This window comes from Rutidosis leptorrhynchoides, chromosome 5 (assembly GCF_046630445.1).
Source record: "Rutidosis leptorrhynchoides isolate AG116_Rl617_1_P2 chromosome 5, CSIRO_AGI_Rlap_v1, whole genome shotgun sequence".
Taxonomy (NCBI): domain Eukaryota; kingdom Viridiplantae; phylum Streptophyta; class Magnoliopsida; order Asterales; family Asteraceae; genus Rutidosis; species Rutidosis leptorrhynchoides.
In genome coordinates, this window is record NC_092337.1 from 36,216,790 (window position 1) to 36,288,878 (window position 72,089).

Sequence of the window (72,089 nt, forward strand, 5' to 3'; positions counted from 1 at the left end):
TACTTTCTCTCTTCATCTTTATCCTTGTAATATTCCAATAATAATCGCAAGTCGACACGATCATCAGGAAATACACTTTCGTTGAACCTTTGAGTAAAATCTCTTTAGATACCCGGAGAGTTATACTCAACAATCTTCAAAGCACACCAGTCATCAGATTAACCCTAACTTATAACTGTTGTGACTTCAGGTTCTTCAATCTCTTCAAATCTTCTTAGAAGCAGCGGAATATTAAGATTTGACAATGTTTGGCCCATAAATAATCAGAAGGTTCTGATTACCCCACAGTAACTTCAATATCATTCTAAAGCTTCATAACGTCATTCCTTCATATTCATCAGAACTCCAGAAGCTCCAACTTTAACTTCCTCGCAGTTAACATGGCTCGTACGTATATCAGTTTTGACAAAATGTTGGTCATAGCAAACATTTAGTTCAAACACACACTGGTTTAACCATTTTGACACAACATTCTTCACAAACATTCAAAATAAATTGTTTAAGCATTTTCAAAACCCTTTAACTTTTCAAACAAGCATTTAGCTACAGTCTGATACGTCAATTTGAATTCACATGAGTAACCAAAAAATAAATAAGACGGAAAATATTTTTGGATTTTCAAAAATTTATGCTAAAAGACACAAAAAATATTTTTGTATTTTTCACAGTATGAATGCATGTATGAAAAGCAGATGCAATTACGCTAAAATACTAACAAACATTTTAACGGAAACAAAATCACATATTTTTGCTAGATGTTGATCTTAACATGGAATCAATATTAAACTATTGTAGCAAATCATCTTCGTTCAATTCTTAGGATAAAGTACCTACAGGTTAAAACTCTGATTATAGATATCAAGTCACATTAAGCTTTCATAATCTTTCCTCATAGACATTTTGATGATCACGTTGATTAATTACTTTAACATATTGCTATGTTAGATTAGATAGTAGAATCAGTCCTCATTTGAGATCGCACGATGTATCAGGTAGTCAATTGAGCACTAAAGTCCAGACGCTGTCCGTTATCACTAGCACATACTTTTGATCTAATTGATCAGGAGGTACTCTCACAGTATTTTGAATATTCCTGTCAGCCTTGGGCTTCTACCTCAATCTATAACTTCGATTTAGATGGCTCGGGTAGATCTCATAGTATTTTGAATATTCTGAGATGTGCATACACAAACGCTATAAACCCCATGCTTTTCATCTGTAATAGCATAACTTAGAGTACATATCTGTAAATATATTTCTAGCTTCTTGTCTTAATGGGTATATCATATATCACAGGCACAAGGATGCCCGGCAGTTCAATGTGAACCCCTGGATCAACAATCCAAGCCACGCGAGAGCGGCACACTATGAATGATTTGAGATTTGAGCACATATCTTCTTTAATTATGGGACTCTCCTCATTATATTTCTTCTTGATTGATTTTGACTTGAATACTTCATCTTTGAACATTTGAATATTGTTTTCATCTTGTTGAAACTTGACTTGAACTTTATGCAGATGCTCGTTGACTTCATAATTACTTTAGATGCTCAAAGCATTCATAGGTGTTCTCCCTTAATGACAAGGACGGCCCGTGATGGTCGGATATACTTTTAGACATTATTTTCGAAATATATTTACCTCTATGTAAGCTAACCTTTCTATGTTTAGATTCAAGCATTACGAGCCGATAGAATTTGATATACAATATCTGTACAAAATATCCTCACCTTGTATTGATCACATGAATATCCCAATTAGTCGTTAGACTCAATGGTAGAGCAAATTTTGATTATTTCTTGGGGATATTCATCGCCAAATATGTCTAGTATAAATCTCAATAGGGAATACCCTCACCTTCTGTTGATTTCCTGAACAATTATTTCTAGAATATGCACATGTGATAATTAGGTGACTACCGTTCAACCGCTGTAAATCTTTCCATGATTTTCTCATCAAGATATTTACATGATTATGAGTGTGATCATCTCATTCTATGATTGAGTCATAAGGCTTAATAGTACTTGATATGAATAATCACTGATTTAATCTATACTACTTACAATACAAGCCAAACGATAAACATGCAAGTTCAGTAATACAGTCATCTCCCCAACATGTTGATCAAGCAACTCATTTTTTTGACTTTCTATTTTTTTTTTGTGTTTTTCATTTTATCATTTTTTTGTATTTTCGGATGTGGCCATTTTCTCCCCCTAAAATACTAAAACCGAAAATGTTTTTTGCTTTTGGATTTTATGCAATTCGAAAATAAAATACAATGCTGAAATTTAAACTGCCTAACATGCAAATTTAAACAAATATAATAAAGAAAACATGAAAAGAGTTGGTTACTCATTTGACGTTTCGTTTCTGGGACGATATCAGACTAATTTTTGACACCAAATTACGTTACTCAACGCATTCTACACTGAATTGTGTAGAATCAAACAACATACGTTTCATTCCGGGTTGCATACAGAAGTATATACAAGCCATTTTCCTGTGCATGTATGTGCGGACCGCCCCATTGATGATAATCCAGGTACTATCAGCAAGGTTAAACCAACATGGCGACCTGCACAAGCTCAAAAACAACATTAGTTCAAAGTGGGAACCCAAGCCCGAATGGCAGTGGGATTCCCGTTGACACCAACAACCTGTAGATCCACCCATTTTCCTGTGGATCTCGACGAAGTCGTAATCACATCATTGTGGACCGGTTAAGGATCAAAAACAACCATGAACGAGCAAAATCAAAGACGGAAGAGATAAACGCGATGAATCAAACATAAATCAATATTATTAATATGAACGTTAAACTTACAATTGATTTAAACTGAGAAACATCGGTGGCCAGGGGAGATCGAAAACAACCTCCCCTATGCACAGGATCGCCGAATGCGGCTCTCCCAAATTAGGGTTTAGACTCCTGATCTCTTAACCCTAAAGACACACATAAACTGATATATATAGACGACCTAGACTTAGGTTGCCCTAATGGGCCTATCGACATGAATAGCCCAACAGTTACATATGCTCCTATAACTGATCAGTTTCACGCGTGTATATAAACTAGGTGTACAATGTAAGAATAGACGTTATTCGCCCAGTGACGGCCATACAAAATATGCATCAACATTGTTGAAGTTGGGAAGGATCATTCAATTGAAAGTAAATATTTATTGCAAGTATATTAATTGTATAGCTAAACGCTAGATATGCTTTGATCTAAATTTTATGATTCGTGATATACAAGTGTTTAAATTGATAACTCTTTAATTTTTATGAATAGTGATATATGATTCTTTAAATTGATAAATTTACTACAAGTATGTGCCGAATACACCTCAATTCGTTACGAGAATCATACATATAAACAAACTTAAAGAGAAACAATTCACTTATTATACTTATAATTAGAAGACTTTTGTTAGTGTCGTATTTAATTAAGTTGACATTTATATAGACATAGACATTAGATATTAGAGATTAGAATAGAATTTGAATTAAAACTCATTACTTTAATCACATATTAATTTTTTATGCAAGTATTAATTATTAAATTTAATAAGCAAAAAAATTACAAACTCATTTCATTATACGAGTACATATGTAACGCACTAAACAAAACCCTGTTATAATTCAGTAGGCTTATAACTACCTTTAGTGGTTTGATTCTTGATGTTATAATTCAGTAGGCTTATAACTACCTTTAGTGATTTGATTCTTGATTAAGAATACTAATAATGAAGTGTAAGAACAAAGATGATAATGGAGAAAGAAAGAAACACTTTGTAAGTGTGTGAAAATGGTGCAAGTTTAATGCTTGCATTCATGAGTATTTATAGCCTAAAATCTCAATATAAAAATACATACTTTGTGTACCAAAATTGACTATATGTATACACCAAAATTGACTATCCATATCTATATTATTATTATTATTATAACACTCCCCCTTGGATAGCAATTTTATTTTGTTGAAGATCAACTATAAATTACTGCCTCGTTAAAAACCTTGCTAAAGAAAACCCAGTGGGAAAAAACTTTAGCTAAGGGAAAAAGAGTGCAGCATGGAGTTGACTCCCCCTCAAGTAGACATCGCTTCAGCTGTTACATCTTTTGAACATGTCTCATGCCAATGTTATGAACGTGTGTTCTGAAAATAGCAGTTGGAAGTGCTTTCGTGAAAAGATCAGCAGAGTTTTTGCTAGATTGCACATATCTCATTTCAATCTGGTTGTCCTTAATGAGATTTTGAGTGTATGAGAAGAATCTAGGTGGTATGTGTTTTGTTCGGTCACTTTTGATATACCCTTCTTTCATCTGTGCTATGCAAGCTGCATTATCTTCATAGATAGTTGTTGGACTTTTATCGCGTTCTAGTCCACAAGAATCAGTAATGAGTTGTGTCATTGATCTCAACCAAAAACATTCTCGAGTAGCTTCATGTAATGCAATCACTTCGGCATGATTTGACGATGTAGCAACAAGTGTTTGTTTTTGAGAACGCCATGATATTGCAGTACCTCCATTTAGGAATACATATCCAGTTTGAGATTTAGCTTTATGTGGATCAGATAAATAACCTGCATCTGCATAACCAACCAAATCTTGTTTTGATTCGTTAGAATAAAATAATCCTAAATCAGTAGTTCCTCGAAGGTATCGAAATATGTGTTTGATCCCATTCCAGTGTCTTTTGGTAGGAGCAGAGCTGAACCTTGCCAACAAATTAACTGCAAAAGAAATGTCAGGTCTTGTACAATTTGTAAGATACATAAGAGCTCCAATTGCACTAAGATATGGTACTTCTGGTCCAAGAATGTCTTCTTGATCTTCACATGGACGAAATGGATCAGCTTCAACATTGAGTGATCTAACAACCATAGGAGTACTTAATGGTTTTGCCTTGTCCATATTGAAACGTTTCAAAATCTTTTCAGTATATGTTGTTTGATGTACAAGTAAACCATTAGGCATATGCTCAATTTGTAAACCAAGGCAATACTTGGTTTTTCCGAGATCTTTCATTTCAAATTCTTTCTTTAGAAGTTGAATGGCTTCATGGATCTCTTTATTTGTACCTATGATGTTAAGATCATCAACATAAACAGCTATGATCACATATCCGGATGTTGTTTTCTTAATGAAAACACAAGGGCAAGTAAGATTATTTGTATACCCTTTGCTTATCAAGTAATCACTTAATCGGTTATACCACATACGTCCCGATTGTTTTAACCCATATAAAGATCTTTGTAATTTAATCGAATACATTTCTTTGGGTTTTGCATTTGATGCTTCTGGTACCTTAAATCCTTCAGGTATCTTCATATATATATCACTATCAAGTGATCCATATAGATAAGCAGTCACAACATCCATGAGATGCATTTCTAAATTTTTAGAAACTGCCAGACTGATTAAGTACCTAAAAGTAATTGCATCCATAACAGGAGAATAAGTTTCTTCATAATCAATTCCCGGTCTTTGAGAAAAACCTTGAGCTACAAGTCTAGCTTTATACCTTGTAACTTCATTTTTCTCATTTCTTTTTCGGACAAAAATCCATCTGTATCCTACAGGTTTCACATCTTTAGGAGTGAGAATGATGGATCCGAAAACTTTTCTTTTATTGAGTGATTCTAATTCAGCTCGTATTGCTTCTTTCCATTGAGCCCAATCATGTCTATTTTGACATTCAACCATAGATGTTGGTTCTGGATCATCATCATTATTCATGATGTCATATGCAACATTAAATGAAAATTTCTCATCAAGATTTTTCATTTCATTTCGGTTCCATAATATTTTTGAATATGCATAATTGATTGCAATTTCTGTATTGACATCATCAATCTCCTCTGCAGTAGGAGTACTGATTTGTGGTTCTTCTTGAACACTTTCTTTTACTTCATTATCAGCTGATTTTCTTTTTCGAGGATTTTTATCCTTTGAACCGATTGGTCTTCCACGTTTCTGACGTGGCAAAGATTCATGAGTGACGTTATTGCCAGCTTTTGGAATTTCAATTCGAGCTGGAGTATTTACTGCTGGTATATATGATTTTGTCACCGTTTTTGTATCTGTAAATGCATCAGGCAATTGATTTGCAAGTTCTTGTATATGCATTATCTTTTGAACTTCTGTCTCGCATTCTTTTGTGCGAGGATCAAGATACTTTAATTGAGGTTCACACCATGAAACATCATTTTCTTTATTTTTCATTTCTCCCCCTAATCTAGGGAACAATGTTTCATTAAAATGACAATCAGCAAAACGTGCTGTAAAAACGTCACCTGTCATAGGTTCAATATACCTTAATATTGAAGATGTTTCATATCCAACATATATTCCCAACCTCCTTTGAGGACCCATTTTTGTACGTTGTGGTGTCGCAATTGGAACATACACTGCACAACCAAATGTTCTAAGATGGGAAATATTTGGCTCTTGACCAAAAGCAAGTTGTAGGGGGGAATATTTATGACTTGCACTTGGTCTGATGCGAATCAATGCAGCAGCATGTAAAATTGCATGACCCCATATAGATACAGGGAGTTTTGTTCTCATTATCAATGGTCTAGCGATTAACTGTAAACGTTTAATCAATGACTCGGCTAAACCATTTTGTGTATGCACATGAGCAACAGAATGTTCAACAACAATTCCTATAGACATGCAATAGTCATTAAATGCTTGAGATGTAAATTCACCAGCATTATCAAGTCTCACCCTTTTAATGGTGTAATCAGGAAAATGAGCTCTCAATTTAATAATTTGGGCAAGAAATTTTGCAAATGCCACATTACGGCTTGATAACAGACAAACATGAGACCATCTGCTAGATGCGTCTATTAGAACCATGAAATATCTAAATGGTCCACATGGTGGATGAATTGGTCCACATATATCACCTTGAATTCTTTCAAGAAACATTGGTGATTCTTTCTCAACCTTAAGTGGTGAGGGTCTAGTTATCAATTTTCCAAGAGAGCAAGATGTACATGGAACCATTGTATCATGATGGATTTTTCTATCCTTTAGTGGATGTCCATGAGTACATTCAATAATCCTTTTCATCATTGTTGATCCTGGATGGCCTAATCTGTTATGCCATAAACTGAATACACCAGGATCAATATATTTTTCGTTAACTACCATATGTATTTCTGGTACATTTATATGTGTATAATGTAATCCAGAACTAAGTCTTGGCAGTTTTTCAACCACATGACTCTTGTCAGTGATACTTAAATATTTCTCATTTTCTGTTGTCACTGACTGATAATCATACCCGTTAAGGTATATGTCGGAGAAACTCAATAAATTTCTGCTTGACTTGGGAGAAAATAAGGCATCATTTATTAAAAATTTTGTACCATTTGGTAGTATGAAATTTGCCTTTCCTATCCCTTTTATCAAGTTAGCAGGTCCTGATATTGTATGTATAGTTCCTTCCGTTGGTTTTAGATCAATAAAATATTTCTCGGATTTAAGTATAGTGTGTGTAGTTCCACTGTCTGCTATACAGAGATCTCCACCACTTGATTGATGTTGTATTCCAGCAAAATTCATATTGAACTTCATATATAAGAAATAAATAGTGAGTACATTAATATTACACAATATTTTAAACGCAAATAGATAGTACTGAAACATTTAGCAAACATAATGACAAAGACAGACGATATTAAATCGTTTATTTTTCAAAAAACACACAACTTAAACATTCAAGAAATCTTCATATAAATCAGATGGTTTCTCAGTGACTGTTGGATCAATATTATCCACAAAATTTACTTCCTTTTCTTTACCTTTCAGCGAATCCTGATACATCTTAACAAGATGTTTAGATGTTCGGCAAGTATTAGCCCAGTGGCCCATTCTACCACATCTGTAGCAAGATTCTTCAGAATTTTTAGAAGAATTTTCTTCAACATCTTGTTTAATGGGCTTGTTTTGTGGTTGATATTTATATTTTCGTGGATTACTATTTCTTTGACCACCACGGCCACGACCACGACCACGTCCACGCCCATTACCATTACCATAAGGATGGTTTCTACCATAGTTATGGCTTTTGGCATGATGATGGTGATGGTTATTATAACCACGACCTTGCCCGCGTCCTTGTCCCTGTTTATAATTATTTGCAGTATTTGCTTCAGGGATTGCAAGTGTACCAGTAGGACGGGATTGCTGATTTTTCATTAATAGCTCATCATTTTGCTCTGCAACTAAGAGATATGAATTAAGTTCAGGATATGTTTTGAACTTTAGCATTCTCAAATTTCTTTGCACTGTGATGTTTGCAGCATTCATTGTGGAGAAAGTTTTCTCCATCATGTCTGCATCACTAATTTCATGTCCACAGAATTTAAGTTGTGAACATGTATTATACAGAGCTGAGCTGTATTCATTTACTTTCTTAAAGTCTTGGAACCTTAATGTTCTCCATTGTTCCATTGCAGCTGGAAGTAAAATTTCTCTTTGATTATTGAATCTGCTTTTGAGACCTTCCCATAAAACATGGGGATCTTCTACAGTCACATAATTATTTTGTAAGCATTCATCAATATGTTGATGAATAAAGCAACATGCCGTAGCTTGTTCTTTTTCAGAACAAGTGTTGTTTTCATTTATGGTTTCAAGAATGCCCATTGATTTAAGATGCATTTTTACTTTTATAACCCATGGCATGTAGTTGTTTCCAGTTGATTCTAAAGGAGTAAATTTAAGCTTTTCCAGATTCGAAAAAATTAAAACAAACATCATGATAAATTAGAGTCAATTTATATTCATAAGTATATAAACATTAAACATAAATTTAATATAACATAAATGATAAGTAGGTGACAGTGTCGACCATGTGTAAGCAATCATAAATAAATGTTATATAACAAAAATATAAATATTAGTAAACATAAATGAAAATTTGGCGACAGTGTCGACCATATATTTTTCCAGGTGGTATAACCGACCTATATCATTCTGGTGGTATAACCGACCATATATCATTTTGGTGGTATAACCGACCATATATCATTTTGGTGGTATAACCGACCATATATCATTTTGGTGGCAGAGCCAACCATATTTAGTATTAAGATTATCGTGCTGATAACGTGTTATAATTCAGTAGGCTTATAACTACCTTTAGTGGTTTGATTCTTGATGTTATAATTCAGTAGGCTTATAACTACCTTTAGTGATTTGATTCTTGATTAAGAATACTAATAATGAAGTGTAAGAACAAAGATGATAATGGAGAAAGAAAGAAACACTTTGTAAGTGTGTGAAAATGGTGCAAGTTTAATGCTTGCATTCATGAGTATTTATAGCCTAAAATCTCAATATAAAAATACATACTTTGTGTACCAAAATTGACTATATGTATACACCAAAATTGACTATCCATATCTATATTATTATTATTATTATAACAAACCCCAATTTATTTTACATTTATATTTTATATTTTATATTTTATTATAATATAATATATAGCTAGTCAACAACTTTAAACTTCCATTTGAGAATGGGTCACGGTAGGTGAGCCCTCAAAACGAGTTGGTGAATCTGAAACTATAAATGTCTCACAAACTCAAACGCATTTCAGACCAAATCAACCACTACCTAAATATTGACATTTTCTTTCAGTCATTTCATCAAACACCTTTGTTAACATATATATTTTCTTATCAAATAAGCAAAGAACTATTAAAAATGAAGATCACCGTAAGAGAATCAACGATGGTGAAACCAGCAGAGGAGACACCGAGTATAAAGCTATGGAACTCTAACGTCGATCTGGTGGTTCCAAATTTTCATACACCGAGCGTCTATTTCTACAGGCCTAATGGCGATGCTAACTTTTTTAATGCAAAGGTGATGAAAGACGCTTTGAGTAGAGCGTTGGTTCCGTTTTACCCGATGGGAGGACGGTTGAAACGAGACGAAGATGGGCGGATTGAGATCGATTGCCGAGGACAAGGCGTGTTGTTTGTGGAAGCGGAATCGGATGGTGGTGTTGATGATTTCGGTGACTTTGCTCCTACTTTGGAGCTTCGGAAACTCATTCCAACAGTTGATTATTCTCTAGGAATTGAGTCATATTCTTTGTTGGTGTTGCAGGTATTAAACCAAATGTTTATTTATTATTTGAAAATTTCAAACTTAGTTGTTAAGCGGTTGTGTTAACACGTTTCTATTACTAGTATTTAATTAAATGGAGTAATAAATAACCGTCACTCTAAACTTACATTAACCGATATCTATAATCTTAATCTATAATACATAAGGCACGGTTGTCATTAAGAATATAGCCGGTACTCAAAATTTAAGTACCTATAAGGAGTTAAAAAAAAAAGTTTCTTAAGCAGACGAACAATATAATCTATTTTCTTTCTGAACAACTCAAATTTATTGATAAAAAAACTTACCTAGCAAGGAGCTAGGAAAGACCAAACGTTACAAAGGCTTGCATAGCGAAGAATCTTAGACTCTTACAATATAATCTATTTAAAAAAGACTCTTAGACCCTAACGAATAATATAAGAATTTTAATGAAAAGGTCATTTGAACTTTGCTAGAATGCTAATGAACTTTGATTTATAGGGTATTTGATTGTTGTTTTTGACCTATTGTGTTTCGCTTTCGCTACTTCATTTGTGTTTCTTTTTTTTTTAGGACAGCGAAATTGGGATCACCCGAGGGGGACTAAACCACCCGTTGCGATCATCTCCCGTTTCGACTATGCCGATGCAGCGATAATAACCCCGCCCCCATCGCTGCCCGGGAGGAAACCTTGAAACCGATCCAAGGGCACGGCCAAGTAAAACCCCCCATCCCTTTACCCCACTTAGGGGTGCCCCGGGTGATTCCGGACGGGCAGGATAGAGTTGCATTTACATTTAAGTAATTGTTGTAGCCGGGTGGAGTCGAACTCCTGACCTCAAGTGTATTAGAGGCAGGCCACTACCACTCAACCACAACTGCAACCCCTCATTTGTGTTTCTTTTAGTTTCCATGTTTTTCAAATATCTAATTATGTCTATATATATATATATATATATATATATATATATATATATATATATATATAGAAAAAAAATTGGGCCCCTAAAAACTCTGAGTCCCGAGCGGTCGATCACCTTGTTCCCGCGCCAGACCTCCCCTGTTAACACGCTTCTAGTAGTATTATATAATTAAATAATCGCCAGTTTAACTTACTCCGTAATAATTAACCGGTATCTATCTATTCTGTAACACTTTTGTAAGGTACCTATATTTTATCTTGTACTGAATTGTTTTAGTTTTCCAGATACATGAACATTTACGTTGTTTTATATTAACTGATGAATTTTTGCCGGTTTTTATTTTAATATAATAAATATGAAATAACATACGAATTTGAATGAGCTTAAAAATTTTTCAGTGGGTGGCATATGACATAATAAATTAATAATAAACTTGACCTCGACATATACAATTCAAAAAAATAACAAATAAAAAATAAAAGAATGTAAAACATCATGGGCGGCAGGGTTGGTAAATGTGGTAAACTATGGGGTTATTGCCTTATTGGTGACGTTTCAACGTGGTCAATTGATCATATAAATGAAATAAAAATTTCTAAATAGTTTTAAGTATTGTATTTTGTACTACTGTCTAACCATTATGTTTGATATATAACTTTGAATAGGTAACTTACTTCAAATGTGGAGGAGTTTCACTAGGTGTTGGGATGCAACATCATGCTGCTGATGGTGCATCTGGTCTGCACTTCATCAACACATGGTCCGACATGGCTCGTGGCCTTGACCTCACTCTCCCACCCTTCATCGACCGTACTCTTCTTGTTGCTCGGGACCCACCACAACCTGTTTACGAGCACGTTGAATACCAGCCCGCTCCACCAATGAAAATCCCTCCCGAATCCCCATCAAACGAAACTGCTGTTTCCATTTTTAAATTAACACGAGACCAACTCAATGTCCTCAAAGCGAAATCGAAAGAAGATGGAAACATGATCAACTATAGCTCCTATGAAATGCTCTCGGGCCATGTTTGGAGGTCTGTGTGTAAAGCCCGCGGGCTGCCTGATGATCAGGACACCAAGCTATATATTGCTACTGATGGGCGGGCCCGCCTTCAGCCCGCTCTGCCAAAAGGTTATTTTGGAAACGTTATCTTTACCACTACTCCTATAGCGGTAGCGGGCGAGCTACAATCGAAGCCTACTTGGTATGCTGCTAGTAAAATCCATGATGCATTAGCAAAGATGGATAATGATTATTTAAAGTCGGCACTCGACTATTTAGAACTACAGCCTGATTTGAAGGCTTTGGTTCGCGGGGCCCATACGTTTAAATGCCCGAATCTTGGAATAACTAGTTGGGCTAGGCTCCCGATTCACGATGCGGACTTTGGATGGGGTCGACCCATATTTATGGGTCCCGGTGGGATCGCGTTTGAAGGGTTGAGTTTTGTTTTACCAAGCCCGATCAACGATGGGAGCTTGTCGATTGCCATTTCATTGCAAGCTGAGCACATGAAGCTTTTCAGCAAGTTTTTGTATGACATCTGAAAGTTTCATTACATTTGTATTTATTTGTTCATTGACATTTTTTTTATTGAGGTTCTATTTTATTGTAAGATACTAAAACTTAATTCTAATACTAATGCTGAAAGGATGAAATGTTCTTATAAATAGCTTAACTGGTTTGTTTATTCTTCAGCTGAAATGTTATCATATCAATAAGATTATTATTATGTTAATAGCCTTAAATATACATAGATACAGATATTGTTGATACAGAACATAAGACTACACAGGGTTTAAGAAACAAACACCTTTCAACACCATAAACCAACCTGAATGCAATATTTTAGACAGCAAAGAAGATAACCATAGAGAGACCAAAACCGGAACCAATACAAAAGAACCATAAATGGTGTGAAGGTGCCTTGTTCTTTGAAACATGCGGATCATGATTGATATTCCCACCACCATACGGACCCTTTCCTACCTTGCCTTCGCGTTTCATCTCTACCGCATTGTTACTGTTAGTCTCTGCCCCGTCAACCCCTACGAAAAAAATTTAGGACACGGGACACGATATTGAGAGTTATATACATCTAAATATGAACAAATATGTTAACTTGGATTAAAAACTAACCTTGAAGTTGTAGGAGAGTAAGTTGCTCGAGTGATGTTAGAGCTAGAGTGCCCAAAAGAATGAAGAGTAAGCTTGCCCTCATTCTCACTTTGGCTTTTTAGATGCTATTATGTACTCTAGTTTAGGAATATAAATACACCATTTTAAACTGTTTAAAGCATTTTAGTTGTTTTGTATTAGCTAATCTTATACTATGATTATATTCATAATAACCCCAGTATGCATCTTTTAACAGCTCTGTTATTACAAAAAAAAAAAAAAAAAAAAAGGTTATATCTATGAACATATATATTAGGTATATACATGTCAAGGTGATTATTATCTTGACTGCTGATGTGATCATGTGATATGATTTTATTTTTATATGATATATCCGACAAAGAGAACTTGGGATTACTTCAACTTGAAGCTTAACTTTACTTATTCCCACTCTAATGATCAAAATTCAACATCCACTTGGTTAATCAAGGTTTACTCAAAGATAGGGCATGCAAAAACCTGCTTTATTCAAAGGATAATTTTATTTTTTGTGAAGGATAAGATTACTATATTCTTAATTTTACTTTAGTGTTCACTAAATGATTCCTAACTGAAAGATTAATGTAAAACTAGTTGAGTTTTGTTTAGGGAAATTTGACCAAAAAAATATTCTACAACTTGTTCTATCTTCCAAGTAACAAGATAACAATACCAATAGTGCAAAATATGGTAAGGCCTAGGGGTGTAAATAAACCGAGCTAATCGCGAGTCACTCGAACATGACTCGCTAAAAGTTAGATTTGAGCCAAACCTAAACGAGCTCGAGCCCGAGCTTAAACTTAATTTAACTTCATATGTAGAGCTAGAACAAGTTCGCGAGCCTAAACGAACTTTTCATTTATATTCACCAAAATATTAAATTATAATAATATAGTACTCCGTATATAATATAATAATTACTATTACTATTATATCAATAATAGTTGAAAGAGTAATAGCAGTATAATAAATCTTTTATACGTGGATAAAAATTATAAAAACAATAAATTAAATAATATACAGAAAAGTAGGATCATGTAAAACAAGTCGAGCTCGAGCTTGTAAAATATCAAAACGATCCGAGCTCGAACCGAGCCCTGTGAAATTTAAACGAGCCGAGCTCAAGAACTCGGCTCGACTCGACTCGTGTACACCCTAGAAAGCCATAGCACAATATGAAACAGCCATACAACATTTGATGTACGAATTACAAGTCAGCGAACTACTATGTACACGATCGTAAAGTTCAAAACATGATCAACCATAAACTTACAAGAACCTACATACACTTTATGACATTTACAGTAATAAGTACCCTTCTCTTTTATGACGATAATGTGCAATTACAAAACTACGCTTAACCCGGCCACCAAAATCCTCCTACAAGTTGTAGAAGAACTGCGGTAACGAGGCTATTCTTGGAAGATTAAGCAAAAGTTCACCAACCGAGTCTTTTCTCGACATCTCAGTTCCTCTGTTACTATCATCGCCACCTTCCCAAACCTCCTTTTCACCTATCGTTTCGAACACGGGCTTCTGATCATAACAGCACTTGCCATTTCCATTTCCGTTTTCAGTTTTGGGCTCGAGATCCTGAAATGTTTTGGGATCTTTCTGCAACAAACAGCAAAGAGAGTTGACTTTTGACAATACTGATTTCTCGTCTGAAGCGGATGATGATCCGTACTGACCGTCGTTGAATAAGCATCGGCTAATGTCTTCTAATATCTCTAAGCTTTCTTTCTCTTCACGTGAAAGCGGATGGTTGCTGGAAGTTCTTTGGTCTGTTATTCTGTTTTCTATGTGATTTACCAAATCGCTCATCGACATTGAAGGTTGTATCCCAGGGACCTTGATTTGGTCCCAATGGCTAACACCTTTCGTTCCATCGGTTCCAACTCGTCTGATTCCTTCGATCGCTGAGGTGTCCATCACTAGATAAAACAAAAACAAAAATAATAAGGTGGTGTTTGTTTTTCAGTATGATGTCTTATGTCTGCGCCGCGCAGACATTTTTAATGCAAACTGTTTGTTTCCGAAGACATAAGATAAAATAAGGTCTGTATGCAAACTCGCAAACTAAGAAATACACTTCTTAGTGCCGCAAACATGATTAAGTTATTTGGCAGACAGAAAAACAAACGGTCTTCACAACTTAACATTCATTATTTAGCATCCATACCTTTTAGACCACATTTTCTCTACAACAGATCTTTAGGCAAAAAAACATCTTAAAAGACAAACATCACTTAAACTTCAATATACACTCCAGAGCTGTAAACAAATTTCTATAGTATATCAAAAATTTCTATAGTATATTAATTTTTCATTGATGTGGCAGCCATCAAAGTTACCACATCATCAAAACTGGTGGAAGGTGCATTTTGGTTACCTGAGCTGGGTGAAGGTGCTTCTCGAGAGAACTCGGCAGGTCGCCCAGCAGGATCATGCAACTCGCTTCTCGATGAAGAAGACTGGCCTCTCGATGGTGAAACTGTTTTGTGTAAATCGAAAATGGCGGCGGGTCCGACTCTGCTTATGTCATATTGACTGGGTTCGTTTGGATCGTCAAACACTGATGTTCTGGGTTCAAACAACGGACTCTCCAACTCTATTTCCTCTTGCTGACTCAGAAAACTAAGACGTGGGTCACATTGGATCAGCTTCTCGAAGTGCTTGCCTAATAACCCTTGTGGACATTGTAGATAATGACGTCTGATAAAAAGAAAGAATATAAACATAAATAGATGTGACATTATGTCGGGTCAGACGAATCAAAACAAAAAAATTAGTCTGCGTAGGGACAAATTGTGTCGACCAAAACATTTAATGTATATTACAAAAGTTATATTATCAAAAAAATGTTCTAGTGAAAATAACCCACCTATATAATGTTATATACACTCACAAGTGGAGACACTTTCGCCCATTCGACACGTTCTCTTTTAAGTTTTTTTTTATTTTGTTCCTTTAGACCCCATTGGAAGTAAAACAGAACCCGAAATCAACGCATTGTTTATATAAAGAAAAATATAATATCTCAAAGAAACTGTACCTGTGTAGGCTAGCCTGTCCACCTGTAAAATCGGCGGTTGCTTGCCATAAAGTATGCTTTCTAGGCTGGGGATTCGTCTCTCTAAAGAATAGAGGCTGCCTTGTTAGCTGCAGAAGATAAAGTTCACCACATACTTCATTAGTATTGTTTGATATTAAAACGTAATGAAAAAAGGCGACACAAAATTGATGTACGATAAAAAACGATGATTACCACTACGTCCAGAGTGCCAGGGCCATCATCCGGGTAAGTTGCTTTCAAAACCATAATATCGGACCACTGAATTTCAATTTTATTCTTGAGGCCACCATCAAGAACTTCCCACACGAGCTTATGCTTCGCGAAGTAACACTTTGCTACCAAGTCCCCTTCATATCTCGATTTATACTACAAAATGTTAAAACTGTTGGTCAATCTAATGTTGCTAGTAGAAGCCACAAAATCGGTGTAAGGAGTGTGAAATTCATATACTGATTATGATTTATAATATTCCTAAAAGGAGACAAGTTCTTTTTAGTTATAATTCTGTTAGAGGTGACAATTTCAACCCATTTACTCATGGATGGGTCAATATGGACTTGTTTTATCTCAAATAGTCATATGAACACATATGATATGTAAACTTACCTCCCAAGTGCCAATTTTAAGAAGAGATGCTGGAAAATTTGAAGCTTTTAACTTATCAGTGGCCCCAGAAGCAGCAATGTTTTTGTTTCCTTTCTTCACATCAGCTCCGAACTTCGAAGCATGTCCTTCCGAAAGTCTCATCTGAATCAAATCCAACAGAGACGGACTCTTTCGAAGCCGCAACCCCAATGGACTCGGTTCATCCAATGGATTGAATTGTGCAGGTGATACAGGAAAACTGCCCATTCCAAAATCTTGATGCTGCTAAAAAAAATAAAGCAAGAGAAACTAAATTTAATACACAATAAATTGACAAGAAAACAAACAAGCCCTAGATGTTACAGCTTTAAGGGTGACCAAAATTACCAACGAACGTTTGCTTCAACGGTATCAAGCCTCAGTGTGGAATGGCCCGCGATTAGTTACCAAGCAACCCGGGTTCAATTCCTGGGGCGGAAGTTTTTCTCTCCAATTTCCTGCAATTAGTTGCCAAGCAACCCAGGTCCCGCGATTAGTTGCCAAGCAACCCGGGTAGGAGTTTCCTTCTAGCGTGTGTGGGTGCAAATGACGAGGGTCGTTGAAATAAATGATCCGCTGATGCAAAATCGCCGTTCAAAAAAAAAAGGTGACCAAAATTTGCTAATGCTTAACTTCTTTTACACCCTTAAAGAAGTTAACTGTACAGAGTCTAGAGGGTGCGCACAATGCGCAATTTACCCGCTACCAGGTCTCGCGTTCGGGGTCTTGATTACCCGAGTTTTTACCCGAGGTTCGGGGGTTACCAAATTTTTTTTTTTTTTTTAATTAAAACAATTACAAACACCCCTAATTTACCGGATAAAAGATAATTATTCCATAATAAAACCAACGATGTGTATAATTATTACCTTAAAAAATAATTAAAGTCATAACAGAACTAGTATGTCAAATTGTCAATTCAATTATTCACAATTCATTCATATGCATACAGATCCAATACATCAACAACAGCAATAAACACTAAAGAAAATTCAAAAATCACCTTAGAGCGTTTGTTTAAATGCACAAATTGTTGATCATCATATTGATTGAATTCATCTGTGATCTCTCTTTTCACCGGCGCCATTCTTCCGCGGTGTTGTAACTGTGATTCCGGCCAAACCTCGGTGTTTTTCATCAACTGAACCATTCTAATTGCTGAGTCGACTCGGTTAAATAGAAAATTTGTAATGATAAATAGCCAGCCAAGATCGAGTAGTATTATATTATATGCTTCTTTTAAACGACAACGCATTTCATCAAGTTGCGGTGAGTACGTTGAATCTACGCGCTTTACATTACTATTTTCACGTGCGCCCGCCATTTTCACAGTAAACATCACAAACCTTCACATTATCCCCCTGTAGTTTAAACTATGTTTCAAAATTGTTCAATAACTTTACTTGATAGTAAAATAGTCATTATTATACCGTTATAACTTAGAAGAAGATTATATAATTGCACATCAACATCGTTACTTAGACCATTTTTAACTCTGCGTGAGAATCAATCTGCCAGTCCAGTTGGCAAATGTGACAAAAAGTGACGAAATGTAATGGTGCGTTTGAACTGACGAGCCCAAACCGTCAGTTGAGCTTGTGACGAAAAAATTCGTCACTTTATCCATTATCCAATTAGCAATTTTTTGGTTTAAATAAATATATTATTTTTATTAATAATTTATTTTTTCCGCCAAATTTTCAATCGAATTTTACTACATCATCATACCCAATATTTGACATAAAAAACTAATACAACGGTTATAAAATGTCAGAAAATGACACTGCTTAATTACATGCAGTTTGCACTTTTTTTCTTCCAAAAAATGTATAAACTGCCCGTAATATCACATGCACGCTTGAAAATGGTATTATATAGTATAACACCATACCTGATGTTTTAAGTTCAAAATTTCTAACAACGTACGTGTTATTTGAAGTTCAAATTTTAGACAATTATATAAATAATTTTAAAATGAACTTGTTACTTTATTAAAGGAAAGAACGTGAACAATATGGATCAATTAAACAATCAAATTTAATATGCATCATGAATTCATGATGCATCTAATCTAATGTTATACTTTCACCTCATATATAAATTTAGGAGGATTTTAAAAGATAAAAGCCTAAAATGTGAATGGGGTTTTCATCATACACGTAAATGCTCAAGGGCGTAAATGTAATTCAAGAGACTTGATTATGGATAAAATGTGGGCCACCTTGCGTCCCATGAGGGCGGCTGTGATAGTGCAACGTGTCCACCTCCTGGATCTATTATGGACACGTAAGCCATGGATTAATGCCGTGTACGATTTTTCTGGATAATGTTTGCAAGATTGATCACTCTTTTGTCTTTTCGTGACCTTATGTCACGCGCGCCGACATTGTTCATGTCGGGGTAAGTTCACGCGTTTGTTTTTTACTTGATGAGGCCCTAACTCAACTTGTCTTTCTTTAATTTATTTTTTGGATGTCATTTTAATGTTTATTTAATTTAATTTTTTATTTTTTTATTTTTTTTACTTTCTTTAATTTTATAATGCAAAATGCAATGTGATTATTAAAAAATACAATTCTTTTTCAACTTAATGATAACTTTTTTGATTTTCGTTACAAATCCTTATCCTTAATTGATTTTTGTAAAGACTGGAAATAACCATAAACATCTAAACAAATGAACTCGGATTGAAGAAACCAAACTCATACCAATCGTGAAAGAAACATACAACAGATACAAAACTACATCGATCTTATACTTGTAAAAGTTCAAGCATTTCTAGTCAAGGATCAAGCTTTTGAGGACGGATCAAACCTAAAATTTCGAGTAACAAGTATGAGTGCTTAATTTGAATAAAAATGATTGATCGATTGTTTTTTCTCCGACAGTCGTACAAACCCGATCGGAATATAATAATTCACGAGGGTGTAAAACAATCAATCGGATTAATCTACTCAATTAAATTGACTAATTTAAAATCTTATACGATTAATTCCGATAGAGATGATCGGAATTCAATCGAAATTGAGTAAATTTGTATCTGACTTACAATTTTGACATGTAAGTTTACAGTGCTCGAATCGCCCTCAATTTATTGATCCATGAGGTCTATTTATAGGCCGTAAATTTTGTTATATGAGCAGGTGACGTGACACACGTACCACTTATGCACATAAAAATTTCCTAAATTGTTCGGGCTGACATGGCACATGCGCTCCCCTCGTGTGCCATTGCCTAGATATTTTGGAGCATGTATGTAGGCTACCGGATAGCGCACATGATTGTCCAGTTAAAGGGCTTACATATAAACATACTCTAAGTTATTTCGTAAGTGTTTTTTCTCGGTAGCTGTTACCTTGCTACTTCTTATCTGGTACGTCTTGCCACCACGCCTTATCCGAAGTCTTTCTATCCGGCCTTTAGCCATGATGTCGGCATGCTATGCCTATAAGCGTCTCTTTCTTGTTGCAACTTATCTTCTTTATAATTTGACCCAACACTGTCACCGTTTAATACGTTTATCGTCCTTCCTTGTCCATGTTACTTGTAAATGAATAATCCGTGTACAGAAATAAGAATTATTTGATGCAGATCATAAGGCAGGCGTATCATTAAGGAGTAAACACAATTTGATGATTATATGAGTAAATTTTAGATTTGTAACCCGTATGAAAGCTTTAAACTTGATACTCCGAATTAAAGACGATCATGCTCGTGACAATTAATTTGGATTTAATTATGATAATTAAGTAGGCAAAAACAAAATGTATTACGTCCGCCGTAGTGCGCTTCTTTTACTAGTTTGTACTGTTAATTAGGTGACAGTTGATTCTTGTTTGTAGCAATGTCTTTTATTTTATCAACTACGTGATTAATAAACCATATACACTGATAATATTTTAATATTCAAGTCACTACATATGAGTTTCGAAGTCAAAATATTTTTGGTTCGTGTCACACCTTAACTTTACGTTTGTTTCGGATAGCCTTCTCCTACTATATATATTTTTATTTGAGGTGAATGATTGGTTTAGGTGAATAAATAAAATTGAGTTTTACGGTGAAGATGATATGTAAACGCCTCGAGTCATATTTTAGAGATTGAAAACTTTATTACTCCGTATTACTACGTATTTTATTGTTGTTGTTAAATGTTAGGCCTAAGAGAGAATACGAAAACGGTGAACGTTAATAAACATAATGTCTTATTTTCAGTAATTTCAATGAGCCACGCGCGTCATGGACTACTCTCCTTAGACCATTCCCATCGGCCCGTGCTGGAGGGTTTCATCACCAACTTCCTGTGAGGGCGCCGATGGCAATCCAGCCGCCCTCTTCCGCCCTGGACCTCGTCGCCCTCATTCAAATCATCACTACGCATATTGCAGGGCGAGAAAGCTGGTTACTTTGCAGTATATGAACGTTATACAGCAATATTTGAGCAACGGATAAATTTTTAAACATTGTGACTCTATATATACATATACATATTAAATAAACACTCCACAATATACACTTCACATTCATCTCTTCAAACACACTTTCATTTTTAACACACCAAAAAAATGTTAACACCATTGCTCGGTTCGTTCGACGTTTACTTCGGCGGTTTGTTTGATTTCGAGTACAAATCATACTATGACAGAAATGCTACGAAGGTTTCTTTCGAAGATGTCAATGTCGACTGTAGTGTCGCTGCATTCCGAAAATTTGTGAAAGAAAACGTTTCGTTCGAATGGACGGACATTATGTATTTTGCGGAGCCGAATCAGGTGGCTACGTATCTTACGACCAATGAACGTTGGTCCGGGATACAAGATTGGGTCGCGGATGGTGTCAAACCGATTACGCTATATTTAATTTATGAAGATGAGGAATCGTTGGGTATGCGCTACATTGAAGAGCTCAACCAGGGGTACGTCGCAATGGATGATTACATACCCTCGGGACCTGTTTATGACACCGATGGTCGTTTTTTCGGATTCGGATTCCGATTATTAGAAACGTATTTGTGTTTGTATCCCGAATAAATGTTTGTACTCGAATTTAGTTGTATTTGTCTTTTTAATTATTATGTTTATGTTTGTGTTCGTGTTAAATAAACGTTTGTTTAAATATATGTTTCTATTTTATTAATTCGTTACATATAAAAATTAAATTCGTTACATATAATAATAATAATAATAATAATAATAATAATAATAAGATATATAGATAGATAGATAGATACATAAGAGTAATAATAATAATAATAATAATAATAATAATAATAATAATAATAATAATAATAATAATAATAATAATAATAATAATAATAATAGATAGATTATTGCTTACACGATGTGGTCAGTATCTGAAGTGATAGCAGAGATAATAATAATATTATTGGGATGCCCACAAGGTGTTTGTTAAAAGTTCTCAATGAGTTTTATCTTGGCTTCATGGTTTTAATTATATTACGGTGTATGAGGTTTTTGCATCTGTCTTTTTAGCTATGCACTACAACTAAAGTTTGTGTGTAGCTATGTCACATGCCGCTGTGAAGTTTCATTGTCCCTTTGTGGGTCTTAGTGGCTGTCAAAATGGGAGTGGAAATGGGCTTGTTAGAAGTTCTCTTATCAAGCATCTTAGTGATCGTCATTGTGGTATCGATGCGCGGGATATCACTTGACATTCTCTTACTTCTAATTTGGGTGTTTATACTGAGGCTGATGTTACCTTTAGGCGTATGGAGATTTGGTTATGTGGTGTTTGCTACAAAACACACACGGTACGTGCTAAGTGCCGTCATGGTAGGGGCCCAGATGTGCCTCCCCCCGATGAGGGAAATGGTGTTGTTCGTTTTGTACTTCATAATTTTACCAAGCCACTAGCCCCCTCTTCTCCTGCTCGACTTTGTATTGAGGATGGTTCGGTGCGTGATCATAACGATGGTTTTGATGTGGCTCTCCTTGATCGTTTGTTCTCTAAGGGGTTTCGCACGGTTAAGTCTATCCTTCCCAAGTGTCGTTTGGGGTTTTCTCGGGTTTTGAAAGGTGCTCTTGATAAGGTGGTCTCTAGGCCTGATGACATTTCTAGTTGGGTCTCTTTATTGGTGTTACCCCTTTGTACCCTTAAAACCTTTCGGCCACGGAGTTGTCGTGAGTCTAGGTCTTCGATAAAGCGTCGGCATCAGGAAGAGAATATTTCCCGTGCTATTTGCTCTTGGGGGACAGCGGGTGGAAGTTTACAGCTTGTGAGGGAGTATTTGGCAGAGGATTCTCCTATGTTGTCAGTGATTGATGATGAGGTCCTTGATTTGGAAGAGCGTAATATTAAGCAGTGTCGTAGGAAGATTTGTGATGGCCATTACACCGCTGCTGCTCGTGTTCTTTCTTCATCACGCGTTGCTCCTTATAATGATGCCACGCTGGTGGACTTGCTGTCTAAACATCCTTCTTCTATAGCTCCATCCTTGCCTGATATGCCGGTTGATCACCTACACCTCGTTACGACTTCTGCTGTTGTTTTGGGCCAGATTAAAAGTTTTCCTCGGGGCACATCATGTGGTAGGGATGGTTTACGTGCACAACACCTTATGGATTGCTTGAGTGGTGCTGCTGTGGCAGTCTCGGATGAGTTGGTTGGCTCTATTACCGGGGTCGTTAATCTCTTTCTAGCTGGAAGGTGCCCTATGGAATTAGGAGAGTATATAGCTAGTGCTCCCCTCACACCGCTTGTCAAGCCCGGCGGTGGTATTCGTCCTATAGCTGTGGGTACTGTTTGGCGACGTCTTGTTTCGAAGGTTGGCGCTGCTATGGTTGGCCAGTCTTTGGGAAGTTACTTCGATGGTCTTCAATTTGGTGTTGGTGTTTCTTCAGGTGGTGAGGCTATTCTTCATGCTGTGAATCGGTTGATTGAGGATCGTGGCTCTGATGTTGGCCTCTCTATGTTATTAGTTGATTTTCAAAATGCATTCAATCTTATTGATCGTACGTTCATGTTACGTGAAGCTCGCCGCCTTTGTCCGAGCATTTCTCAGTGGGTTGAATTTTGCTACTCTAATCCAGCAAGATTGTATTATGGGAACCACACCTTATGGTCTTCTCAGGGGGTGCAACAGGGTGATCCCCTTGGTCCGCTGCTTTTTGCTTTGGTCTTACAGCCCTTGATTTCTAAAATCAGAGATAATTTTGAGGTTTGTCTTCAGACGTGGTATTTGGATGATGGCACTATTATTGGGGACACTTTGGTGGTGGGGAAGGTTTTGCATTTGATTATGGGGGATGGCCCTCGTTTTGGGCTACATCTCAACATTGAAAAAACAGAAATTTTCTGGCCTACGGAGGACCCTCGCAGCAGGCAAGTAGGTGTCTTTCCTCCTAATATTGCTCGACCTTTAAATGGTGTTAAGTTGCTTGGGGCCCCCGCAAGTTCCGATATTGGTTTTAGTAGTGAACTGGTGATGCAAAGGGTGACCAAGTCCATTGCGCTTATGGATAAGGTTGCTAAGCTTGATGATCCTCAGTGTGAGTTGTTGTTGCTTAGGGCATGTACGGGAGTTTCTAAACTCTACTTTACCTTGCGTACTTGTCCTCCTAGTATATTTGAGGCGGCTCAACGCGCTTTCGATGGAGCCCTTCGATCTTCCTTAGAGCGTATTGTTACTACTTCAGGGCCTGGGTTTGGTGATTGGCAGTGGCGGCTTGCCACCTTGCCATTTGCATTTGGAGGGCTTGGTGTTTATTCTGCGGGAGATGTTCGTCATTATGCTTTTCTGGCTTCTCGATTACAGTCTGCTGGGTTGCAGACCAAGCTCCTACGTCATGCGAGTATTGTTGGTCTTGGTCGTGCTTTTGAAGATGCATTGGGTCTGTTTAATAAAACGGTTGGGTTTGATATTTTAGGTAATCAGAGTGAGGTCGCTGCCCCCATACTCATGAAAAAATTGGCAGATGTTTATTTCACAAAGGTTACCGCTTCCGCAGAATCCACTTTTTCATTATCTCCCCGACAATCGGCCTTATGGAAATCGCAGCAGGGTGATCACACCTCTGCTTGGCTAAGGGCAGTCCCTATTTTGGGGTTGGGTCAGACGATGAAAGCAAAAACTTACCGATGTGTGTTGTGCTACAGGTTGGGTGTTCCATTGTTCTCTATCTCGACGGCATGCTCTGCCTGTTCAAGGGTTTTTACTGGGGATATTTCCGGGGATCACGCGGTGTCTTGTGCTGGTATGGTGGGTATTAAGCATCGACATAATGTTGTTCGGGATTCCCTTGTTGATGTTTGTTATCGATCTGGGATTTCGGCGAGAAAGGAGGTTTACATTGGGTTGTCTGGAGGGAACGACAGGGCCCTCAGACCTGCAGATGTGTTACTTTATTCCTGGGATTGTGGTCGCGATGTTTGTGTTGACTTGACAGGGTCTTCTCCTTTGACACAGTCTGGGCTTTCTGACTTTGTCCCTGGACGTGCTGTGGTTGATGCGGCTCGTCGGAAGCGGGTTAAGTACGAATCTAGCTGGCAGGCGATTGGTTATGGTTTCATTCCTTTCTCATTTTCTTCCCTTGGGGAATTAGAAAAGGATGTTGTTTCTTTGCTAAAGCGGGTTCAGAAGAGTTCGATGGCGCAAGATATTGGTGCCGGTGCTGTTGCTCATATTTTTACTAGGATAGGTTTTGCTATTGCTAGAGGTGTGGGGGCCCAGATTGTCTCTAGGCTTCCCACTAATTTTTTGTAAGTTTTAATACTTTTAAGTTTATAATAATAATAATAATAATAATAATAATAATAATAATAATAATAATAATAATAATAATAATAATAATAATAATAATAATAATAATAAAAAATAAAAAATAAAAAAAATTGAGGAAGTATGTCATGGTTGGCAATGGTGTGTTATGGGAGTGTTATGAGAGGAAGTGGTGAGAAAGGATGAGAGAGAAAGCTGATGTGGCGGTGAAGAAATGCCCATGACGGCGTCATGGTTGGGATTAGTCTTACAACTTGAAAGGTGCCCTGTTAATTCTCCAAATATTCCACTGCACCTTGTAAAATATTTGAGGTTAAAATCATCAATTAAAATCATATTACGCTAGACAAAATAACTCAATAACTGTTTACATGCATAATGATGCATCATAATTCATTGCTACTGACTATACTGTATTTTTAATTTTAGTAGGTTCATAACTTAATTTTTATTAGATAAACTCGTTAAAAGAAATTTATTAGATGATAAGATTATGATATATATGACCTAAACTTGTTAGTACATATTACAAGTACGTAGTTCATAATCAATTATGTGGAGAGACGGAGCTAGAATTTAACATTAGACGTGGCCAGATATTATAAAATTTTAAAAGCAAAAAAAAAAAAAAAAGAATGATAAATTTATTCAAATTACTCCGTAGTACAAAACAAAAACTCGACAGGTTCTTGGTTTCGGAAAAATTCTGTCAAGATTGGGGGGACATCTCAGCACTTGCACTCGAGCAAAAATTGTCCGATCACTGCCCTATAATCCTTGGGGACAAAAATATCGACTTCAGCCCTAAACCTATAAAGATTTTTGATGAGTGGATTGATGCCGCTGGCTCGGATAAAATAGTTGCTGATGCTTGGAATCTGAATGTCGAAGGCTGGAGGAAAGATAGGATTTTTTGCCTCAAATTGAAGAATGTTAAATTGGCTCTTAAAAAATGGAGCCTGGAACAGTTTGGGGGTATTGACTTGGAACTTGATAAGCTTCGAAGTACTTCAGAAAGATGGGAAAATGAAGCGGAGATTAGAACTTTGGACGAATCAGAAAGAAGTGAGTGGATGGAGGCTCGAAGAAAATGGATAGAAAAAGAAAAAATAAAGGCGAACATGGCAAAACAAAAATCGAGGGCCAAATGGGTACTAGAAGGCGACGAGAACACACGATATTTTCACTCTCTTATTCGAAGGAGAAATAACAAGTGTAACATCAGAGGGTTAAATATTAAAGGGGTGTGGTGCGAAGATCCTTCTAGCATAAAAGGAGAACGCCGTTAATCATTTTAAGTCTTTCTTCTCAAAATGGACAGTTAACGAATTAATTAAGAGTGGCTGGGGCTGGTATACACTTCACGTCAAGAAAGGTAACAGAAACGCAAGCTGCTAGATTGGAAGTGGAGTTCTCGGAGAAAGAAATATTTGATGCATTAAACGAGTGTAGTAGTTCGAAGGCCCCGGGACCCGACGGTTTTAACTTTAAATTTTTTAAGAAATGTTGGGAGATCATAAAGGGTGATTTGATCAATGCTTTGAATTGGTTTTGGTTAAGGGGTGAAATCTCAAAGGGTTGCAACGCTTCCTTCGTTACTCTTGTTCCGAAGAAATCCGGCCCTATTGGCTTAACCGATTTTCGGCCTATTAGCCTAATAGGATGCTACTACAAAATCTTAGCAAAGATTCTCTCTATTCGTCTAAGGAAAGTTGTCCCAGGTCTTATTGGAGAGGAGCAGAGTGCCTTCCTTAAAGATCGGTATATTCTTGATGGTGCTCTAATCATTAACGAAACCATTGACTTCTTGAATAGTCATCGGAAGAAAAGTGCAATCTTTAAGGTGGATTTCGAAAAAACATTCGACAGTTTGAGTTGGGAATTTTTGCTCATCATCATGGAAAGAATGGGATTCGGGTCTAAATGGAGGAGTTGGATATTGGCATGCCTCAAGTCAGCTACTATTTCGGTATTGGTCAATGGTTCACCGACCAATGAGTTTTCCCTTGAAAGAGGGGTGAGGCAAGGGGATCCGCTATCCCCCTTCCTTTTCATTATAGCGGCCGAGGGTTTAAATGTTCTCACCAAAAATTCAATTGAGAATGGGTTATTTAAAGGGGTTGAAGTGGGCTCTAATAAAGTGGCGGTTTGGCATCTTCAATATGCGGACGATACTATTTTTATTGGCGAATGGAGTCCTTTAAATATTTGCAACTTGATGAAGTTACTTGAATGTTTTGAAAAGGTCTCAGGCTTAAAAGCAAACTACCATAAGGGGTTTTGGTGATGTAACGAACTTGAGTATTAATGTGGCTTTTAGAGGTAACTGTCGAGCAGGTTTATCATCATTAATGAGTCAAGTGTGGCAAGCAGTCGAATGGACGAGTGCCTACCTCATCTGGAAAAATCGTAATCTCAAAGTTTTCTCCAACAAATCATGGAATGGGGCCAATGCTTTAATAGATATTCAATTAAAATCCTCCGAGTGGATCTCACAACGTCACAAGAAAAAGAAGTTTGATTGGTTACAATGGCTAGCACATCTGTCACGACCCTACTTTTTCCGTTATCTTTTTCCGTTAATTATTTAACGACCGTTAACTGTTAGTGTGCCACGTCATTTCTATGACCTATATTATTATTTTTGTAATAATATATATATAATAATTATTATGTGTTATGTGAATATATGTATTCATATTTTAATTTATACGTTTCTACGTCTCGCGGATTTCCATCCGGCGAATCTTTTCGGTTTTTAAACCAACGGTCGAGCTTTCGGGATTTTTAAATCCTAAATATTTTAAATATGATATTTTATGATCATATTATTAATAGGTGTATTTATATTTATTTTTCGTCGCGCGTTTGTTATCTTTCCGGATTTTTAATCGCGTAAGCGTGTTTTCGCGTTTCGGGATTCGTTCGGGCTTTCGGGCCATCAGGAATTGCACGTTTTTTTCAATAATGGACAAGTTGGCCCACTAAGGGGCCCACCCCCATTCAAAATCGGCCGAATATGGGAGGGGGGTGTATCCCTTTGCTTCTCATTTTTGTTTCACATAATTTTAATTCACAAAAATTCCCTAAACCTAACTTGCACTTTTTCTCCTCTCCTCTCCCTCTTGTGGCCGTCGCCCTTCACACCCATCATCATCATCATCATTTTGCTTCAACAATTGCTTGGATCAAGAAACAATTAACACCAACGCGTTCTACACAATCTCCTCTACACATCTATATACTTTGATTCTCGATTTGGGTATAAACCCTAACCCTAGAACTTTTCATTTTTATTTATATTTCTGTATTTTGTGTTTATATTATTAGTATGATGTTTATTAGTTGTTGTAATGTTGTTTGGATGCGTAGAATTACTCGTTTGCATATGTTTTCGGTTTGTAAATTTTGGACAGCAGTTTGATTCGTGTTTTCTGACTTTGTAACTGATATGAATGTTAAAATAAAGTACATAAATGAGTTCCTCTCTTCAAGACATTAATTTTAGACTCCGGATTCATGTCGTTTCGATTCCCGGAGCCCTAGATATGCTTAATTTGATTTTTGTAAAGATTGAAAGGTGTTCTTGGCATGAACAGGGTTGGGTCCGACTTTGTGACCATCCTTGGTGTCTTTAGGGTGTGTCATTTGGTTAGGACTGATGGTGGGACGAATTTTCATGTTCGGGTCACCTAAATCCGAGCCACGGTTCACCCGTTGTGCCTAAATTACTGTTTTGAGTAAATTGATTTTTCCAAGTGTGGTCATGGCTGATATCCACGACCTAGGGACTGTTCTTGGAGTGTTCTTGAGTTCATAATTGTGTTGGGTGGTTTGAGTAGGCGGAAATGCATATGTGGCTCGCCCGAAACCGACACCCGGGGCTCAAGATACGACCCGATGAACTTTTAAACTTAAAACTTGTGGTTAATGATTAAACTTATGATAAAAATTATGGATTTCATTATTAATAAATTACTTTAGATAAAAGAAGTAATTATTATTATTTAAAACTTATGATATAAATATTTATTATATCATTTAATTATTAATTATGATTTAATTAACATTTTAATTAAACTTATGATTAATAATACTTTTATTATTAAAGGAAAATACTTATGATAAGTATTAAATTTGTTTTTGAGAAATTATTAAAAGACTTATAATAAAGATTAAATAATTATTTAATTATTATAAGACTTAATTATTATTTAATTATGATTTAATTATTAAATACTTATGATTTAATAATTTTAATTAGAAACTTATGATATGATTAATAATTCATTATTAATTAAAAATACTTATGATATAATTTAAAAATTATTATTATTAATAATACTTATATTATGATTAGTATTTAATTAATTTATTTAAATACTTATGTCGTACTAATTATAACATTTCAACTTATATTAACTTTAATAATTCATTTTATTTAATTAAACTTATGTTAAGACATTATTATACACTTTTGACTTTAAATAACATTATAACCTATGTTATTATTATAACTTACACTTTTAAAATTAATGTTGACTATGTTTGACCAAGGTTGACTTTTGAGTTGACTTTCGGTTGACTTTGACTTTCAGTTGACTTCTGTTGACTTTCTAAATAAGGAAACTTTCCTAACTTCAAAACTTTCTAAAAATAGAACTTTCTAAATTTGGAAACTTTCCAAAAATAGAAACTTTCCAAAAATAGAAACTTTCCAAAAATAGAAACTTTCTAAAAATAGAAAGCGTGTGTCCTTATGCTGTTCCAATCAAACCGATGCTTGCTGAGTAATGTTCTATGTCTACTTGCAACATGTACAATAGCTATCATACTAAGACTTGGCCTAAGTTAGTTATTTATTTCGACCTGCTTTATTTATAGGTCGGCGTTGTGATCTTTCTTGATCACTTTACTTTACTTGCTGTTCGCTTGTTTGTGTGGTTTCTTCAGTTGCTTTTAAGGTGAGTTATAGTCCCGTTTTTATATACTTTTCAAAGTATACTTTTTGGGATGTGATTACATGCATATTTTTATTTACGGTTAGACACAAGTAACAGTTAAATTTAATTATTCATTGTGAGTTGGACAAAAATATTCCCTAGTCTGGTAACTGTAATCATTGGTTTCTACCGGTGAACGCGAATCCTACGGATAGATCTATCGGGTTTGACAACCCAATTTCGAGCTAGTCGCGCTAGCAATTTATAATCGGAATGTTTAGTACTTCGTAATTTGTTGTAGATACACTGTCCAAGTGTATATTTTTATTGTGTTTGGCAAGGGTAAATAAAGGGTTAAGTGGTTACCAGGTGGCTCATTGATAATGGAATAATGTTTAATGTTTTCTAACATTTTTAAATCTTGTGGTCTAAAGTTTACTCATTTATTTAAACCTATAATTCACTCAACCTTTGTGTTGACAGTTTACTCGCATGTTTTCACAGGTACTTGAGTTATTTGATGCTTCCGCTGTCGTTAGAAAAGTCTGCATGCATTTGGGCAGATTTTATGAAACTATTTATGAAACTTAAGTTTGCATTCTATTTTGGATAATTTAAATTTTGGGTTTGTTGGCAATGTTTTGTGTCAACTTTTGGTTCATTACTATGGTTGGTTGATTTAAACTACTTAATTGGGTTTGTTTCCTTTTTGGGCAACATTTTGAAATAAAAGAATGCAACTTTGTTTATTTAATTCATTTAAGTCCGATCAAGCTATGGGACCTACTGACGGATCCGTTAAGTGTTTTGACGGGGTCGTCACAACATCCTTCTAGCTGCTGACCCGTGAGTAACTGCTTGTTGCCTCCTCCGCAACAAGCATTACTCTCGCAGGTCTGTAGTTCTGTAGTTCTGTAGTTAGCTTGTATACACTGTTTTGTATCTTTCGAGTCATGTTAGCTTAGCTTCGTTGTATCTGGTGCAGTCCATAAAAGGCTCACTGTTTTGCTTAGCTTCGATGTATTTTGGTGCAGCCCAAAAAGGCTCACTGTCTTTTCGTTGATTAATATAATTGCCTTTCGAAAAAAAAAAAAAAAAAAAACAAAACAAAAACTTATAATTAGAAGTGATTAGATCTAAAAATTCATTATATAGATGTGTGTACGTGTTTGTTTAGCGATATCGTGGTAAACCATCAACCGAGGTTGTGAATTAAAGTCCTAGGTTGGACTATTTGTATTATTCATTATACAAGTGTGTGTGTATGTGTTCGTCTTTAAAACATATGTGAGTTAATGATTCCTACTTTTAACAATTAAATTAAGATCAAATTTTTTTTATAAAAAAATACATGATATATTCAAGTCTCACGTTTGATAAATACAAGAAAAAACTAATTAGAAGTAAGAAATAGGATATGAATTTATTACGGATTAACTATAAATTATATAAAATAATACCAACAAAATCAGTGATTTGTTGGTGTAATGTTATCTAGAGTTAGATAAAATATAAAGTATTAGATTGTTATGAACTAGTATTTGATCGCATATTGGAGAGCTATTAATAATTAAATATTTAGATTGAGCATGTAGGTAAAACAGAGTATATATTGGTGTCGGATGGTTAAGGGTCCCTGTAATATGGTTTAGGTTTCCGCCCGAGAGTTCATGTGTGTGGAAAATGATCGGGTGAGTGGTTTCTATCTCCGCCAGTGATGTCAAATACTCATCTTTCAAAAAAAAAAAAAAATGGTTTTGGACATTATTGTAATTGGACATTGAATTTTGGATATATTTGTTTGTGTTACTTGAATGATCATATGTTTAATGACTAAGTTTGTTTGCATTTTGATAATTGTTAGTCGTTTAGATAACAAGATCGTTAACGTTGAATCCAAAGTTAATGTCAGACGTTGAAAAAAAAAGTTAATTGACATGGTCATTCGCAAGAATGACATATTCATTCGTACAAATGAGAGACTCATTCGCACGAATTAGTTGTCTCGTATGAATGTGTGACACATCCGTACGATGTGACCTGACAGACTATAAATAAGAGTTACGGGGTTCATGATGTTACAAACTTTTACAAAACTTAGCCGCGTTTCAGGTATTCGAAGTCGTCCCAAATCATTTCCAATACGAATAGCAATTCTAGGCATCGGTGTAATCTATTCCAACATCAATAGTTTAATTCATTCGATTCCGCGAGTAAAGTTTATTCGATTAAAACTTCTTTTATTGATTTCCGGTCAACAGATACAAGTTTGTTTTCAAGATAATCAGTTATAGTTATAACAATACTAGATCGGGAGCTTATGGTTCCTTAGGTTCAATTAAAGCTTTGATGATATAGAAGAGCTCCTAACAAAATCTTCAAACAGTAGCTTTTCGAAAAGCTTCATGTGCTCAGCTTGCAGCGAAATGACGATAGCAAAGCTCCCATCTTTAACCGGGCTCGGTAGCACAAAAACCAAACCTTCAATTAGAATCATACCCGGCCCCTTGAATATAGCTGGGCCCCATCCAAAGTCAGCATCATAGACCGGGTGACCAACGAAGCTTGTTATTGCAAGATTCGAGCATTTCAAAGATTCGGCCATGCCACCCTATAACGTGACATTTAATTTCGGTTGTAGTTCCAAATAATCAATAACTGACTTTATATAATCACTGTTCTTTGTCACTAATTCATCGTGAATTTTCTTCGATGCATACCGGCTAGGATTTGATTGAATTTCGTGGGCCACCAATGTAGGACATGTTCTTAAGACAACGTTCCCAAAGTAACCAGGTGGCAGAGCAGGCTGATGGCGGGCCTGCCCTTCGGTGGAAATGTATAACTTGGTTTCCTGATCATGTTGCAGCCCACGGGCTTTACAGGCGCACTTCCAAATATGGCCCATTAGCAATACAAAAGAGCTGTAGTTGATTGTGTTGCAAGCTTCTCTTGATTTAACTCTAAGCACATTGATTTGTTCATTTGTTAACTTGGAAACCGAGGCCACGATTTTCTCTGATGAGAATGTTGTTGATGATTTCCATGGAATAGGTTGATACTCGATGTGTTGAAAAGCAGGTTGTCGTGGGTGCCGAGCACGGAGGAGGGTCCGGTTTATATAAGGTTGGAGAGTGATGTCAAGGCCCCGCGCTATTTCAGACCATGATTTGACAAAGTGTATACAGGATGATGCGTCAGAAACGTAATGGTGCATCACAACTCCCAAGGAAACTCCTCCACATTTGAAGTAAGTTAATTACCTGCTCAAATTTACGTTACACATTAAACACATAAGATTTTTCCCATTCATAAGATTTTTTCCTATTCGGACTACTCGGGAAAGAGAATATATTTTACTCAGATGTAGACACGGGCGGACTAATTTTTTTTTTTCCAGTGTTTTACGTGCTAAAGTTCAACGTTTAGTGTATTTATATGTTAAAAGTCGACATTTTGCCCCGGTTTACTTGTTTTATCAAAAAATTTTCTAACATTGTGTGCACTTGTCGAAAAAAATCCTGAATCCGCCACTGGATGTAGATGTACGATAGACATTATAACATTAGGCAAAGGATAGAGTTTTTACTATTCAAACTACCTGGGTACGTTAGACTATATAACATTAGACAAAGGCGTGTGAATACGTGGTGTTTTAAAACAAAAAACAAAAAAGTTACCTGTGAAACCGTTAGAGGAAATGACTCGATTCCTAGGGAGTAATTAACGGTCGGAGTCAGTTTTTGTAAATCCGTATTCGGAGCGAATTCCCCAAGATCATCAAAATAAACAAGACGCCCTGTCCTTGACAATTGATCTCAATTCGACCATTCTTGTCTTCCTTCAATCCCCCCCCCCCCCCCCCCCCCCCCCCCACACACACACACACACACACAGAGACAACACACACAGACACACACAGACACACACACACATTGGGTAAAATGGAACCAAAACTCTACTCAGAGCGTCTTTCATCACTTTGGCATCGAAAAAGTTGTGAGCACCGTTGGGGCGGTAAAAAGACACGATTCGTGGGTGGATGGGCGGCATAACTAGGTCAAGGTTTGAATTCCATAAACTTATCTTTGGAGTCTTCTCTGCTGGTATCACCGTTGTTGATTCTATTACATTGATCTTCATCACTGTAATGAGTATTTTGTTCACCCAATTATGTGGAGTGTAAAAGTTTAACCAACTGCAAATAATGAAATTATTAGCTGTGTATCCGTATGTATTTGGTAAGTTTAATAAAACAAATTAGTAGTAATTGATAAATACTATGTACTATGTACATAATAATTAACCTTACATAATGCAAGCTTGAACTTAATTGAAACTCGTTTGCCCCATGGACAAATGTACACACATATATTGTGTTTTGGATCATTCAGTTATTCATAGTATATGTTAACTTATTGAACATCCAAATTCAGAAAATTAAAGTAAATTGCTGGAGAAAAAAAATAATTAGTCCACTTTTTTTTACAAATACACTGCTTCCCTTTAGTTTCCGATTAATTCCGAACACACGTCGGCCCTTAATGTAATAGCAAAGTAAAGATACACGGTGCAGAAAAAAGCAAGGAGTACAAGGTCGATTAATGGAAATCGATGCCGCCTTATCACAGCGAAGAAGCTACCCAATTCGTTCACCGTTGCGTAATTCTTTCTTGACGAATTTAAAGAATTGAGTTCTTCGATGCGGTGAAGTAATTACACCATCTAGAGCCATAGGTATTAGGCAAGTGAGAATCCAATGGTAGCACCTTCACATAATCTGCAAAAATTTTAGGTCATAAATTGATGGCATTAGTTCCAAATTCGAAAAGGACAAGCCGAAAAGAGAAGATGAATTACATGCAATGAAAGATATAGATAACCAAGCAGTGTATATGAATTACTACGAGATATGAATGTGTGGGTAGTTTAGTCCCCCTGAGTGTGATCCCAAACTGATGTCCAAAAAAACAAATGATAGCCATTGCAAGGGGGTCTAATTTATTTAGGTCATATAATACTTTTATTGGCGACTTGACTGACGCTTAGAGCCTAAATTGAATTTTCAAGCGTGATTTATAAACCATGAAAATTTGATTCTACCATTTTCATGGCATCTAATTTTTTATTTATTATTTTCTTTTTTTTATTCTTTAACTTTTTTTCCTACTTAAAGGCCGGAGGTCCTCTTGAAGCAATCTCTTTATCCGTCAAATATAGAGAGGGATGACTTTCTCTACGCTTGAGACTGTTTCACTCTGGGTGGTGAAATAAATTGTCTTTATTCTAGGATAGGGGAAGGCTTGTCTACATCTCACCTCCCCCATACCCCACAGATGTGAGATTGGGTTTTGTTGTTGTTGTTGTTGTAATATTTTTACTATCCAAACCATTCCATAAATAGTCTAATAGTTGGGGTCCTGATATCCTCGCAAACGGTCTGAGGTTCAAACCTCACTACTAACATATATTTGGATGGCCATAGAAAAGGGTCAGAAACTGTCACAAGATAACTCAGTTAGGCCGTATAGAACCACAAAGATTGTATTGTATTATTATATGGAGTTGTGAATAATAATGAATTACATAAGGTCTATACTCTATATATAGACTAAGATTGGAGCCTAAGGTAACTTAAACCCTAAAGCCTATTATATCATCGGGCTAAAACCTTAATACACAATATATCCCTAATATACCATTATGTCTAATAGGCCGCTTACATTTGAGTAACGTATTAGCCCATCTACTCCCCTTCCCAGGTAGCCTGAACAAACAACAACCATATCCATTTAATACTGAAGTTTAAGCTTGCACTATGTACCGTTGATTATTATGTACATAGTATTTATCACTTACGTGGCAATCATTCACGCAGACTTTGCATTACTGCTTAAAGCCTATGAGTTCCGTGAGCAATCAAAATCCTTTCTTTATTAAAAATAATGTGTTCATCACTATTTACCCATTAGAAATTTAAGTGGGACCTGCATATAAACTTGAAGCAGTTTATAAGAGTATAGGGATAAGTTTATAGAATGTCATAGCTTGCAGCCCTTACTTGGTACATAGGTTAACAGAAGTAAGAATCTTTTGTACAAAAATAACAACGATATATTGTAAGGACTAATAGCTGTCAAAGGAGTATACTTGATCCCGTGGCCCTAAGCTCAACTCGTATCTATCAAGTATGTTGAACTGATTTTGAGTTCAAAGGCAGTGTATATTTCCTTCTTGTATGTAATTTGCCTTGTGTAGCACTAATTTTAGGATAAAACACGAGAAGAAAGTGTTGCATTTTTCGGGAATGATGAAGTACAAAACAGAGGAAATTATACAAATTGCATCTAGCAAAGCACAAATAAAGCATGATGATGATCATCACAGACCTATACTGAAAACCAGTTTGATAAAGTGCTAAAAAGATTCAAACGATGATTGCATGTATGAACAAAGAAGTAAATTCAGATGCCACTTAAATTTTACTAAGAACTAGAACTGTATGGACTAGTTATTATCATGTCATCATCAGTATTTGCCATAACCGATAATTTTTTACCATAATAATATAATATGCGCTGCCATGACTATGAAAATAAAACTTGCTGAAAGTACTAGAATAACATTTATTTAGCTTTTTTACACTACAAGATAGTACAAAACAATAGTGGGTATGAACTCGATATCTAAAAAAGCATACTTCATTTTCCAGCATAAAAACTCGATAGCTGTCTGGTAGTTAAAACTAACCAACCCCAAAAAATAAATATATTTAAACAAAACTACAATGGTGATATCCATATAAAGCAAGATACTTTTTTTTTTTAGTTCACTAACTTAGTGTATCCTACCAACATGTTTTAAAAATAAGAGATTTAGGAACAGGTGACTAAAATCTAATTAGGTGATGTTACATAATCATAATCAAATAGTCAATAGCAACAACTAACACTCGGCCAAAGATAGCATTTGGACGTGTTTATTTATGCTGATTGAAGCTGTAAAATCACTTCTAATGAAATAAAATAACCAAATTTGGACTATATACTTCTCTGTGCTGATATCATAATGATTCTTCAAAATTGAATATTTAGCCCCAAAATGATCAAATGAATTAGTAGTAATTTACCTAATTGTAATCTTTTTATGAATTACTTAAAGCATCAAAATGAACGGGTCAAACTTAAATACTGTCACAATACATATAGATTTAAGAATTTAAGATTCTATTACTTACTGGCTTACTGCACATAATTTTATATGCAATTATCATATATATTCACCAAAAACATATAATCAGGAATCAAAATTTGGATACAATATTACAATGTACAATCAGATCAATAGGAAACAAGAATCAAAAACCTAATCAAGTAAGAAATATCACAAAGAACATGGATATAAATCCTCGCACAAACAATTAAAATTAGTGATCCAAATTAGGTAAATATCAACAGATGAATTTGGTGGAGAAATTGACGTACCTGGAACTGGAGGAAGGTGTCGCCGATCAGGACGGTTCGGAATAAACTATGAAGATACAGAGTATTTTTAATGGTATATGTATGTACGTGTATAATTTTACATAAATAAAGCCCAGATAGAGGTGTTTGAGACGATGAAGATACATCCTAAGATATTGAAATCTATGTATTTTTAAAGGTTACTTTTTTAGACTTCAGAATTTTGCCGCTGGTAAAAACAACTTAAAAACAATTGCCATTTCGACCATCATAATTTATATTATGTCAATAGTAAAGCATCTGTTAATTAATAATATTATTATTAATCAAGTAAACAGCAACCGTTAATTTATTGATGATTTGACCGTCATTTAGAGCTTAAACTGAATTTCAGGTAGTTTTAAAATTCATGAAAATTTGATTCTATCATTTTCATAGTGTCTCACATTTTTTTAATCTTTTTTAATCTTTTTTTAAACTTACTTATTGATTGGATGTCCATTTAAAAACAATCTATCTATCCATAGAACATTGAGAGAAAACTTTCTCTATACTCTTAGAGTGCTTTACTAGGTGAAGAAATGAATTTTCTTTGAGAGAAAGATTATCTACATCTTACTCTCACCATACCCTATTTTTATGGGATTGAATTTAGTTTTTGTTGTTACAGTAGTAAAGATAAAGAGTTATATACAATCTGCTTTATTATGTTTTTTTATTTTATCGGGGAAAATGTTTTTATTCTATGTTATATTCAAATAAAGTTTTTGTTTATGGGTATAAATTTGAAATGTTATTACGGAGTGAAAATTAACAATAACAATATTTTGTAATATTTATTTGAAATTGGATGTAGATTTTGAAAAACTATCACATTTTTTTAATCTTTAATCATTACTAATTACTACGGAGTATTACTATCTTCGTCTCATTTAATAGTTCTAGACAAAAAACATATCGTTTAAGAAATGTCATCATCACTTTGTACCTTTTTTTTCATTTTCTTGTTTTAACCATTATTTTTTATCTACGTTTTTTGTTTTATATATGTAAACTACGAGTATAAAAGAAATTTATCTTATTATTATTATTATTATTATTATTATTATTATTATTATTATTATTATTATTATTATTATTATTATTATTATTATTATTATTATTATTATTAAAAATAGACAATTAAATTGAGACATCTCACAAAGAAAAAAAAGCATACTCGTATTAAATTGGAACGGATGGAGGTTATTTTAGACATGTTAGATACTGGAGTTTGACTATCTTTTAGGATACACCTCGTTACTTTCTAAGAGAGTTCCAACAGAGCTCTCGAAACCTCCGCCTTCTAGCTCGCCAATGTTTGGCACCATAGGTATCATCAAGCCATTCATCCACCAATTTGATTCCGTTCTTCAGTTCACCAGGCCAAACATACACCTTTTGACATAAGATCATACTTAACGAAGCTTGACTAACGTTCGTCAGGTACAAATACCAAACACGTAACAAACTCAAATATTAGGGGTATTCAGGTCAAAGAAAAGAATCCAAGGCTCATCGGTACAATATGCACCAAACATTAAGTACCAATCGCATAATTTTGTCAATTTTGAAAGAGAACAAGTTTTGATGATTTCAGTCATTTTCTCGATATATATATATTCAGGCATTTGTGGATGGTGTCTAATATCGAATCATGTCCCACATGATGTTTGAACCCCACTAATACAATAGATTCCATACCAGGTCACGAGCTCAGTTCAGGGCAGGTCATATCCCATCTCACACTGACTACAAATAAAAACTTGAAAACTTGTTATATACTGAGGAAGGCTTTTTGCTCATCATCATCACATCATATCATATCATTCATCATATAAATACATTCGAGTAACAAACAATAATTTCTATTCAATCTCAATTTCAACCCAATTTCAATGGATAAGTTCCAAGGTAAACTACACATAACTTAGTTTTAATTCAAATATTTCATTTCATACTGTTTTAATTCAAACTTGTGATGTTTTTAGTTTCATGATAGTTTATTTTGGTTTTAGCATTTCATCGAACAGATAGTGCGCGTGAACACTTGCTATCACTAAACGGTGAAATTAATGGATCAGAATCCAAAATTGAAGTAAAGGGTTTGACTAGATCTTTAGATAAAGGAATCACGATTCTTGAAAATGTGAGTTTGGAGATACCCAAAGGTCAAATTATGGGGATCATTGGTCCAAGTGGTAGTGGTAAGTCAACGCTGTTAAGATCACTGAATCGGCTATGGGAACCACCTTCTGGCACCGTGTTTTTAGACGGTAAAGATATTACCGGAATTGATGTTCTTGAGCTACGTCGAAAAGTGGGAATGTTGTTTCAGCTTCCAGTTTTGTTTGAAGGTAAATAATGAATCAAAACTTTTCAAGTTAGCAAGTAAAAAAGATCATTTTCTAAGTTAATTTTTATAAACAATTTGTGGGTTTTGCATTTTTTTTTTAAACAGCAGTACAGGATCACCCGTTGACTTAAGCACCCACGCATTCATCTCCCATAGTTGCATAACCCGCCGCCCAACTGCGAGCCAGGAAGAAACCCGGCCCAATCCGAGGGCATGGCCGGTAAAACCCCCCTCCCCCACTGCCCCGCTACGCGATGTGCGGAAGACACCCTTGGGTGGAATTCAGGGTAAAGGGGCAACCTTGTGTGCAATACTGCACCTCACGGGAGTCGAACTCCTGACCTCTCGCTAAGGGTCGCTAAGAGAGGCAGACCACTACCACTACCAGATGAATTTTGAAAGGAAAGAAACAGGGCAGATAACATTTTGAGTAATCTTTTGATGTTGTGAAACATTTGGTACCAGGTACAGTTGCAGACAACATAAGATATGGGCCGCAATTGAAAGGAAAGAAACTAAGAGATGAAGAAGTGCACAAGTTGCTTACCTTTGCTGATCTTGATTCCTCATTTTTTAATAAACAGGGAAGTGAACTTTCAGTTGGTCAAGCTCAAAGAGTTGCACTTGCTAGAACATTAGCCAATGAGCCCGAGGTAAACCAATGTATTATGTATTATATATACTTTAACATTATAAAATTATAAAAGAATGAAGACCAATTTCTGAATTAACTTCGTCTTATTTACAGGTTTTGCTCTTAGATGAGCCAACAAGTGCGTTGGATCCAATATCGACACAGAACATAGAAGATGTGTTGGTGAAGTTGATGAGTAGAGGGATGACAGTTATTATGGTTTCTCACAGCATCAAACAAATTCAAAGGATTGCAGATGTTGTTTGTCTTCTTGTTGGTGGTAAAATTGTTGAAGTTTTAAGGGCCGAACAGCTCTCTGAAGCTAAGCATCCTATGGCAAGAAGGTTTCTTGAACTCAGCTCTTAAATATGTTTTCAATTTTTTGTTTTTCTGAATTGGGATATAAAACTAATATCCGCGTAACTGTGTTAATCAGAATATGTATACCTCTTTAAGCGTATAATCAGTGGTTGTTTGTATGCATCTGTATTTGTTCTCATACCCACAAATTTAGTCGTTGCATGTTAACACGAAAATCAAGGTTGTAAAAGTCGCGAATCAGGGACGAGTCGGTCGGGACCTTGGAGGGATGAGTCGTTCGAGTCGGGGACACGATGGGCATTGACCAACATTGATTTTTAGTCGGGGAAGCACTGTGATGAATGATAATCGTGTCATTCAGCAGATGTGTGTGATGAATGATAATCGTGTCATTCATCAGAGGTGTGTGATTGATTCTATTTTGCCTCTTCCTCAGAGAAAGACGATGATAATCGTGTCATTTAAAATTAGTGATCAACATTAGGTAAAAATCAACAGCAAAATTTGGTGGAGAAATTGACGTACCTGGAATTGGAAGATGGTGCCGCCGATCAGGACTACTAGGAATAAATTATGAAGATACAGAGTATTTTTAATGATATATGTACGTGTATAATTTTACATAAATAAAGCCCAGATAGATAGAGGTGTTTGAGACGATGAAGATACATCCAAAGATATTGAAATCTATGTATTTTTATTAAAGGTTACTTTTGTAGACTTTAGAATTTTGCCGCTGGTAAAAATAACTTAAAAACAATTGCCATTTCGACCATCTTAATTTATATTTATGTCAAATGTCAATAGTAAAGCGTCTAATCATTATCCACCATTAATCATCTCCTTTTTTCCACCTTCAACAGCAAAAACTACCTCTCTAAAAACCATTTTTTTTTTTTTTTTTGGGTAAGCAAGTAAACCCTCTTATGAATGAGCACATTGACTCCCCCATAGAAGGTAAAACCTCGGGTAATCAAGTCTCTCGAGCGCGAGACCTGGTACAGGGTGAATTGCGCATTATGTGCACCCTCTAGTCACACTCCCTTTTTGAACAATTTGGCATAGTTAGGATTTGAACCCGGGTGGTGTGCTTCATTGGGCAACTCGGTGGCCACTCAGGCAAGCCTGAATGGTTTCTCTAAAAACTTTTCTCCATCTTCTCTCTAAAAAACAACCGAAACCCTTATTTTTCTTTTGTTTTCCGGCGTCATCTCTATTCTTCTCAGATCGTCACGCAGGTTTGTAGTCCTTCTGCTGCTCCTCTCTCCGACCACCGGCATCTCGTCGGTGGTTTGGATTTTTCTTGCTTTCCGTTCTTAATAAGGTACTCTCCGTCCTTCTTCCATTTCCGGCGTATTGTGGGCGACTATGTCTCCTCCGACTACTCCTCCGACGTCCATGCGACGAATCCGAGCTTTTCTTGCTCGGGTTCTGGGTGTCTCGGGTGTGTTTGGGTTGGATGGCGTTGGTTACGTCGTCTGGTACTTCCTCTTTCCCTCGCCGTCGTGGTGTCTCCTCTGATGAGGTGGTAGGCGGCGAGTTCCGGTGGAACTCTACTTCCCCTTTTTTGGTTGGACGTTGTGTTTGGAGGGGGTTTTGGAGGTTGTTGTAGTTGGTGACAGTGGTGTGTGTGTTTTGTGTGAAATCCGGCGGTTTTCCGGTGGTCTTCTTCCACCGGCGGTGATGGGTGTTGGTGGCTACTGTTGGCGGCTTTAGGTGGTATTTACGGTAGTGGCTGGTTTCCAGGTGGTCGCGGGAGGTGGCTTATGGTGGTGAGTTGCGGTTGGTATTCACTCGGTGGTGCTGGTGGTTGCTAGCTGTAATTGGCCGTTGTTTGTTCGTCCTTTTGGGACCGGGGGTTTGTAAATGTCGTTTAGAAAATTGGCAAAGATGACTGGTTCCTTCATGGTTTGATTCGACTCTTGGTTCTGCTCGGTAGTTGCTGGTTTGGTTCATTCACTCCATTTTTCTCGTCATCGGGTCTTTTGAGGGTTCGATGTTATTGCCGGCGTTGTCGAATTAGTTGACTTCGGTAAAAAGGCCTCGAGTTAAGTGTCCTTGGGTTGCCCGATCATTGGTTTAGATTTGCGGTTTCTGAGAAGTGTTGTTGCGGGGTTGAATACCGGATCATGTTTATGTGTTTGTGTTTTAGGCTTAGGTTTGGTGGGTTGTGTTTGTTTGACTTTGCAGTTGTAATTCTTATAGCGCTTATGTGTCGTTCATATTGTTTAGAACGAACATAGTTTCTCTAGAGATCGTTATGATCTGTTTAATGTTGTACCACCGGAACCTCGGTTCTTTTATATATATACATATTACGGAGTAATATTTTTGCCAAAAAAAAAAAAACGTAAAGCGTCTATTAATATTAATCAAGTAAACAACAACCGTTAATTTATTGGTCATTTGTTTGTCATTTAGAACTTAAACTGAATTTCAGGTAGGTTTAAAACTCATGAAAATTTAATTCTACCATTTTCATGACGTCTCACATTTTTTTTTATAGTTTTTCTTTAAACCTACTTATTGGTCGGATGTCCATTTGAAAGCAATCTCTCTATCTACAAAACATTGAGAGGGAGAACTTTCTCTGCGTTTCATTTTGAGTGAAGATGATTTTTCTTTATTTTATGATAGGAGAAAGATTGTCTACATCTTACTCTCACCATAGGCTACTTTTGTGGGATTGAATTTTGTTTTTGTTATTGCACTGGTAAAGATAAAGAGTTATATACAAATATACAATCTGCTTTATTATGTTTATTTATTTTATCGGGAAAAATGTTTTTATTCTATGTTATATTCAAATAAAGTTTTTTTATGGGTATAAATTTGAAATGTTATTACGGAGTGAAAATTAACAATAACAATATTTTGTGATATTGATTTGAAATTGGATGCAGATTTTGAAAAACTTTAACCAATAAGAATTATATCACATTTTTTGTAATCTTTAATCATTACTAATTACTACAGAGCATTACTATCTTCGTCTCATTTAATAGTCCAAGACAAAAAACATACAGTTTATTAAATGTCATCATCACTTTGTATTTATTATTTTTTATTTTTTTTCATTTTCTTGTTTTAACCCCTTACTTTTTATCTACATTTTTGTTTTATATATGTAAAATAAAGGTATAAATTTTTTTTCCATAATAATATATTATCTATTTTTAAAAATGAACAATTAAATTGAGACATCTCACAAAGAAAAAAAAGCATATTAAATTTGGAACGGATGGAAGTTATTTTAGACATTTTAGATACTGAAGTTTGACTATCTTTTAGGATACCCCGTTAATTTATAAGAGGGTTCTAACAGAGCTCTCGAAGCCTCTGCCTTCTAGTGTGATGACCCGAAAATTTTCGATCAAATTTAAACTTAATCTTTATATAATTTCGACAAGATAAGCAAAGTTGTAATGTTGAGTCTCGAAAACTTTGAACTGTTTCATATATTCATTTGACTTTCGACCATTCTCGACGATTCACGAACAAATATTTGTAAATAGAATATATAAATAAAGTATATTAAATATATATTTTGTGATTTCGAATCTAATTAGTAAACGACAGTAGCACTCAATTGCCATTCGATGTATATTAAACAAGTTTAATGCGAATTTATTTGATTTTAAAAATAAACGGTAATCCGAAAATGAGTTATATATATTATAGCTTTATTAAAAATATATTTAGAATATATTTTGATAAATTTTAATACTCTGTACATTTCTACTTGGAGTTGAGCGCTATTAATTAATCAACTTTTTATGATTTATTTTACACCCTAATAGACCGAAATAAATATTTATAATTAATGTAAAAATTTGGGATTTTTCTGGAGAATTTTATCTCCACTGATTAACAACGGAGCACGATATATATCCGTAAATTAAAATTATATGTTACAGATAATTATAGGCGGCTAAACTATTTGTGTTACTATGTGTGATTGAATGATTAAACTTTATATATATAATATACATACATATATGCATGTTCTATTTCAATTCATATTCTATATCATATAGTGGGTTAGTGAGTTGTTAATTCATATCCACTATCATATATATATATATATATATATATATATATATATATATATATATATATATATATATATATATATATATATATATATATATATATATATATATATATATATATATATATATATATATATATACATCATGTGAACCCGTCACCTTACAATTGCTACTTCTTCCTACTACTACATATTCTTGTTCGAGCACAAGACTAAACCAAACCCACCACCATCAAACCTTTTAATTATCGATCAATTATTTAAGAGATCATATATAGAAAATCATAAATGAAAAAGATTAATTATGTTTTAAACGAAAAATTATCTTAATTGTGGTTGTAATGTGTGTTGTAACTTTTGTAAATTGTGGTAGGTACATATTTGGGAACAATAACATTCTACCAATTCAATAATAACAAATGGGACCATTTGCTAGACTAAAACTTAATTAGCTGTCATGTTGGTTGTTTAAGACAAGACAAATTTATCTAGCTAAGTTAGTGGTGTATTGATTATAGGTACCGTGATGACATAGACTCTATATTTAATTTTAAGTACAAATTGGCATCATACTACGGAGTACTAATTAGTCTAAAGTTTAGTAGTTCACGTGTGGCCTAAGCGACTAAAATAGATTAACAGATTACATATTTCAGTACCCAATTCACTGGTTGCTCTATAAAGTGCAACTACTATTATCTTTCGATAACAATATCTTCTGCCATACTCGATTCCTACTACTATTCGTTGCATATTCTTGCTCGATCAAACCCAACATGAACACCTTTTTGTTTCGAATCGATATTCTGTTTTTGGATCGATTCATCACCATCATCTTTATCAACCCAAGAAGATCAACTGGAGAAGCACGTTTCAACTCAATTTCAACCGACACCACCTATACCACTTAGAGTCACCACCACCTCATGTCATCTTCGGTTTCTGTTTGCAACCACCTCACCACCTTGACCACCGTTGGCAGCCATCACCACCTTTAACCACCACAGTTCGCCACCATACCCAACCACTACCATGAAACCCACTTAAACCGCCACCCAACCTCACCTAACTATTGTTGCTGCACTTCTACTGCCTAGTTTCTTTTTGTTTATGATGATAACCGAACAACCATCCATTACGGCTGCTGCTGCACCTGGGTTTCTATTTTAATTCAGACGAGCATCCACCATCACTAACCACTTCGGAAAACAATCACCAACACTTGCAACAAAACCCCAACGAAACCCATTACTGTTATTTCTTTTCCTGTTTGCTGTTGCTGCAAAACGAAGACTTGATGATGATGACGAGCTGCTAATGTTTCTGTTATGATCAAGTCGTGATGATGTGATGATGGCACCATAGGAGTTCGATTGATAATGATGTTTAGAAGAACGATGATGATGAATCGAAGTCTGGTTGATGGTCGCATGCTACGCGTATCTATTATGACTCATAAACCTAGCAAACCTGTTGGGTCTAGGTTGCAAGTCGATGATTGATATTCGATGGAATCCAGCTAGATAATCTGATCGATTTATTTTTTTCTGTGTTTAACTGGGCTGAAATTGGGTTCCACACTTATTAAGTTGTTGGGCCGTGTAAGAGTGTGCAGTTGGGCCGAATATTATGTTGGGCCAATGACGGACTAAACACAGAAACGGGTTAAATAAATTAAAGTTTGCTATTAACCAGTAAAACAGAAACGGAGTAACGGTTTAGGGGTGTGGTTTCTAAGCGAGAGGTCTTGGGTTCGAGCCCCGGCAAGTGCAGTTATTTTTCGATTATTCTTGTGAGGTAGCATTCCTTTTATTATTTATTTATTTATTTTTATTATTATTATTATTATTATTATTATTATTATTATTATTATTATTATTATTATTATTATTATTATTATTATTATTATTATTATTATTATTATTATTATTATTATTATTATAGTTATGAATAACTGAAAATAATTATTAGTTAAATTTATGATTATATATATATATATATATATATATATATATATAAATATGAATATAAAAATGATTAAACTTATAATTAAGTGATAACTTAAAATAAAATATTATTATTAATATCATTATATTATTATTATTATTATTAATTATTGTTATTATTGTTAGGTTAATTATTATTATTACTATCATTAAATATCATTTATATTATTATCAGTATTATTATTACTATTATCAGTATTACTAAAAGTATCAATACTGTTAAATTTATTATTTTTATTAAAATTAGTATTTTTTATTGAAATTAACATTTTTATTAAAATTATCATTTTTGTTATTAAAATTATCATTAGTATTATCATTAGAATTATCATTAAAAGTATCATTTTATTATTATTATTATTATTATTATTATTATTATTATTATTATTATTATTATTATTATTATTATTATTATTATTATTATTATTATTATTATTATTAGTTTTATCATTATTGTCATTATTATTATTATTATTATTATTATTATTATTATTATTATTATTATTATTATTATTATTATTATTATTATTATTATTATTATTATTATTATTATTATTATTATTTTCAAATCTAATTATTATTATTATTATTATTATTATTATCACTATTTTATTATTATTATAATTATTATTTTTACAAACAAAAGATATCTATATAAAAATATATATTTATTACATATATCATAAGTATAATAATATTAGATTTTTAAACTAATATAATATTATTTATATTAATATAACATCTATTAAAGTGCATATATTATATAAGTATTATAACAAATTATAAGGATTAATATAATTATATATAAGGATTAATATAATTATATATAAGGATATGCATCTATATATATTATAAAAATATATATAAACTTAGTTGATTAATATTACAATGTGTTAATATATATATAAATGATATAGGTTCGTGAATTCGAGGTCAACACTGCATTGTTCAGTATCGTCGTATGAATATTTTTACTACAAAATATTATACCGTGAGTTTCATTTGCTCCCTTTTTAAATGCTTTTGCAATATATATTTTTGGGACTGAGAATACATGCGCTGCTTTTATAACTGTTTTACAAAATAGACCCAAGTACTTGAAACTACATTCTATGGTTGGATTATTATACCGAATATCACCCTTTTTAGCTTGGTAGCCTAAGAATTTGGGAACAGACCCCCAAATTGACGCGAATCCTAAAGATAGATCTATTGGGCCTAACAAACCCCATCCAGGTTATGGATGCTTTAGTACTTCAATTTTATATACAGATGAGTGTACCTGCATATTTGAGGATATTCTAGATGCATTTGTTAATGTCGGTTACTAGGTGTTCACCATATGAATGAATTTTAATTCGCAGGTTATGCGTACTCTTTTATTACACAGGTTATGTGTAATATAAAAATGAAATCTTGTGGTCTATTAAAATTATGGAAATGATTGATTACGACAAACTTATGAACTCACCAACCTGTTGGTTGACACTTTAAAGCATGTTTATTCTCAGTTTGAAAGAAATCTTTCGATGTGCATTTGCTCATTTTAGATATATTGCTGGGAGTCATTCATGGCATATTTCAACAGACGTTGCATTCGAGTCGTTGAGTTCAACAAGATTATTATTAAGTCATTTATAGTTTGGATATATTATGGAATGGAATGCTTGCCTGTCAACTTTTGAGGATATGAAAGTTTGTTTTTTAAAAACGAATGCAATGTTTGTAAAATGTATCATTTAGAGGTCAAATACCTCGCAATGTAATCATATGTTATTGTATTCGTCCTTATAGATTAGGACGGGTCATCTCATGTGGTATCAGAGCGGTGGTCTTAGAGAACCAGGTCTTGCATTAGTGTATCTAACTGATAGTCGTTAGGATGCATTAGTGAGTCTGGACTTCGACCGTGTCTGCATGTCAAAAGTTCTGCTTATCATTTCTTGTCGAAAATTACCTACTTATCATTCTTAGGGAATCATTTGCTTATCATTCTTAGTCTAAACACGTCTTACTGCATTGATTGCATGAATAGTGTATAGACAAAATTCATATCTTAGCGTATCTGCTAATTTATATCTTAGCGTATCTGTTACTGTAAACTTTGCCTGACATGTTCCGTAAATTCCTTCGTAATTTACGAAATCTTTTTTTCTATATATATAGATATTCTATGTAATTAGAATACCATCCGATAGCCAGAAATCATTTCATATCGAAAAATCCTTTATTCAATCGTACGAAATGGAACTCGCCACTAGTTCAAGTCCCTCGGATTCTGATATGGAGTTTCACTCGAGCTCCGAAAGTAGTATGACCAGAATGGATCAACCAATTAGCCATCATCTATTCTGAATGAATTGGGGATGGGTTTGTAGCCTCCTCAATCATTGGAGATAAGAAGAAGGTGATCCCTTCCATCCACCACATTGCCCTCTTGGTGAAGAACCTGAAGCACTTACCGGCAAACCTGTTCGAGACACCATTTTCTCTCTCATTTCCAGAGTGTCTCGTCACGATTATATATTACCTCAAATTCTAGATCTTATTCACCCGCTCATCTGAACCGCCAATCATCCCGGTGTAATAGAAGAAGTCAACGAGCTTCGCGCTGGGGTAGTGACTTTGGAGAATATGGTGCAAAGGTTACAAGCACCAGCAGCAACACCGGCATCAACGGTACCACCATCAACAACACCAACAGTACCATTACCATCACCAACAACAACCGCATCGCAAACCTCAACTTCACAATCCGTCCCACGAGCATCAACGTCATACGCCCTGTAGATACCAAGGAGTACCAACAACAATAACCGATGAAGTATTCATTCATAACTTCATTGGAGAAACATTCTGCCCTGATTATGTAACCTCTGAAGTCTTAGAGATTATCTATTCTAGCCTTAACCATAAACCAGATGAGTAAAAACTCTAATCAGAATAGTACGTGATTTACAAGCGACACTTGCTACATAGGCAACACCAACAGTACCATTAGCATCACCAGCACCAGCAGCATCTACAACATCACAAGCTCCGTCAACTCTATAATCACCACAGATATCATCACAAGTCAACAACAAGTATGTCATATCAACGAGTTATGAAGTATTAACTCATTTCCACTAAAGGATTTATATGTATATCTTATATATATAAATTTTTAAACCATAATAAATCGTTCCGTACAAAGCTATTATGTGTGAATCTTAACTACTCGGTTAATTCATATCCCTAATATTCTATGATGTACATCCTTTGTCAGCAACTTAACCATCGTTAACTACAATCTCTGTCTCAATTCAATGAATTCCATTTCATAATAAATCAAGTGTATTATTTAAATGTATGTTTGATTTTACACTTTCATCATCGATGTACTCGAAACTTTTCAGACAACGTCCTTCGTACCTTGCAAAGTTCACAAGAATTCCACAAATACCAACATCATGCATCAACAAATAACGAAGTATTAATTCATAATTTCAATCACATTGAAGAAATACTCCGTAAAAGTTATGTAATTTCTAAAGTTTAGGGATCATTCAATTCTAGTTTCAACCGTAAATCAAATGAGTTTAATTTAATATTAACTCATTAAATCTATGTTACATCTGAAGAAAATATACACATATATATTTTCATAAAGACTGTAATAAAATTCTTTTGTACAAAATATTAATTGTGAAATTCTTTTTTTAACGGGTAGGTAATACCCGAGAGATATATAAATTCACAATTAATATGTTACATTCTTCTAATCTGATTCAGCAATTACCAACTATACTCACTACTTTCACAACAATATACATTCTTTTATAGAAATCAAAACAACCATTCTCATCCAAATTTGATTACAAATCAAAATTTAAGTCAAGATTCAACTGGTATCATCACTCTTAGATTCCTACATCTTTCAAAGCTATACTTTGACTTCAAAACTATGCTAGAACATCATTTGTATATTAACGATTACAATCTGTGTTCAAACATTTCGAAATTCCTGAAGACACTTCAAATAATGGGCACTTGAGATGATGATCCAACCACATGTTACCCGCATTCTTGTACCTGAAAAACCCTCGAAACCAAAGTCATAGTTTAACACGTATCCGTGTCAGACCCTTTGGCATTTATTAGCAAAAATAACATTGCGATTCCTTTTCAAATTAGCCAGTTTTGTCACAGCTCCAGCAAGTCAACTTTGACTTATCAGTTGAAACAGTCTTATTATAACCTCGATATATACGTTGACCTTTCGTCATCGTTACCGGAGAACCTTTTATATCTCACCACATTAGCAGTAAACTTACCAACAACTTCATTGATCTTTAAGCCTCTCCAAAAAATCACTATACTTATTCAATGGAAACCCTATCATGTACTCATCTATATCTTGTAATGGTAGTTGCCATACCAAAAAGCTTGAATCATTATTCTCGCATTTCGCAGCAATTCTACGTCAACAGTTATATATACATATAACGTCTATCTCCAAGACTTATATACTTCGAATGTGAAGTTTCTGAAAAACACCCCAATCTACCATTTAGTTCTTCGAATTTTTGGAAAAGCTGAATGAAGCAGCTGTGACGACCCAGAAATTTCCGAACAAATTTAAACTTAATTTTTATATGGTTCCGACACGATAAGCAAAGTCTCTAATGTTGAGTCTCGAAAACTTTGGAACGGATTACATGAATGCATTTACCATTTGACCATTCCCAACGATTCACGAACAATTGTTGTAAATAAAGATGTATATATAAATAAGTATATATGTGAATAAATATACATTATTAATTAAATTATTATGTGATTTAGTATTATGACAGATAACTTAAGATAATTTAAAACTTGATATTTAAAAACATAATTTTATATATATATATATATATATATATATATATATATATATATATATATATATATATATATATATATATATATATATATATATATATATGAATTCTATATATGATTATTGACTATATGGATATTGTAATATATTGGAAGATATAAATATTAAATATTCTGTATGTACCAAAATATAAAATATATGATATAATTATAAAAATATTATAACATGTAATATTAATATATTAAATTGTGAGATAAAAAAATATAGTTGTTATAGTAACATTAATATTATTAATATTACTTTCATTATTATCAATATTAGTATTATTAGTATTATTATAAGTAGTATTATTGTTATTAATAAAATTACTGTTATACAATTTATAGTAATAGTCATCATTATCATTAGTAACAATATTATTAGTATTACTATTATATTTGCATTACTACTAATTATAATATTAAGAGTATTATCATTATATTTATATTTATTAATAAGATTAGTTAAAATCTATAAATGTAAATATATAAATATAAGAGATATACAATTATGATATTTGATATATCAAAATTATTATTACACTCATTATTATTGTTAATAGTAATATTAAAATTAATAATTGTATTATTAATATTATATTGTATTAACCCTGGATTTTCCAACGTTTATTTATTAATAATTGTTATTATTAATACTTGTGATTAAACGAATGTATGTTATTACATTTACATGTTGCCATGAATGCCCGTACTTGACTTTAAATGCCCGAAACGTCTTTGTGACAATACGTACATTACCTGAATAATATTTTTGAATATTATTTACATTCATGATTAATTTTTATTAATCATTTTAATTAACTAAAGTTACTAGTTAATTACTTGGGCTTTTATTGGATTATTATTCAGTTGGACTTGGGCTTATTTATTTAACTTGTTACTTACATACATACTTGGGCTTATAAGCCCACCCTACACCCTTAAGTGGACTAGTTAGCCCATTACTCCATGTAAGTATCATTTAAAATGAAACTAGATGAGTTAACTTTGTTGGAATCTAGTTACCACATCTTTCCCATGTAATCACCTCTAATGACCACCTTTTAAGACTTTTACATGCAAATGACTATTGAATATTTCCCTTCCTCTTTTTCTTCCCTTGGCTGTTGGCCTACATGGAGCAAGAAGGAGTTTTTGTTTCATTTCTTTGTATTATTTCTTACTAGTATCCTCTCATTTCAACAACACACTTTTACTTGCATCTTCATTTTCTCTCTTTTCTCTCTAGACTTTGTAAGTAACAAGGACTTTCTTCTTCTTTTCTTTTGGCCTAAAAACCATAGCAAACCATCAAATATCATCATCATTTGTTTATTGTTTTGATACTTGTCTTTTTTAATTACTTACTAGTTGTTACTTGTTTCATATTGTTGTTGATTACTTACTTTGTTGTTGTTATTCTTTACTAGTTACTAAGAACCAAACTTTCTAGTTTGATTCTTCTTTTATCTTGTATTTACAAGAACACTCAAGAACATAAACTTACTAGTTTGTGATTCTACCTTTATTGTTTTAAAAGATGAAAGTTCATGTGTTGTAAGCATACTTGTGTTCATGAAGTAAACTTAAAGTTTACTTTCTAAAGATCAAGACTTAGGCTTGAATCTTTAAAGTATGAAACCCATGAACTTATTACTTGTTTACTTAGTTTATTTCTTTATATTATGCACTTTAATCTCATGTTTGTTGGTTAAAATTGATCAAGTGTTACTAGTTAACTTTGATCTCATTAATCTTGAACTAAAAGTTAACTTGAAAGTTCAAGAACATGTAAGTAAGCTTTCTTTAAATATAACTTTGTACACTTATGTTAAATCTAGACTTTTGGGTCTAGGATCTTCAAGATCTAACTAAGAACTATGTTCTACAACTTAAGATCTTGATTTCATAAGTTCACTTTCAAGTTTGTAACTTATTATTAGTTTTAAAGTTCATATATGTGTTAGATCTAAGACGTTGATGTAACTTTGGTTCATCAAAACACTAACAACACTTAAGTGAGTTGTGCTTCATGTCTTAGACTTACACTTGGGTTATGATGGTCAAACCTTGGTGAAAATGATGCAAACACATCAACGAGTTGTACACTTGAAGCTATATGCATCAAGGATGAGAACCGTGATAAGCATCGAGCACCAAGAACCACCGGAACCTACTGACCCTACTGTTCTACTGTTTCTGTGTCTGACCTGTACGACCTGGGCTACTGTAATTATGATTTTTAGATAGCTCTGTTCGAGTAGATAACTTTTCATATAGGACTCGTCTTAATCCGAGTTACGGTTTAGGATTTATGCCCCTCCGATCGTCACTATGTCCATTTAACGTTGTGCTGAAAATTCTGACCTACTCGCACTTAGACCGTCACCATGGTCAAACGAAGACGAGTTTGCTTCTATAATTTTTACCACATCTAAAGGACTCATATATGGAGCTATGGCCACTGGTCTCACCTTATTTCAGTAAGTATAGAGGCCGTGGTGACTGACCGAACTCAGACTTTGTTTTAAACTCTTTTCATGAACGAAACTTACTTTACACCTTTTGTTTAATGATGAATGATGATGACCCTTAAGACCTTATTTACATACTTTTAAACCTCTTCGGACGATTTACTGACTTAGTACTATTTGACTTAGGTTGAGGACCCGTTTGGACAACCTTCATTACTTGCTTACTTTCCGAGTCATACTTTACCGCTACTTTATCATTGTGAGTTATAGCATTCCCTTTTTACTTTAACTTATTTTGGGAACTGAGAATACATGCGGAATTTATGTTTTACATACTAGGCACGAGTACTTAAACTTTATATATGTGTGGGTTATATAACGGCATAAACATTCCCTTTAGCTCGGTAACGTTTAGTCATTGGTTTTTGAACCGGTGAACGCGAATATTAGATATGGATCCATAGGGTTTGACATCCCCACTCGGGCTAGTAGCGCTAGCATTTAACGAGTGTTTAATACTTCGTAGACATACGCACTTGCCAAGTGTACTTTCAGGGGGTATAAACGTTAAGTTAGTTACCAAGTGCCCACGGTTAACATATACTTTATCATACTGTTTTGAAACGCTCTTTGTAGCACTGAAATCTCGTGGCCTACCTTACATACTGTTATACTTAAACTATAGCACACCAACCTTTGTGTTGACATTTTTAAGCATGTTTTTCTCAGGTGCTTAAGGTTATTTGCTTCCGTTGTCGTGCTAGTCTTTCCGTAGACACCCGCTGCTTTAGTGTTATCACCGCATGAACTGTTTATCTTGTATTCAAACTTTAATACATTTGAAACTATGTTTTGTAATGACCTAAGGGTCATATACATTTATTCATGCTTGCTATTCGTAGAAGCATACTGTTGGTGTAAAACAATTGATGTCCGTTATGACATCATCTTTTTATCGTGAATGCAACTTCTTTTATTACAACATATAGTACTTAACCTTGTAATGATCCTGTTGTTGATGATTCGTACACGATGGTTTTGTACGGGGCATCACATTTGGTATCAGAGCATTGGTTGTAGGGAATTAGGTTGCATTAGTGAGTCTAAGATCGACCCGAGTAGGATTCACTAATAGGACTAATCTACAACTTGCTAGTTTATTTGTTTCCGCTAAATTTACTGCATGCTGCTGCTTAATTTTACTGCTATATGCCGTATGCTACTACATGATTTCACTACTGTATGATATTACTTGCTTTTGATTGCATGCTACTTTTGTACGATTCGTTATTATTGCCATGCTTCTTATTGTTATACATGATTTAAACTGTTGGCCTAATACGTGCTTGCTTTATGACTTACTGACATGGAAAAATTTATTTTTTTCCTTATTCAGATGTCAGATACTCCACCTGCTATCATTTTGGGCAGTTCAGACTCGTCAGCCACCCCACCTGCTGCTGCCGCCGACCCACCGATCTCGCTACCCACGAGTGACCCCGGCGCTTCATCTTACGGGACTAGCAGCCAGGCGCCTGCCCCAGTGGTTACTTCTAGCGGAGCCCATGACCCTTCGGAGATTCCAGCTCCATCTGCCCCCGGACCCTCAGGATCACAGCCCCGCCCCGGTGAGATTGTGATTCCCGCGGAGTTCGGGGAAGGTCCATTCCGTAACCGGTATCGCCATTGGTGCCGACGCGCCCCTGATGGACGTCTCATTCTGATCGGACCCGCTCGTTACCAACAGATGATGGCCACTCAAGGACGACCAGTTCAGCCACCCGTACAGCCACCACATGATTCGGACGACCCGTCATCCACTGATGCTTCATCCGACGACACCTCCTCAGACGATTCCAGTGATGATGAGGATCCTGCTGATGTACCTATTCAGCCACCCTCCACCCCACCGAAGAAGCGGTATCACTTCGACGGTACCATCATTCCGGGGATCAACGGAGGACGAGCCTTCACTGACGCATTTGGTCGACGTCGTAGGGTTACTACTCGTAAGCGGCTTGTGCCGTACCCTGCCGACCCACAAGTGCATAAGGCACCCTGTTACGTACTGACTATTTCTGGAGCCAGAACATCTGCACCCCGTTATGTAATGTCTGCACCACCGGCACCACCCGCACCCCCAGCACCACCTGCCCCACCATCTCCCACTGTCGAGGAATTGACAAGGGAGGTGGAGACCCTCTGAGCTCGAGTTGCTGAGCTAGAGGACCAGATGTCCCATGTTATGGACATCCTACACCCACCTTCACTGTAGGGCTTTTGTATTTAGATTTCATTATGTAATCTAGTTGTAGTTTTATGTTTCACTTATGTATTGTACGAACTTATTCAGATGTATGAAACTTATTATTATTAATGAATGGAACTTTGCGTTATTTAATTCTTGCACGACATTCTATTTACATTAATGTACGATGATTCTGTGGTATTTGTACCTAGATGCTTTATTTAATAACATGTGATGTTTTGATTCCATGTTGGTTACTATATACGGTATTATTACTATTGAATGCTGGATTTTGACTTGAGTCAAAATTTTTGTTTAGAACATCATGGCTAACGGTCGATCCACACCTACTGCTGCTCAAATTGAAGAGATGATCCAAGAACGTGTAGCCGCAGCCATTGCGGAAATGCAACCCCAAGCTCTACCGCCACCACCACCGGTTATTCAACCCGTTTGAAATGGGTGTACTTACAAGGAATTCCAGAGCTGTAAACCACATAACTTCAGCGGCACTGAGGGACCGGTTGGTCTCACCAGATGGTTCGAGAAACTTGAATCAGTATTCCGAGTTAGCAACTGTTCGGAGGACAGCAAAACCAAATTTGCTTCTTGCACACTGTCTGACAGCGCGCTCACGTGGTGGAACACAATGGCACAGGCACAAGGCATTGATGAGGCGTATGCTATGCCATGGGAAGAATTTAAGTGTGCCATGATTGAGGAGTATTGTCCGAGAACCGAAATCCAAAAGATGGAAATGAAATTCATGCAGTTAAAGGCCGTTGGGAACGACCTTGATGGTTACAACAGGAGATTTTTGGAACTAGCCCTGATCTGTTCGACAATGGTTACCCCAGAATTCAAGCGAATGGAGAGATACTTCTGGGGACTCCCTAAGAGCATTAAGGGAAATGTCACCTCGTCCAAGCCACCGAATGTTCTCGAAGCGATGCGCATGGCGCATACTTTAATGAATCAAATAACCATCGATGAACCGGAGAAAACTAAATCTGAAGCGGGTACTAGCGAGAAGCGCAAATGGGACAACCACAACAACAACAACAACAGGGGAAGGACCTATGAGCAAAACCCGACGAAACGACATGAGGGTTTCAGAGGAAACAACAACGGTGGAAACCCCAACCCCAACAAGAACACCAACTCCAACCCGAACTACAAAGGAACCTTACCACAATGCAAGCGGTGCTACAAGCACCACACTGGGTATTGCAATGTTGTCTGCGAAAAGTGCCAATGGGCTGGGCATATCGGGAAAGACTGCAAGGTCACCACTTTGAATGGGAAGCCGAACACCAATGGGCTGAAAAAGTGCTACGAATGTGGACAGACGGGCCATTTCAGAAATGCGTGTCCAAATAAGCGAAAAGATGGCGGACCACCACGTGCTAGAGCTTTCAATGTTAATGCAAGGGACGCACGCGAAAACCCCGACTTGGTGACAGGTATATTCAAAATCAACAATCTTTTAGCTTCTGTCTTGTTTGATACTGGTGCGGATAGAAGTTATGTATGTAGACATTTTTACGATAAGATTAATTGGTCTTTAGTCCCGTTAAAAGAGAGTATGCTTGTCGAGGTCGCCAATGGAAAACTTGAGAAAGTTGACCATATTAGTCGAGGAGCTATTATCAACATAGCTGGTGCAAATTTCGAAATTGATTTGATACCCATCAAATTGGGAAGTTTTGACGTGATCGTCGGTATGGATTGGTTGAGCAAGATAAGGGCCGATATTATTTGTGGAGACAAAGCTCTTCGTATACCACACGGAGACGGTGAGCCACTGATCATCTACGGAGAGAGATGTACCTCGAAGTTGAACCTCATTAGTTGCGTGAAAGTGTAAAAGATTATGAAGAAGGGACGTCTTGCTGTCCTAGCGCATGTGAAAACGGTAGACACCGAGGTGAATAATGTGAACGACGTTTGAATTGTGAACGAATTTTCCGATGTCTTCCCAGAGGAATTGCCTGGATTACCGCCGCCGAGAGCAGTAGAGTTTCAGATCGACTTAGTGCCAGGAGCTGCACCTGTAGCTCGCGCACCTTATAGACTCGCACCTTCCGAGATGCAAGAATTACAAAGCCAACTACAAGAACTAGTTGATCGAGGATTTATCCAACCAAGCTTCTCGCCTTGGGGCGCACCTGTGTTGTTTGTAAAGAAGAAGGATGGATCCTTCCTTATGTGTATCGACTACCATGAGCTCAACAAATTGACTATCAAGAATCGGTATCCTCTTCCACGAATTGATGATCTTTTTGACCAACTACAAGGATCGAGTGGCTACTCAAAGATCGATTTGCGATCCGGTTATCACCAGTTGAGGGTGAAGGAAAGTGACGTGATGAAAACTGCATTCAGGACCCGTTATGGTCATTATGAGTTTCTCGTGATGCCATTCGGTTTGACAAATGCACCTGCCATGTTCATGGACCTCATGAATCGTGTCTGCAAGCCGTACTTGGATAAGTTTGTTATCGTCTTCATAGACGATATCCTCATCTACTCTAAGAGCGAAGAAGAGCATGAGCAACACCTCCGGCTAGTACTTGAACTCTTGAGGCAAGAGCAACTTTACGCCAAATTCTCCAAGTCTGAATTTTGGTTGAAGGAAGTCCAGTTTCTGGGTCATGTTGTGAGTGACCAGGGTATCAAAGTTGATCCCGCCAAGATTGAAGCTATCAGCAAGTAGGAGACCCCCACTACTCCGACTCATATTCGCTAATTCCTAGGTCTCGTCGGTTACTACCGAAGGTTTATTGAAGGATTTTTTTTGATTGCACGTCCTTTGACCGCACTAACTCACAAGGGCAAGAAGTTCATTTGGGAACCCACACACGAATCAGCATTTCAAACTTTGAAGAAGAAGTTAACCACCACACCTATCCTATCACTTCCTGAGGGCAGTGACGACTTTGTTGTTTATTGTGATGCATCGAAGAGTGGTTTTGGTTGTGTACTGATGCAACGCTCAAAGGTTATCGCCTATGCCTCCCACCAATTGAAGATTCACGAACGGAATTACACTACTCAAGATCTTGAACTTGGAGCCGTTGTCTTTACGCTCAAATTGTGGAGACATTATTTGTATGGAACTAAGAGCACTATTTTCACCGATCACAAGAGTCTCCAGCACATCTTCGATCAGAAACAACTGAATATGAGACAGTGTCGATGGATCGAGACGCTGAACGACTACTATTGTGAACTCCGTTATCATCCTGGCAAGGCCAATGTTGTAGCTGACGCTTTAAGTCAAAAGGAGAGGGCGGCACCTCTTCGTGTTAGGGCTCTGAACATCACCATCCATTCGAATCTCAACAGCTAGATCAGAGTAGCCCAAGATGAGGCTCTCAAGAAGGAGAATATAACTAATGAACATTTGAACATACTTGTCTCTCGATTCGAGGTTAGGGAGTCTGGACTCCGATGTTATGCCGGAAGAATTTGGGTACCTCTTTATGGAGATCTACGGAACCTTATACTTGATGAAGCACACAAATCGAGATATTCGATTCATCCTGGAGCAGGCAAAATGTACCACGACCTTAAAGAACAGTATTGGTGGCCGAATCTTAAGAAGGACATTGCGACTTATGTTGGTAAGTGTTTGACTTGCTCGAAGGTTAAAGCCGAGCATCAGAGACCTTCTGGGTTGCTTCAACAACCAGAAATCCTACAATGGAAGTGGGAACGGATCACAATGGATTTCATCACCAAGCTACCAAAGACGGTGGGCGGATACGATACCATCTGGGTTATCATTGACTGTCTTACCAAATCTGCACACTTCTTGTCTATGAAGGAAACGGATACGATGGAGAGACTTGCTCAATTATACATCAAAGAGGTTGTATCTCGTCATGGTGTACCTTTATCGATCATCTCAGATCGCGATCCCCGTTTTTCTTCTAGATTTTGGCGTTCTTTACAAGAAGCCATGTGAACTCGTCTTGACATGAGTACTGCTTATCACCCATAGACCGACGAGCAAAGTGAACGAACTATTCAGACCTTGGAAGACATGTTGCGTGCATGTGTTATCAATTTCGGAAAGGCCTGGGAAAGGCATTTGCCACTCGCCGAATTTTCTTACAACAACAGTTATCACTCGAGCATTAATGCTGCACCTTTTGAAGCATTGTATGGCCGCAAGTGCTGATCTCCTATTTGTTGGGCCGAAGTAGGCGAAAAGCAAATCACCGGACCCGAGGTAGTCCATGAAACAACGGAGAAGATTGCTCAGATTCAAGCTAGACTTAAGACTGCCCGTGATCGTCAAAAGAGTTATGCCGATCTTAAATGTAAGGACTTTGAATTCAACGTTGGTGATCGTGTAATGTTGAAGGTTGCACCTTGGAAAGGTGTAATCCGTTTTGGAAAACGTGGAAAGTTAAACCCACGATACATTGGTCCTTTTGAAATTTTGGAACGTGTTGGACCCGTTGCTTACCGTCTAGACCTTCCGACACAATTGAGCTCAGTACATCCTACCTTCCACGTGTCAAACTTGAAGAAGTGTCTTGCGACACCGGAACTTATCATACCACTGGAAGAACTTACAATTGATGACAAACTCCACTTTGTGGAGGAACCTGTTGAAATTATGGATCGTGAGATCAAAACTTTGAAACGCAACAAGATTCCGATCGTCCGAGTGCGATGGAATGCCAAACGAGGACCTGAGTTTATTTGGGAACGAGAGGATCAAATGATGCGGAAGTATCCTCACCTTTTCCCGACTCCTCCATCTACCTCAGCTTAAATTTCGGGAAAAAATTTTCTTTAACAGGTGGGTAATGCAACGACCCTGGATTTTCCAACGTTTATTTATTAATAATTGTTATTATTAATACTTGTGATTAAACGAATGTATGTTATTACATCTACATGTTGCCATGAATGCCCGTACTTGACTTTAAATGCCCGAAACGTCTTTGTGACAATACGTACATTACCTGAATAATATTTTTGAATATTATTTACATTCATGATTAATTTTTATTAATCATTTTAATTAACTAAAGTTACTAGTTAATTACTTGGGCTTTTATTGGATTATTATTCAGTTGGACTTGGGCTTATTTATTTAACTTGTTACTTACATACATACTTGGGCTTATAAGCCCACCCTACACCCTTAAGTGGACTAGTTAGCCCATTACTCCATGTAAGTATCATTTAAAATGAAACTAAATGAGTTAACTTTGTTGGAATCTAGTTACCACATCTTTCCCATGTAATCACCTCTAATGACCACCTTTTAAGACTTTTACATGCAAATGACTATTGAATATTTCCCTTCCTCTTTTTCTTCCCTTGGCCGTTGGCCTACATGGAGTAAGAAGGAGTTTTTGTTTCATTTCTTTGTATTATTTCTTACTAGTATCCTCTCATTTCAACAACACACTTTTACTTGCATCTTCATTTTCTCTCTAGACTTTGTAAGTAACAAGGACTTTCTTCTTCTTTTCTTTTGGCCTAAAAACCGTAGCAAACCATCAAATATCATCATCATTTGTTTATTGTTTTGATACTTGTCTTTGTTAATTACTTACTAGTTGTTACTTGTTTCATATTGTTGTTGATTACTTACTTTGTTGTTGTTATTCTTTACTAGTTACTAAGAACCAAACTTTCTAGTTTGATTCTTCTTTTATCTTGTATTTACAAGAACACTCAAGAACATAAACTTACTAGTTTGTGATTCTACCTTTATTGTTTTAAAAGATGAAAGTTCATGTGTAGTAAGCATACTTGTGTTCATGAAGTAAACTTAAAGTTTACTTTCTAAAGATCAAGACTTAGGCTTGAATCTTTAAAGTATGAAACCCATGAACTTATTACTTGTTTACTTAGTTTATTTCTTTATATTATGCACTTTAATCTCATGTTTGTTGGTTAAAATTGGTCAAGTGTTACTAGTTAACTTTGATCTCATTAATCTTGAACTAAAAGTTAACTTGAAAGTTCAAGAACATGTAAGTAAGCTTTCTTTAAATATAACTTTGTACACTTATGTTAAATCTAGACTTTTGGGTCTAGGATCGTCAAGATCTAACTAAAAACTATGTTCTACAACTTAAGATCTTGATTTCATAAGTTCACTTTCAAGTTTGTAACTTATTATTAGTTTTAAAGTTCATATATGTGTTAGATCTAAGACTTTGATGTAACTTTAGTTCATCAAAACACTTGCAACACTTAAGTGAGTTGTGCTTCATGTCTTAGACTTACACTTGGGTTATGATGGTCAAACTTTGGTGAAAATGATGCAAACACATCAACGAGTTGTACACTTGAAGCTATATGCATCAAGAATGAGAACCGTGATAAGCATCGAGCACCAAGAACCACCGGAACCTACTGACTCTACTGTTCTACTGTTTCTGTGTCTGACCTGTACGACCTGGGCTACTGTAATTATGATTTTTAGATAGCTCTGTTCGAGTATATAACTTTTCATATGGGACTTGTCTTAATCTGAGTTACGATTTAGGATTTATGGCCCTCCGATCGTCACTATGTCCATTTAACGTTGTGCTGAAAATTCTGACCTACTCGCACTTAGACCGTCGCCACGGTCAAACGAAGACGAGTTTGATTCTGTAATTTTTACCACAACTAAAGGACTCATATATGGAGCCATGGCCACTGGTCTCACCTTATTTCAGTAGGTATAGAGGCTGTGGTGACTGACCGAACTCAGCCTTTGTTTTAAACTCTTTTCATGAACGAAACTTACTTTACACCTTTTATTTAATGATGAATGATGATGACCCTTAAGACCTTATGTACATACTTTTAAACCTATTCGGACGATTTACTGACTTAGTACTATTTGACTTAGGTTGAGGACCCGTTTGGACAACCTTCATTACTTGCTTACTTTCCGAGTCATACTTTACCGCTACTTTATCATTGTGAGTTATAGCATTCCCTTTTTACTTTAACTTATTTTGGGAACTGAGAATACATGCAGAATTTATGTTTTACATACTAGGCATGAGTACTTAAACTTTATATATGTGTGTGTTATATAACGGCAGAAACATTCCCTTTAGCTCGGTAACGTTTAGTCATTGGTTTTTGAACCGGTGAACGCGAATATTAGATATGGATCCATAGGGTTTGACATCCCCACTCGGGCTAGTAGCGCTAGCATTTAACGAGTGTTTAATACTTCGTAGACATACGCACTTGCCAAGTGTACTTTCAGGGGGTATAAACGTTAAGTTAGTTACCAAGTGCCCACGGTTAACATATACTTTATCATACTGTTTTGAAACGCTCTTTGTAGCACTGAAATCTCGTGGCCTACCTTACATACTGTTATACTTAAACTATAGCTCACCAACCTTTGTGTTGACGTTTTTAAGCATGTTTTTCTCAGGTGCTTAAGGTTATTTGCTTCCGCTGTCGTGCTAGTCTTGCCGTAGACACCCGCTGCTCTAGTGTTATCACCGCATGAACTGTTTATCTTGCATTCAAACTTTAATACATTTGAAACTATGTTTTGTAACAACCTAAGGGTCATATAAATTTATTCATGCTTGCTATTCGTAGAAGCATACTGTTGGTGCAAAACAATTGATGTCCGTTATGACGTCATCTTTTTATCGTGAATGCAACTTCTTTTATTACAGCATATAGTACTTAACCTTGTAATGATCCTGTTGTTGATGATTCGTACACGATGGTTTTGTACGGGGCATCACATTTGGTATCAGAGCATTGGTTGTAGGGAATTAGGTTGCATTAGTGAGTCTAAGACCGACCCGAGTAGGATTCACTAATAGGACTAATCTACAACTTGCTAATTTACTTGTTTTCGCTGAATTTACTGCATGCTGCTGCTTACTTTTACTGCTATATACCGTATGCTACTACATGATTTCACTACTGTATGATATTACTTGCTTTCGATTTCATGCTACTTCTGTACGATTTGTTATTATTGCCATGCTACTTATTGTTATACATGATTTAAACTGTTGGCCTAATACGTGCTTGCTTTATGACTTACTGACATGGAAAAATTTATTTTTTTCCTTGTTCAGATGTCGGATACTCCACCTGCTATCATTTTGGGAAGTTCAGACTCGTCAGCCACCCCACCTGCTGCTGCCGCCGACACACCGATCCCGCTACCCACGAGTGACCCCGGTGCTTCATCTTCCGGGACTAGCAGCCAGGCGCCTGCCCCAGTGGTTACTTCTAGCAGAGCCCAGGACCCTTCGGAGATTCCAGCTCCATCTGCCACCGGACCCTCAGGATCACAGCCCCGCTCCGGTGAGATTGTGATTCCCGCGGAGTTCGGGGAAGGTCCATTCCGTAACCGGTATCGCCATTGGTGCCAACGCGCCCCTGATGGACGTCTCATTCTGATCGGACCCGCTCGTTACCAACAGATGATGGCCGCTCAAGGATGACCAGTTCAGCCACCCGTACAGCCACCACATGATTCGGACGACCCGTCATCCACTGATGCTTCATCCGACGACACTTCCTCAGACGACTCCAGTGATGATGAGGACCCTGCTGATGTACCTATTCAGCCACCCTCCACCCCACCGAAGAAGCGGTATCACTTCGACGGTACCATCATTCCGGGGATCAACGGAGGACGAGCCTTCACTGACGCGTTTGGTCGACGTCGTAGGGTTACTGCTCGTAAGCGGCTTGTGCCGTACCCTGCCGACCCACAAGTGCGTAAGGCACCCCGTTACGTATTGACTATTTCTGGAGCTGGAACATCTGCACCCCGTTATGTAATGTCTGCACCACCGGCACCACCGGCACCACCGGCACCACTCACACCCCCAGCACCACCTGCCCCACCATCTCCCACTGTTGAGGAATTGACAAGGGAGGTGGATACCTTTTTCTAAAGTTTTGATGTTTCAGGATAATTGATGATTTCTAAAGTTTGTACGAAGGATTTGGAACCTTTTTCATGGTATAATCTTTGTCTCAAACGTTCTAAAAATCAAAGTTTAATTTTGAGTTTATTTTTTTATTTCGACGAACAGGAAACTGTTCTTCATCTTCTTTTTCGTTTTTTTATTAATCAAGGACACCCCTATTTAATTCTATGATTGTTACAAGTCTTAAATGATATCACAAAATTGTTAACTGGATTCTGGAAATTGTTGGTCGTTTTGAATCAAGAAAGAAGAAGAAGAAATAGAATAAATGAAGATAAAGATAAATAGAATTAATATGGGAATTTAATCAGGAAAAATGAATTGGATCAATGGTTTGAGTAGTGTTCGGGTTAACGAGAGGTCGTGGGTTCGAGTCCCGTCTCGGGCAGTTTAATTCTTTTTAATGCTACAAAGGTACAATTTAATATTATTATTATTATTTCTATTATTATTATTATTATTATTATTATTATTATTATTATTATTATTATTATTATTATTATTATTATTATTATTATTATTGTTATTGTTATTGTTATTGTTATGATTATTATTATTATCATTAATATTTCTATCATTAAAAATTAATATTTGTATCATTTTATGAATGATAACATTATTATTAGTATTATTACGAGTATTATAATTATTATTAGTAATACAATTATCATTATAAGTATCATGATCAGTATTATTATTATTACCATTATAAGCATGATTATTTATATTATAATGAGTGTTATTAATATGTAATTACTAAAATCATTATGATAAGTATCATTAACCGAAAAATTTATATTTTACAGTTATTATTATAAATATCATTATTAATATCATTAATATAATTATTAACAATAATACCTTATTTACTAATATTAAGTCTTATGATTATTATCATTTTTATCGTAGTATTACTAAAATTACTATTTTTAACAAACAAATGATATATACATATATAAAAATACATTTAAAACATATAACATAATGAAAATTAATATTTTATATAACAAAATAAATATATGAAACATATATATTATTAATATAAAAAGTATATAACTAATAAATTTATATATATATTATTCGATTACAACTATGTATATTAATAAATATACAAATGATATAGGTTCGTGAATCTGAGGCCAACCCTACATTGTTTAGTTGTTTAATGTCGTCATATGTATTTTTACTACAAAATACAGTATGGTGAGTTCATTTGATTTCCTTTTACTCTTTTATAATATATTTTTGGGACTGAGAATACATGCGCAACTTTTATAAATGTTTGACGAAATAGACACAAGTACTTAAAAACATTCTACGAATGAGTTATTATGAGTACACCGGATATCACCCTTTTTAGTCTGGTAATCTAAGAATTAGGAAACCGAGCTCCTAATTGACGTGAATCCTAAAGACAGATCTATGGGCACTAACAAGCCCCAGTAAGAGAATTTGAACTGCTTTAGTACTTCGAAATAGGTATACAACTGCCAGCTTTAAAAGATATGATCTGTTTGTGAGGTGTACACAACCATCATATTTAAAAGAGTGTCCTGTTTGCATGCTTTTGCATGACCGTGCGGAATGCCGGTATGCGGGGGATATTCTATATGCATCTTGTTAAGGTCGATTACCAGGTGTTTGTAGTTCGTATGAATGAATTTTATCTCTATGCTGTGCGAAATGCCTGATATGAGATTATGTTTATGAAAGATATTAAAAATTGCGAGGCAACCTACGGGGGAGAAAAGGATACGAACCTACTCTGCTAAGCATTATGAAATATGGTTTCGTACACGAGATAGGTGTACTTTATTTAAATCTTGTGGTCTATTAAAATGATGAATTTTATTGTTTACGATAAACTAATGAACTCACCAACCTTTTGGTTGACACTTTAAAGCATGTTTATTCTCAGGTATTAAAGAAAACTTCCGTTGTGCATTAGCTCATTTTAAGGATATTACTTTGAGTCATTAATGGCATATTTCGAAAGACGTTGCATTCGAGTCATTGAGTTCATCAAGATTATCATTAAGTCAATTATAGTTGGATATATTATGAAATGGTATGCATGCCGTCAACTTTCGATGTAATGAAAGTATGTCTTTTAAAAACGAATGCAATGTTTGTAAAATGTATCATATAGAGGTCAAGTACCTCGCGATGTAACCAAATGTAATGTATTCGTCCAGATGGATTAGGACGGGTCCTTTCAGTTGGTATCATAGCGATGGTCTTAGCGAACCAGGTCTGCATTAGTGTGTCTAACTGATAAGTCGACAGGATGCATTAGTGAGTCTGGACTTCGACCGTGTCTGCATGTCAAAGGTTTTGCTTATCATTTTGTGTTGAAAATTTTCTACTTATCATCCTTAGAAAATTACCTGCTTATCATTCTTAGTCTAGAAACGTCTTGCTGCATTGATTGCATGAATAGTGTATAGACAAAATTTATATCTTAGCCTATCTGCTAAATCATATCTTATCGAATATATTACTGTAAACTTTGCCTGACATATCCCGTAAATTCCTCCATAATCTACGAAATCTTTTGCTCTATATATATAAATATTCTATGTAGTTAGAATATCATCCAATATTCAAAAATCATTTAATATCAAAAATTCTTTATTCAATCGTACGAAATGGAATTCGTCATAAGTTCAAGTCCCTCGGATTCTGAAATGGAATCCCACTCAAGCTCCGAAAGCAGTGTGACTGGAATGGATCAACCAATCAGCCATCATCTATTTTGGATGAATTGGGGATGGGTTCATAGCCTCCTTAATCATTGGAGACAAGAAGAAGGCGATCCTTTCCATCCATCACATTGCCCTCTTGGCGAAGAACCTGAAGCACTTACCGGCGAACCTATCCGAAACACCATTTTCTCTCTCATTTCCAGAGTAACTCGTCACGATTATATACTACATCAAATACTAAATTTTATTTATTCGCTAGTCCGAATCAAGAATCACCCCGGTGTAATAGAAGAAGTCAACGAGCTTCGTGCTCGGGTGGTGGCTTTGGAGAATAAGGTGCAAAGGTTACAAACACCAGCAGTAGCACCAGCAGCATAAACAGTACCGCCATCAACAACGCCAATAGTACCATTACCACCTCCAACCACAACCGCGTTGTAAACCTCAACTTTACAATTTGTCCTACGAGCACCAATGCCATACGATCTGTAGATACCAAGGAATACCAACAAACGATGAAGTATTGATTCATAACTTCATTGGAAAAACACTCCCGGCGATTATGTAATCTCTAAAGTCTTAGAGATTATCTATTCTAGCCCTAACCATAAATCAGGTAAATGAACCAGAATGATAGGAGGAAGAATAGAAACCCTGACAAGAATGGTGCGGGATTTACAAGCTAGACTTATTTTACCAACATCATCAACATTACCGTTAACATCACCAGCACAGTCAGTACCATCAGTATCGTCAGAATCAGCAGCACCTATAACATCACAAGCTTCGCCAGTTCAAGAATTACCTGGACATTATTACGAATCAATAACGAGTATATTGTATCAACGAGTTATGAAGTATTAACTCATTCCCTCTGAAGAAATTATATGTATATTTTATACATATATAAATTTTGAGATCAAAATAAATCTTTCGTAGTAAGCTATTATGTATGAATTAAATAAGGGTAGATACTACTCAGTTAAATTCATATTACTAATATGCTATGATGTACATCATCCTTAACAACTTAACTATCGTTAACCATAATCTCTGTTTCAACTCAGTGAATTTCGTTTCATAATAATCCAAGTGTATTATTCAATATTATATTTGATTTTACACTTCCAATATACTCGAAATTCTCTAAGAAACATCATTCGTACCTTGCGAAGTTCACAAGAATTCCAGGAACACCAACTTCATGCATCAACAAATAACGAAGTATTAATTCAAAATTTCAATTACATTGAAGAAATACTCAGTAAAAGTTACGTAATTTCTAAAGCCTTTAGGGATTATTCAGTTCTAGTTTCAACCGTAAATCGAATGAGTTTAATATAGTATTAACTCATTAAAATCTATGTTACATCTGAAGAAAATATACACAAATATATTTTCATAAAGACTGTAATAAAACTCTTTTAAACAAAATACTAATTGTGAATTTTTTTTAACGGGTAGGTAATACCCGAGAGATATATAAATTCACAATTAATATGTTACATTCTTCAAATCTGATTCCGCAATCATCAACTATACTCACTATTTTCTCAACAATATACATTCTTTTATAGGAATCAAAACAACCATACTCGTTCAAATCTAATTACATATTCTGATCTTGAAATCTCAGAATTCAATTCAAGATATAACCAAAATCATCACTCTTAGATTCCTATATCTTTTAAAGTTATACTTTGACTTCAAAACTATGTTAGAACATCACATGTATATTAATTATTACAATCTGTGTTCAAACCCTTCGAAAATCCTGAAGACACTCTAAATAATGAATAATCGAAATGATGATCCAACCACATATTACCCACAGTTATGTACCTAAAAAGATCTCGAAACCAAAGTCGTAATTCGACACGTATCGGTGTCAGACTCTTTGGCATTTATTAGCTAAAATAACTTTTCATTTCCTCTCCAAAGTAGTCAGTTTTGTCACAGCTCCAGCAAGTCAACTTCGACTTTTCAATCGAAACAATCTTATTATAACCTTGATATATACGTTGCCATTTCGCCATTGTTACCGGAAAACCATTTATATTCCACCACAGTAGCAGTAAACTTATCAGCAACCGTAATGATCTAGGATTTTTCCGAAAAATCATTATATTTATCAAAACCTCATCAGTTACTCATCTGCATCTTGTAACGAGAATTGCCATACCAATTTACTGAAATCAGCAATCAGTATTTTGAATCTCGTAGCGTTTCTACATCAACAGTTATATGTATAAAACATTTATCTCTTAGAATTATGATCTTCCATTCTGAAATTCTGAGAAGCACCCAGTTTACGAATCGATACTTTGAATGTTGAAAAAGCTGAAAGAAGCAGTAAAAACTGTAAACGACGTTAACAGTCGAAAGTATGATTTTAAAAAATGGAGTGTTGGAAATGCTCAATAGAAAATTTAGTACCGAAAAGCGGGTTATGCGAAACTATGAAGGAGGCTGTGGACAAAATCACGACAACTAAACCTGCCTTCAAAGAATCCAAATGATTCAGTATCTGCTGAAGTCATTAACGAATACCTTACTCCTTAATCGCTCTAAATCACTGTGAATGAATTTCTTCATCACAATTTGATTCTAAAATTCTAAGATATTATCGTATCTTTCATTATAAATATCCTCTATATTTCTGAAGATATTTCATAAGTATTCTTATCTAAAATCATTTACCTATCTGCGCTATCTGTATTACATCATAAAAGGAAACTGTTTTAGTTTCTATATTCTGTGAACCTTCGAAATTAAAGTATGAATATTTTTGAAGTAGTGTTAGAAACCGATGCATGAGTTAGTATAATATAATGACACTTGATCAACGTGATTATATTACAGTAAGTCATGCTGAGTTTCTAATGAAACCTGATGATTCACAGACCATAACGTCATCATGAGCCATGTTACACGACTCTTACATTCTACCTAATCTTCGAACATATCGAGAACATATCTTCCTAATAGTTCTGTCTTTCTCCTGAATTTTGGTAATTTAACCAATCAAGATTGTACTATTTCAATTTCTCTCTTAGAACATTAATCATGTTCATTCGATACTTCATACCTACAAATTATGGACCATTATTCGCTTGACTTAAAGTAGGGAAGAGAAAACAAAAGGATGGAACTCCAAAATATAAAGGAAACAAAGGGAGTAGATTTATAGTGAAATATCCGACAGATCAATCAAAATAGATTACCACATTTAATTAAAGAGGATTCCAATTTCTTTATTCACCAAAGAACCGAATCTTATAGAGATTTCGAAGATTATCTCTAAATCCCTTGAATTCCGGAATTCAACCTGACTACGTCAAAAGTCAAAT

At 35.4% G+C, this 72,089-nt stretch overlaps 3 protein-coding genes and 1 pseudogene across 5 annotated transcripts; 2 read left to right on the top strand and 2 right to left on the bottom strand.

The window, feature by feature from the left end:
* The first annotated feature begins 9,641 nt into the window (after positions 1-9,641).
* Positions 9,642-12,698, top strand: LOC139846828 (shikimate O-hydroxycinnamoyltransferase-like). Its single transcript, XM_071836362.1, has 2 exons — positions 9,642-10,144; positions 11,715-12,698. The coding sequence occupies exons 1-2, from the start codon at positions 9,737-9,739 to the stop codon at positions 12,597-12,599; spliced, it is 1,293 nt and encodes a 430-aa protein (XP_071692463.1). The 5' UTR covers positions 9,642-9,736; the 3' UTR covers positions 12,600-12,698.
* Positions 12,699-14,245: 1,547 nt separating this feature from the next.
* Positions 14,246-18,122, bottom strand: LOC139847097 (uncharacterized). Of its 2 annotated transcripts, none has more exons than XM_071836702.1 (6): positions 17,913-18,122; positions 16,892-17,152; positions 16,478-16,651; positions 16,265-16,371; positions 15,602-15,924; positions 14,246-15,143 (listed from the first exon to the last, which is right to left on the bottom strand). In XM_071836702.1, the coding sequence occupies exons 1-6, from the start codon at positions 18,057-18,059 to the stop codon at positions 14,590-14,592; spliced, it is 1,566 nt and encodes a 521-aa protein (XP_071692803.1). In that variant the 5' UTR covers positions 18,060-18,122; the 3' UTR covers positions 14,246-14,589. The 2 variants fall into 2 exon arrangements, with proteins under 2 accessions (XP_071692803.1, XP_071692802.1); XM_071836701.1 differs by having other exon boundaries at positions 16,892-17,155.
* Positions 18,123-32,832: 14,710 nt separating this feature from the next.
* LOC139850681 (shikimate O-hydroxycinnamoyltransferase-like) lies at positions 32,833-42,070 on the bottom strand (annotated as a pseudogene).
* Positions 39,742-41,673, top strand: LOC139850680 (ABC transporter I family member 17-like). Of its 2 annotated transcripts, none has more exons than XM_071840238.1 (4): positions 39,742-40,005; positions 40,110-40,448; positions 40,913-41,100; positions 41,196-41,673. In XM_071840238.1, exons 1-4 carry the CDS (start codon positions 39,990-39,992, stop codon positions 41,445-41,447), a joined length of 795 nt encoding a protein of 264 aa, XP_071696339.1. In that variant the 5' UTR covers positions 39,742-39,989; the 3' UTR covers positions 41,448-41,673. The 2 variants fall into 2 exon arrangements, with proteins under 2 accessions (XP_071696339.1, XP_071696340.1); XM_071840239.1 differs by having other exon boundaries at positions 40,125-40,448.
* Positions 42,071-72,089: the final 30,019 nt, after the last annotated feature.

Bases quoted from the DNA above. Each gene is read 5' to 3' on its own strand.
- LOC139846828 (XM_071836362.1), top strand. From the start codon at position 9,737: ATGAAGATCACCGTAAGAGAATCAACGATGGTGAAACCAGCAGAGGAG. The intron at 10,145-11,714 runs GTATTAAACCAA...AACTTTGAATAG, and splicing joins ATTCTTTGTTGGTGTTGCAG to GTAACTTACTTCAAATGTGG.
- LOC139847097 (XM_071836701.1), bottom strand. From the start codon at position 18,059: ATGGTTCAGTTGATGAAAAACACCGAGGTTTGGCCGGAATCACAGTTA. The intron at 17,156-17,912 runs GTGATTTTTGAA...TATTTTTTTTAG, and splicing joins ATTTAAACAAACGCTCTAAG to CAGCATCAAGATTTTGGAAT. The intron at 16,652-16,891 runs GTAAGTTTACAT...AACATTTTGTAG, and splicing joins TTAAAATTGGCACTTGGGAG to TATAAATCGAGATATGAAGG.
- LOC139850680 (XM_071840238.1), top strand. The intron at 40,449-40,912 runs GTAAATAATGAA...ATTTGGTACCAG, and splicing joins GCTTCCAGTTTTGTTTGAAG to GTACAGTTGCAGACAACATA. The intron at 41,101-41,195 runs GTAAACCAATGT...TCTTATTTACAG, and splicing joins CATTAGCCAATGAGCCCGAG to GTTTTGCTCTTAGATGAGCC.